The 71927-nt window shown below is 32.5% G+C and overlaps 5 protein-coding genes and 1 long non-coding RNA gene across 8 annotated transcripts; 4 read left to right on the forward strand and 2 right to left on the reverse strand.

Moving 5' to 3' along the window:
* Positions 1 to 2994: 2994 nt before the first annotated feature.
* Positions 2995 to 8524, reverse strand: LOC118029382 (protein LONGIFOLIA 1). The gene is made up of 6 exons (XM_035033262.2): positions 8386 to 8524; positions 7311 to 8277; positions 6686 to 6747; positions 4595 to 6601; positions 4368 to 4518; positions 2995 to 3992 (listed from the first exon to the last, which is right to left on the reverse strand). Exons 2-6 carry the CDS (start codon positions 7465 to 7467, stop codon positions 3178 to 3180), a joined length of 3192 nt encoding a protein of 1063 aa, XP_034889153.1. The 5' UTR covers positions 7468 to 8277; positions 8386 to 8524; the 3' UTR covers positions 2995 to 3177.
* A 734-nt stretch (positions 8525 to 9258) lies between these two features.
* LOC140954872 (uncharacterized) lies at positions 9259 to 9694 on the forward strand. Its single transcript, XR_012168491.1, has 2 exons — positions 9259 to 9381; positions 9450 to 9694. It is a non-coding gene; the product is annotated as an uncharacterized lncRNA (long non-coding RNA).
* Positions 9695 to 33289: 23595 nt separating this feature from the next.
* Positions 33290 to 38836, forward strand: LOC118029390 (putative methylesterase 11, chloroplastic). Of its 3 annotated transcripts, XR_012168340.1 has the most exons (7): positions 33290 to 33862; positions 35109 to 35345; positions 36008 to 36154; positions 36446 to 36577; positions 37326 to 38154; positions 38438 to 38484; positions 38664 to 38836. XR_012168340.1 is itself a non-coding variant. In XM_035033267.2 (5 exons), the coding sequence occupies exons 1-5, from the start codon at positions 33497 to 33499 to the stop codon at positions 37596 to 37598; spliced, it is 1155 nt and encodes a 384-aa protein (XP_034889158.1). In that variant the 5' UTR covers positions 33290 to 33496; the 3' UTR covers positions 37599 to 38325. The 3 variants fall into 3 exon arrangements, 1 of the variants encoding a protein (XP_034889158.1); XR_012168339.1 differs by lacking the exon at positions 38438 to 38484 and having other exon boundaries at positions 38664 to 38835; XM_035033267.2 differs by lacking the exons at positions 38438 to 38484; positions 38664 to 38836 and having other exon boundaries at positions 37326 to 38325.
* Positions 38837 to 41756: 2920 nt separating this feature from the next.
* Positions 41757 to 43969, forward strand: LOC118029389 (protein SPIRAL1-like 1). The gene is made up of 3 exons (XM_035033266.2): positions 41757 to 41881; positions 42927 to 43209; positions 43654 to 43969. Exons 2-3 carry the CDS (start codon positions 42967 to 42969, stop codon positions 43732 to 43734), a joined length of 324 nt encoding a protein of 107 aa, XP_034889157.1. The 5' UTR covers positions 41757 to 41881; positions 42927 to 42966; the 3' UTR covers positions 43735 to 43969.
* Positions 43970 to 46036: 2067 nt separating this feature from the next.
* Positions 46037 to 49622, forward strand: LOC118029402 (uncharacterized). The gene is made up of 10 exons (XM_035033276.2): positions 46037 to 46242; positions 46458 to 46593; positions 46982 to 47120; positions 47197 to 47409; positions 47534 to 47672; positions 48221 to 48371; positions 48493 to 48602; positions 48683 to 48780; positions 48926 to 48995; positions 49260 to 49622. The coding sequence occupies exons 1-10, from the start codon at positions 46150 to 46152 to the stop codon at positions 49347 to 49349; spliced, it is 1239 nt and encodes a 412-aa protein (XP_034889167.1). The 5' UTR covers positions 46037 to 46149; the 3' UTR covers positions 49350 to 49622.
* Positions 49623 to 49705: 83 nt separating this feature from the next.
* LOC118029401 (ABC transporter B family member 27) lies at positions 49706 to 58268 on the reverse strand. The gene is made up of 17 exons (XM_035033273.2): positions 58080 to 58268; positions 57416 to 57490; positions 57292 to 57327; positions 57134 to 57208; positions 56689 to 56813; positions 55058 to 55157; positions 54209 to 54380; positions 54003 to 54121; positions 53252 to 53362; positions 53014 to 53158; positions 52422 to 52554; positions 52078 to 52153; positions 51569 to 51634; positions 51273 to 51380; positions 50718 to 50825; positions 50419 to 50616; positions 49706 to 50242 (listed from the first exon to the last, which is right to left on the reverse strand). The coding sequence occupies exons 1-17, from the start codon at positions 58164 to 58166 to the stop codon at positions 50039 to 50041; spliced, it is 1938 nt and encodes a 645-aa protein (XP_034889164.1). The 5' UTR covers positions 58167 to 58268; the 3' UTR covers positions 49706 to 50038.
* Positions 58269 to 71927: the final 13659 nt, after the last annotated feature.

Raw genomic sequence — 71927 nt, forward strand, 5'->3', positions numbered from 1 at the left:
AATTATATGTATACATAACTGCAACTAACTGAATTTGGAAAGCAACTTCTTTGGAAACCCATTGTAGCATTAAATACGTTATCATAGTTTCTTGCTCTTTTGGCAGCTAGGTTCACGTTCATGGTGTAATGTGTAAATTGCCATATAATTCCAATAATGACTTTGCCGTCTTCCTTTCTCCACTCTCATCGAGAGTAATGTTTTTGAGCACTCATAGCGAGGGCATTATTGTTAATTGCTAAGATTTGTTTTGAAATACAAAGGGAACCAATGTTTGGGACATCCCAAAAAATGGGTAAAAATTAGGATGGAAGAGTTACTTACTAGAATCTCCCCAATTTTAAGACATTACCAGACATTGCAGGTGTGTTTTGTGGAACCTCAAGTCAATAAATTCATGCATAATTTGATTTGAAGGTGTCAAGCTTGATAATCGTCCCCTCTTAATCTGAATAACTATCAACCTAAAGAAACAGAAAACATAATTCATCCTGATATTGTAACACATTGGAATTAAAACTAATTGGACTTGAATCATCTAAGAAATGCTTTATACAGGTGACTTTTGTTTATAAGGTGCTATGCTCAGTGTGGAAAGAATGAATCTGTTTTCTACTTACATTTGCCGATTTAACCGTATGGTGTTATCTGCTTGTTTCTTTTGGAAAATAAGAGCAAATAAAACTATGATCAATGCTCTACGACACATGGTTGCTTGCTGCATGCCTTCTTGTTTTCAAAAAGTGCACTATATGTTCTGTTGAAATTCCAAGTACAAGAACATTTAGCTACTAGATGGTGTGGGGCCAGGTGCATATAGTGAATGATCTTCTGTCTTGGTATATGGTTCTTTTCTTCGCACCAAGAGCTTGTTCCCTGTTATAATTTTTTTTTCCTCCTATAACACAGAAAGTTGGTCATGATATTACTCTCTCTCACACACAGTTTTTAAGGAGAGAATCTGTCTCACAAGGATCGTGGAAACAGGAAAAAATCAACAAAACTATTGCCAATTTTTTTTATTCTGTAATGACCTGTATGGAATGGGTGAATTCCAGGTTCTCACGTATGAATTTTTCTTTTCTTTGTTTGATGATGTCGTCTTCTTGGGCTTCTTGATATTGTTTTGATAATGTTTCCCTTCTAGCAACCTGGAGATAGGGTCAAGCCTCTCTGGCTATGGGGTGCGATATGAGGATTGCACTGAATTCTAAATGAACTCTCTCTTTGTTTTTGGTTTTATTCTCTGGGATTTTTATGTCTCTGATAAGTCAAACCCTTGTCTTGTTCTAGGTGATTTTCAGGTCATATGTTTTACTTGTGCTGCCTTATCCACTCTGTTCTTTATTGTTGTCCTGTTGTCTTTGATCATAAATCATAAACACGTGTTCACCCATCCAATATCATACACACATATAAACAATACGGTCTCTTTTGCAAATTAGGCAGATTATAGTCTTGTCATCTACTAAGGAATGTTCCAGAGTTTCTTTGACAATATTATTAGAATGGTGTTTATGTTTCTTTGCTTTTGGGTTTGCAGTTGAAACATTAACATCATGGTGTTTTGGGCTCATCGGTTCCCCTCAACTATTTTAGCATAGCATGTTTTGAGTTCATTGCTGCATTCACTGATAACTTACTGCTTGATGTGCTATCTATCTATCTATCTATCTATATATATATATTGCCTACTTTTATGACCATGATCAGTAGAATCAGCTGCAAGTTGTCTCTCTTCAGTGATATTGAGATATCTCTGTAGTGCTAGGCTAGTATTTCTATTGACTTATGCTGGGACTCTGTAGTGCTAGATTGTTATTTGTATTGCCTTATGCTGTGATTCTCCCAACCTCCCTCCCTCTGAAGCTATATGAATTTGATGATAGTTCTTTGTTTTTGTTTCCTTTCCTTATTAAACTGAAGTTGCACGGGTAGTCAATAAGCAAAACTGTAATGAAATTAACAAGCTAATTGCTAGAAAGAACAAGCTATTTTAGGAATTCAAAACTATCATATATTGAAATTATTGATAAATTTCTATCGCTCATTTAGGTTACTGAATAGGTTGTAATTGCATGTGTGTTCTTGCTGAATGATGGGTTTTAGATTCAGAAAATCATCTGGTTCTGCTATGAGTCAGTGTTGCCAGATTGTCAGTCTGAAAATTTAAGATGTAAGAGAGCATTGCTGGAAACCTTGCATTGATGTTGGAAATTATGACATTTTGATGGGTAACTTGTAATTTAACCTGCTGATCCAAGCCCTTCTATATTCATTGGTTGAGCCGTCAAAACCAACTTGAATGTCATCGCTGTGCTGTATATCAACATCTTATTCTTCTTATATGTCATATTCTACATGTGTTTTTCGACTTTGTGATTATTGCTACTTTTGAATTTCTGAATTTCCCAACTGAGCACTTGTTTGTTTCGCAACTTGTTCCAAGAAAAAAATACCACACAGCATTTGTTTGCAACCATTTTAATGTATCTGTCTTTGGAAAAAAAAAGTTCTTTAGGATGCATGTGCTAAATTTCAAGCAAATAAAAATTGTTAATAAGTTTGGATCGTGAAGTACATTCAAAATGAACTATGCTATAACAATCATTTCTAAGGTATCTTGTCAAAGAAGACTTCCTATCTTAGAAGCTAGAAGTTAGGCAGGTATTAGGACTCGTGTGCTATAAAATTATGAGACTAGCCAGCATATGAGTTTAACATTGTGCAATCAGCAGCTTAAATTTAGTGATTCAGTTATTGCTGTATTTGCATTTGCAGACATTTTTTTGGTGGTCTGATATACCATGGAAAGTAATTGTTGAAGCAATTTTGTGTGCATGTGTGTCTGTATATGTGGTTTTTTACTGATAATATATGCAACTAGTTGGCTCCAATCATCATATTCGTTCATGGAAAATAGCATTGTGTGCTATGTTGAATTAATAGAGAATAGCTGGCTGTAACACTTAAACGGGTATGGATACTTGCATATACAGTGACTGTAATTTATATATATGTGAAGCTTCTTTTAAAGATTTACATGCTAGCGTAAAGTTAATTTATACTTGATGAATTATTTTGATTTCACTTGAAAAGTAAGCTAGACCCACAAATTTAACACCAGTGGGAGGGACTACTAACATATGATGTCGAAACAGTTCTGCCAAAAAAATATTATTTTGGAAACAGTTGCCTGTGATGCCCAGCTAACCTTCCTTGTCGACCAATCATCTCACTGTTTATGACCTCAGTTATTAAGTCTTTGAAGATCAAACGCTCTACAGCCAGAACTATTCCTTGAATTTCATCATGGCAAGCGGTCCAGTGAATTGATTCACGCATCAAATCCTCCCATTGGATGCTTCTTGAATTGTCATCCTCATCGTCTAAAAGATAATGCAGGCATTGCAGCCTATCTATCTCTGAGCACAAATCTCCCAGTAGTTGCTGTCCTTTTTGTCCTTTCCCTGCCAGCATTTTTGACGAGAGCCACTGCTTGGAAGAATTTTCTGATAGCAATTTGTGCACTAATATTTCATTCACAACATCGAACAGAAGTTTCCTTTGGATTTTGGCATGAGTTTCTGACAGGGATATCCTTTTACCATTGTGATCATCATTGAAGTGCCCTGAGCTTGCTTTGGCTTGTTCTAGGGCATGGAATATATCAGGGTTGATAGGGGTGCCTGTTGGATGGAGGTTAATGGTTCTTAAACCAGATTCAAAGTCCTTATGGAGACCTGAGGCTAAATATATTTGTGAAATGTATTCATGGTCTGGATTTGCGTGGTTGTAGAAAGGTGTCGTTTCATCAGTGATGTATTCCTTGGGAGTATATAACATCTCTTTCAGATTCTGAATTAATGGCTTGAGGTTCTGCACATTCTTCTGATTGATCATTGAGTGGAGACTGGAGCTCATGCTGTTAAATGAGTAATCTTCATCTATAGGAATCCACTCCACCCCATCAGACTTTAGAGCCTCATCATCTGTAGTGAGAAAACTGAATGAGTAATCATAAAGAAACTGTGCAGACACTCTGAAAGTATGCAGTCATTCTCATATATACATACATCTGTGTGTGTGTCAAATTGCACACAAACATGCATGCAAATGATTTCAAATTTGTAAATATGATCTCTCTGCATGTTCTTTACTGTGTTTTATCTTCTAGTTTCTGTATTTCATGTTCTGCGCAAATATGGATGATCAATAGTTGTGTCAATCACCATTGTCATTCTAATCACCTCGCCTCTCATTAAGTGAATCATTTTGTTTTATCTGCCTAATGGTGATCTAAAACTAAGAGCAGACATATTCTACTTTCAAACAATGAAGCCTGAATCTAAGTACACAATTCTCACCTTTAAAGGCAATTGATATTTTCTTAATGGGAGATGGCAATTCATCACCATAGAATGCAGCATCAAGAACAGAAACAGGACTTGGTTGCTCTGAAGAAGCTGGTCTTGGTTCTGGAATTGATGTGCCCTTGGTTGACCTTTCGACCAGGTTCTGAATGAGACAACGAAGCTGTCAGACATGTGGTAAAAGTTATATATGGATGAACTAAGAGGAAAAAGGCACATACCCTTTGTCTCAAGTGTGCTTGCTGGATAGAAGTCTTATTGATCTTGTTAGATCTGTCATTGCTTGAGACTTCATCATCATACTGTGAGGCCAAGCTAATGTTGCTCTCAGATTGCAGAGAAACAGCTTCGCTGTGGTGACTCGAATCTCTTAAATCACTAGTATCACTCAATTCATAATCACTTGGCTGCAAGTTGAGGGATTTTGCTCTGGATTTTTGATGTGGAGAACATGAGTCTGTTGGCTGTATACTTGGCTGCCTTCTTCTCCTGTTTGATTCCAATGATGCTGTTGCTGGACGAGATTGCTTCTCAAACCCCAGTTTCTTCTGTTGCTGTCTTAGGTTCATGGTTTCTGACCTCTTACCTGAGTTGGTGGCCTCTCTAGTTGTGGATCGAATCTCCTTTGAAGGTTGTGCCAATCTTATTGATCTAGCAACGGCATTTTTATCCATGGGATTTCGATGAAGAGGTTTATTCGAATGGTCTGTAAGATTCTTGATTCTGGGAGATACATCTTTAGCAGCTTGCTTGTCAACTGATTCCTTTCTGCCATCTTCAGGGGTAGCAACCTGGAGCCTGTGAATACCTGATGAACTATCTGTTGCGTTTATTGCAGAAACAGAATTAATGGTTTTTCCAATGAGTTTAGCTGGTTTCATGATCACAATTGAAGATTTAAAGCTCTTTGGTGAAGTGGTCCCCTTTGTAGGGACAGAAATGGGGCTGTTGCTCTGTAGGTCTCGCAGATTTGCCAACTTTGAGCCCTGATCAAGACTGCTAATAATGCTTGTCCGAGTTTCAAAACTTGAATCTTCTTTTCTGGTCTCTAATATCTCCTTCGTCTTCTGCATTGCTTCAAGTATTTGCTTAAGAGCTCTAAGATCCTTTCCAGACTTTTGGAACTCAAGTTGTGCCAACCTTTTCTCTATTTCACCATAAACAGAATGAGAGGAGCTGGGGACTTTAGTTAGAGTTACCCGATTCTTCTGAGCTGGTGCTTGAGAACCTCTGCTTCCATCTGGCTGCCTCCATGGAGCTGGCTCTATTGGAAACTTTAAGGATGCAGTGAGCTTCTTGTCTGAGGCAGCATTTCTCTGGCTGGGTGAGATGGGTTCCTTGTGCAGATTTCTTGGGGAGCCAAAAATTCGATTTAGTTTGTCCAAATCAGCTGTTCTCGATGACCCCAGGAACTTGTTTTCTTCATCTGGGTGGGTTTTGATCTGCGTTGTTTGGTTCCCACTGGTTGACATGGGATCTGGCAGAGCTTCTAAGCCCATCAACTTGGCCACTACACTAGACGGTCGTTTATTGCTTCCTGGATCCTGTTGGTTGTTTAGGAAACTGTTGGAGTTCAGATCATCCCTCCCCAAATCCCTTGAAAGAAAAATTGATTTCATTTCAGGGTTGGAACCCCTTACAGAGCCTGCTCTACTGTCCAGTGACAGCCTTGGGAGCTCCTTGATCTTAATAGTAGATTTCAAAGTGTCTCTTGATTCCCATCCATCATAAGAAAACCTACGAGCATCCTTCAGTCCACCTGTTAAGAAATTACTCTTCCCTTCACTTGATTTGGAAGGCGATTCTCGAAGCTTATGAAGAACTCTAAATGATTCCCTTGGACCTGGATCTTTGGGATTTACAGAGTTGAGGTAATGTAATGGTCTTGGGGAATCAAAGTACTTCAAGGTTTGGCCCCGGGCTTCTCCTGTGGTTGCAGTCTTGACTGATAAGCCACGTGGTTCTCTGTTGATCGAGTCTTTAACAACATCCCGGAGATCAAGAGATTGTTGGCTTGACCGCAAAGAAGCATTTGGTTTGTACGTGTGTGAGTTCCGAGCATGGTTTTCTGGGGCAACAGATTGACTGAAAGAAGACGGTTCCATCTGAGATGCTTTACTGCATTCAAGGGATGAGATACTGGACGAACACGAGGAAGATGAAAACGAGGTTCTTGATGATTCAGTGGAGGTTCTGTGTTTCTCTTTCAATGCCTTGGCTCTCTTTTCCTGCAAATGGATTTTTCAACTGTTTTAACATTTTTTTTCATAGGATCTCCAAATAAAGGATATGGACAAGGATTGAATGCTTACCGTGGTCTTCTTATGTGGGGCACCTCTGGGCTGTATCCCATTCCCATGGTCGCCATTTTGACCTGGGTAGAAGATCGATAATTTAGCTGTCTAGGGTTACTGGTAAATATATTTTTCGAACTTGAAATTTATTTCTCATATTCATATTTCAGCCATGACGCATGAGCATTAATAATATTCATGTGGAACTAAGAAAAAACCCGTATCACTGAATTGATGACTATGTCTAGGCATGGTGAGGACTCAGAGGATACGGAAACTGTTTCTAGGTGCAAATGCATGGTCGCATTTAAAGAATCCTGGCAGATGTTGCTTTTTGCAGAAGCTTCACAATCATTCCAAGACAGAGAAAGGGAATAAAATCCAAGTGGTTGGCTCTGTAATGGATGCATTTCCAGGCAACAATAATGAATTCTGAAGCACTTAAAACCTATTCTCATGGTTGCTCGGTCTAAGAACAATCTTGTAAATGAGAATTTTTAGCATTTTGCACAAAGCGTGGAGTTTATTATAAAATTAAATTACACAGTTTGAACATGACACAAGTAAATAGCTCAAAAAACATCCAGAGAATCCACATTGTTAATAACATGGAGGTAATTTGCGTTGCAACTATGAAAAGTACCTGATGGAAGCCTCTTTTGGTTTTGGCTGGTGGCTCGGCGGCTGCCGCCCAGGATATGATGGCGGTCAAACAGTTGAAAGATGCCATTCATGCATCCGATATGCTTCTGCAGATCTGGGTTTTCATCCGATAACCTATACATATACTTTGCAGACATCTTCTCTCAACAGAGCAACCCAAGAAAGACAACTCTCTTAAACTTTGTAGACTTCCATTTCTTCACCTTCTAAGCTCTCAATGGCTTCAACAGTTCATCTTTCAAACCATGACAAAAGAGATGAAAGACGAAGAGAATCTTGAGTTACAGAACCCAGCATTGAATACTACCTTGATGAAAGACGCTTCATCAGATGTTTACTACCTTGGTCTTTAGGTGGTTACAGGTCAGAGAACCAATATTTTTGCTTCTCTCTCTGAACCAAGAACGTGGAGGCTGGTTCTTTTAGAATTGTTTTTCTTTTCTTGAAGGGTTGTGAAAATTATTGAATAGCAGAAGAGAATGAAGGAACAAGATTTAAAGATAAAAGGAAAGCAACAAAGAGCCTCTCATTATCTCTGCTCGCATGAAAGCAAGGCAGACAATAATTTCTGCCAAAGCCTAAACTGAACCAAAAAGAAAATGGCAAGGGACCCAACACTTCAAACGATGAAGTGAGACAGGGCAGGAAAAACTTGCAGACCCAAGAAGGGATTTTTTTGGGTTTTATCCAAGCACAAAATAATACCGTCTTTTGGCTCTCTTTACAGTAGGGGGAAAAATGGCTGCTGGCTGGAAGCTAGAACCTGTGTGGAGGGGTGCAAGCTTTTTTATAAGCAAAAAAAGGCTTGTGTGAAAATCTTCTTGGGGAGAATGAGAGTGCAGGTGCCAACTGCCACCCTTTAGACTTTAGTACCTCATTAACGTAAGAGGATGTGGAATGTGAGGGTCAAAGCTGGGTTGTGATGAGAGAGAGAGAGAGCTCCTAACCTAAAAAACAAATGTTAATGATATTATTTGTAATAGATAGATGAATAAACAAAGGTGGAGTGGGGAGGTTGAGAATGTGGGGCAGATCTGCTATGGTCATTTTCTTACCACTTTCATCTCATGTGGACAAAATAATGTGGTGGTGGTGGTGGTGGACCTTTCTGTACATGAGCCTCTGGTCTGGAGCCTGTCAGGAAGTGGAACATGCATGTAACAAAGTGGATTTATGTACTGGAAAGCCAGCCAGCATGCCGTTGAGCCCCTTCTGTCAACAATTTCCTTCCCTGCTATCTCACGTTACAGAGACACACTGATATCCAATATAATCTACGCCAATCAATAGTAAGGTTTCCTGGTGATGAACAGTGCCCTTTTTGTTAGCATTTGGTTAATCATTTGTCCTTGGCCTGATCAGTAAAATGGTCTCACCGTGAACTCGACACGACCAGAGTTAACTCACAGATTTTGCCAGAGCAGATTCCAAGGTCCAGCATAACCTTCTCTAAGAAATGGATGTTATTGATGGCATTTTACCTTTTAATTATCGAACTATTTAGAGATTCTGCAATACCTCTACTTTACATGCATCATATCTGCAGTTAACTCCTGCTATTGCCTGTAGATTAGGTTTATTTCACCGGTCTGTTCTAATAATCTAACTAGTTTGAAAGGGTTTAGTCTAGATGCAGTGGTTGGGTTGTTGATACCATGTGGCTTGTTTATTTTGTTTTTTGACTGGGCAGGTGATCTTATTGATCTATTTTTACTCGGGATTTATCAGCAAGTTATCTAAGCTTTTTGGTTTCGAGGCTTAGCCCCATTTGAGACCACACAAACACTCTGCAAGAACCCCAACATGGTAGAAACTATACGAGGGCATGTTTTTTGATAAGTACTAGAATGAATCCGTACCTTATAGCAAGAATCTCCAAACATTTGCAGGACCCTTAACCTTATTAAACGAGATGGGCTCCTCAAATCCTGAATTCTGGTTCTCTATTTTCTTTCTTAGGATAATAAATAGAGTTTGCTATCCCTGCTGACATCTTGCTGATGATCATCAGCGCTCTTGGATTTGTTGGTTTACTCAATCAAAACATGAAGGTATCTAGATCTCCCTCTAATTTAATATACTCTGCATAAATCAACTTCATCTAATGATTATACTGCAGGACAACTGTATGAGAAGCTGATACTAAGTCCCATAACTTGCCATGATGCATGCTTGTTACAGAGTACTATATATGCAAACGAAACGAAAGACGGACCCAAAAGCTGATTTAACTGCAAATAGGTGTTGTGCAGATGAAGGCTATATAGATATATCAGATATCATTAGTACACGAATATTTATTCTCCTGTTTATCCAAGTAAAGGATTTGTGGTCCTGAAAATAAATCTCAGTAGTTTTTCTTCTCTTTTCTTGAAATCACACTTCTATAACGCCCATCAAATTCATCATTATAGGCTTGCACGCATTTCCATGGACGAAGTTACATAGCCAGCCACAGTCAAGGGATCTTTTCTCCGTGGTCATTAAACCCATTACTTTCGAGTTATTTTCTTACATCCTGACCCAAGCAAGGGTGCGGGTCAGCTCGGCCGCCATGGCCAGGTAGACTTTGATCTAATCATTGTGCTTTCCTCTCTTAAAATACAGAGAGACCACCTCAACAACTTGTTGGGAAAAACTTGCGAGAATTCCTGGTTTCCCTTTTGCTTGAAAACCCTACTTTCAGCAAAATATTTAGTTTTTAAGATGGTAGTAGGATAAGGTTGAGACCTACCCTCTTTCCGTACTCAAGTGTGTAATGCAATGTTGAGAAGATGATGCGCATCACGTGCCTCTTGGCTTTCAGTATTAACTAATCTAGATTCACGATTGAAACCTAATAAAGCTAAGGGGAGCATGTCACGTGATTTATGTACCAATTCGTTGTCACATAGGAAAGTGGTGGCTACTTAACGTCATTAATCAATGCTTCTTTCTGAAACCCCAACATCGCTCCCTCCCTGCACCCACCTCCTCCCGCCGGCCACTTCAGATTTTAACTATAATTTTAAGAAGTATAATTTAACTGGTCAGATTTTAAATTTATTTTTCAGATATTATCAATTCAAGTGTCACAAATCTTAAAATCATTAAGTCTTATATTGTTATTAACTTTAAAATCTTAAAAGATTAATCAAGATATTTGTAAGTTGATTTGAACACTTACAGTAAAAAAAAAAAAAAAAGATATCAGGGGCTCATTTAATTAATTATAATCTGTTCATATTTTCTCTTCCAATACCATGCTTTGGTGACCATCTCTCACAGGATTTACATATATACATCAAACACACAAGAGATATATCATAGGAAAGTGGTGGCTACTTAACGTCATTAATCAATGCTTCTTTCTGAAACCCCAACATCGCTCCCTCCCTGCACCTACCTCCTCCCGCCGGCCACTTCAGATTTTAATAGTAATTTTAAAAAGTATAATTCAACTGATTAGATTTTAAATTTATTTTTCAGATATTATAAGTTCAAGTGTCATAAATCTTAAAATCATTAAGTCTTATATTGTTATTAACTTCAAAATCTTGAAAGATTAATCAAGATATATGTAAACTGATCCGAACACTTACTGTAAAAAAAAAAAGATATCAGGGGCTCATTTAATTAATTATAATCTGTTCATATTTTCTCTTCTAATACCATGCTTTGGTGACCATCTCTCACAGGATTTACATATATACATCAAACATACAAGAGATATATCATATACAGAAGGATGATGAAGAATATAAAAGAATCAAGCTTATATTTCCGGCATCCGTCTGTGATCTGTAGATGTTTGAGATATGCATCAAATCAAGCAGCTTTTATCACTCGGTAAAAATCCCACTGAAAGGATGTTCATGTGGAGATAAAATACACTCCCAAAATGGGAGAAAAGGGTGTGAAAGAGGGGACAGCCATGCTTTCCCAATGCATGTATACTAACAAGAGAGTTAATGAGATCTTATCCTCTTTCCTTTCTCCCTAATGCGAGAGTACAGGCTGCAGGGGACCGATTCAATCCTCCCATCATCCTCCCCACATGACGAATGCGAAAGCCTGCAAGTATTTTGAAAACCTAAGCTGGGCCTTAGGCTAGCTAGCACAGATACTGTATAGGAGCATCATAGTGATAGACAATATATCAATGGCATCTAGCTACCAGTGTAGCATCGTCTTCTCAAATCAGGAATCTAACGTCGTATACAATTGCAGAAATGCACTTGTAAAAAAATATATATTTAATTATATGATAATAAAATAAATATTTATAGGAAAAATAATAAATAAATTGTGGAAAAAAAATGTGTTTTTTCGTTTTGTTAAAATTGTCCAGGTGTGGATGGGTTTGAAAAACAAGTTCAAGCGCTTGATGAATAATATATATACTCATTTTTTTTTTCATTTACATCTTTCTTCTATTTTGGGGTCCTTCTTCTTTTTGAGTACTATTTCTTCTTATTTAACAATTATAGTTTGGTTTTGTTTAACTAATACTCGACAAAGCATTAAATGGTGTTTGAAATTATAAACATATGAGACAATATGAAAAAAAAAATATTAAAAAAATAAATAGAAATTGAACATATGAGAAAGACAACCGATAGTGAGTTACAATAATTACTCATTATGTTTTTTTTTCCCTTTAATTTTTCATTGTAACTCAATCTTCTTCTTTTTTAATTTAATCGTTTTATATCATGTTTGAGTACTTACGCTATGCTTCATCCTGCACAATAGCACGAGTAATCAAGCTAGTTTCATTGATGAATTTTGGGGAAGTTCCCTGAGGTCATATTGAAAGCAATTTAATGTGATATTGGATCCATAAAATTCATCTTCGTGTGTGCTTTGTTTAGAGTCAAGTTTTTTTTTTTTTTTTTTTTAATTTTTCGCCATTCTTTTACAAGCAAAGGCAAGCAAGCAAGCAAGGAAAACAGAAACGGACATATTAGAGCTTAATTTGGGTTGATGAGAGGGGTCTACCGCGTTTAAATTTAGTGAATGAATTTATGGAAACGACGCCCAACATTGATTTATCCAACACATGGGATTATAATGGAAGGAGTCGTGATGTGATAGTTTAAATGGAAGGATTGAAAAGGGGTGCAAAACCACATGCATAAAGTGAAGAGATCACATGAGGGGTGCCTAAGTCTCTCTGGCAGGGACCAATTAGGTCATCTAAATCATCCTAGACTACGTTCCAAGAAACATAACCCCCACTAGCCCACTATGATTGCCACATGATCATCTCCCTCCCCACCAAATCGCCACATTAATTAGTCCTGACAGCGAGCAGGAGTGGATAATACTTGGAAATCACCGAGCCATCTGCGAGAAAGAGTGGCTGTGGCTCTCATGTCTTCTCATCAGGCCTTGATTCCACTTTTACCGCTAAGTCAAGAGGTTCCTATCCTCTGTTCATGTCTGAGGGGGCCTCCATGTACAAAGGACCCGAGAGATTGTGTGGCCATTAAACATGGGAGAGTTTGCATGTTAATCAGCGACGCCCACAATAGCTGAAATAATATTTATTCATTGCTCGGAAAGTCTAAGATTCTAAAGGTTCAAGAATGAGAGAGAGAGAGAGAGAGAGAGAGAGAGAGATTTCTTTTTTATTTCTTACGAGTACAAGCATGAGAGAGAGAGTTGAAATGTTATAGATCTAAAGGTTGAGTTGTAATGATTCCAACTTTTGAAGTTCAAACACATCATAATAAATATTCTTTGCCGTACTGATTAATTTATAATCAGTGCATGCAGTCGGCTAAATAATTTATTAGGTTATTAGCTTGTATTTTTGCTAATTTAAGGAAGAACATGCACGATGATCACTTATTAGTTATTACCGAGGATGGCTTAATGACAAAGGAATGGTGTTAAAGGGAAATTATTCTAGTAATGAATAGTAAGTCCTCGCTTTTTTTTTTCATCAATGTTTTTTTTTAATTGTTGTTTAATATTCAATTTATTTTTATTGGGTTATCTCATTCTCATAACATGAATTTGATAATTTAATCTAATTAACTATATTTTTTTTTTCTTATTTAACTTTTACCTCAAATTTCATTTTTTTAACGAGTTGACCCATATTAATTTTGTCTAAACTTCATGACCCGATAATAGTACTTAACAGGTTGATTCATATTGACTTGACTTATTTTTATGTTATTTTTTTAATTAATGTTCTTATAAATTTTATCGTTTAACATTGAATTTGACAAAATTGATTGGTAACTAGGTTTCATAATTTATTTTGATTTGCTTTTTATGGGGTTATTTTGTCTAAACTTCATGACCCGATAATAGTACTTAACAGGTTGATTCATATTGACTTGACTTATTTTTATGTTATTTTTTTAATTAATGTTCTTACAAATTTTATCGTTTAACATTGAATTTGACAAAATTGATTGGTAACTAGGTTTCATAATTTATTTTGATTTGCTTCTTATAGGGTTATCTTAATCTTATGACTAAAGTCGTAGATTTGGAAAGTTAACTCGAGTTAAACCAGATTTTTTTTTATTTTTTTTTTCTGAGATTATCTTGGTCTCATGATCTGGGTAATGAGTTTGATGGATTGAGTTGGATCGTTTTTTATGTTATTTTTTTAGTCTCATCCTTTAACATTGAATTGATTGAGAATTGAATTTCATAATTTATTTCAATTTTCTTTTTATGAGGTTATCTTGATCTTATAACCTAAGTCACGAGTTTGAAAAATTAACTTATTTTTTTTATTCTTTTTTAATTGATTTTTTTTTTCAATTCCATCCTTCAACATTAGATTGATTAGAAATTAGGTTTTATAATTTGTGTTGATTTATTTTTTATTGGGTTATCATAATCTCATAACTTGGTCACGTAATTAATATGTTAACTCAGGTTAACCCAAATCAATCCATTTGTTATCTTAATAATAAAAAAGATGTCATCTTGAATTTTTTTAAAAATTAATCTATATTTTTTACAGGTTATCCGAGTTGTTTTTAAACATTCAAAATCAATCAAATTACATTAAATCAACCCCCACATGGTTTAAATTTTTTCCCACTAAAAAATTCAGCAATCTCTAAATATTATTTATATAATCAAGGAAAATTTGAACCAGCCCCACAATAATCCAAGTAACACCTAAACAATTAACTAATGTTCATATATGCTTAGAAGAAAAAAGGTGATTCCAGCTTATGAGGTGCTTACGCAAAGCCCTCTGATTACCTCCAAAATTAAATTTACTCTATGCATGCCATGCGTCATGCGAAACAATTTTGGTGCTAAAATTATAAGTGATTGTAATCCTATTTTGTAATATCATATTTGCTTGATTGGATTGACCATCCATAAAAAGTCAACAACAGCCATGCAGTACAGAATTATCAATTAATCAGAATCATAACTACTATATATATATATATATATATATATATATATATATATATTGCACATGACTAGCAGTGATCATATATTTATATTTGCCAGAAGCATCGCCCATGGTCCTGAGGCTTAAACAATCGCAGCCCCCTTAGACCTAACTTGCAGCGAAGAACATGAATCCAACTTTTTGAGATCGAATTTGATGGCTTAATTAATTAATCTCTGTATGAAGCTATTTTTAATTATAGACAGCACATTAATTGGGAACGCAGTGTGGGGGCCTCAATGTTCTCTTCGCGTGGCAGCTGGCAAAAGTATCAAATATATTATGCAAAATCCAAATGCCAAGTTCTTAATTATTTGATGCTAGCAGAGATTAGCTCAGTCCGTTTTCTCAAGGGACCTCTACGCATTGTTTTGTTTTGTTTTGTTTTTTTTTAATTTTTTAGAACTATACCCAAACATGCATATAATAACTAGATTATTGTTCAACGTTAATGGAAGGTTCAGATTAATTTTTTTAATTTAAAAAAGTGTTTAGTTTTGCTAGTCTGTTTTCTAGTAAAAAAGAAAAATAAACTGTGTAGTGATTGATTTGATATGATATAATTGACTTAACAAGTTCAAAACCAACATAAACAACAGTTGAAAACTTAATTTAACAAAAAATATTCAAGAAAGCATATGTTATAATCTTATTCAAAAAGCAAATAAAAATTAAGCAATATTTTATTAAAAAATTCACAAACTTTTTCCTATTTTTTATTTTAATTAATCTCAATTAAAATTAAATGTTTGCTAGGTCTAGCATCCCATATTTATATTTAATTAATCTATTTAATTTAATTTAAATTTAAATAATAATAATAAAATTAAAATCAAAGCTAAGAAAGAGCTAGGCGCCTAAGTCGGGGTGGCCCAATGTGCCTCACCTTTTATTTCTTTTCTATCCATTTGAATGTTGTCCTCGCCTGTTGCTGTTGTTTTTTTTTTTTTTTTTTGAAAAATAAGGTAAAGGATGAGTTATCTATTATAGTTTGCAAGCTCGATAAATTCTCTTCTTGCCTAGTTTTCAATCATTGAAGAGATGGTAAAAAAAATCAGGTTGAGTTTTTTCCCCCCCTCAAAAACTCAAAATTTAACTTTTTTTTTTTTTTTTAATCTTCAAACACTCTTATAACCTCAATACACAATTTCCTTTACTAAAAAAACTCAAATGGTTAAAAAACACAAACTCAAATAAAAAAGAAAAGCACTCTCAATTCCGATATATTTTTTTCATTATGATAAAGGGAAAAACACCATCTCGAAACCCTTCTCATAAAATAAAAATCATTGCCATTAATAACAACATTTTTTGACGACTCCTTGTCTCCTCTCTTACCAATTAAGGGACTAAAACGTAACACAAATGAGCTTTTATACTAACATATAAATACCATAAAAAACAAGGATTAAATTTTAAAAATTAAAATTTGTTAAGGACCAAAGTGTTAAAAGATGCGCGTCATGTATGGTAGTAACTAAGAAGAAAAATAGGATACAATTTTTTGTTTTTAAATTTTGGTCTATGAAGTTTTGGTTTTTTAAAATCAATAAATTGATTTCTTTTAATTAATTTGGACACTAATACTAGAATATTTTTTCCACACCTCCCATAAGAAAATTTAAATAAATTATGAGTTTAATATCTCATTAAACTCAATTGTAAAGAATAAATTTAAAAAAAATTAGTGAAAAAAAAAACATAAAAATACTTTATGCAAGAGTTAGAGTGCATTAAATATTTTTTATTAAGTAATATTTGAAATCATAGTAGTGATTATTTTTTAAAATATTTTTTTTGTTTAGAAATTCATCAATATATTTCTTTTTATTTTTAATATCACCATATTAAAATTATACAAAATAATAAATAATTAATTAAAAAAACTCAAAATTTATAAAAGGAAAAAAAAAAAAAAAAAAACTCTTCATAATGTATCTATAGTGAATCATATGCATCTCTGAAATACCTACCAATACAGAGAATCAAACGTGACGGTCTGTACCATATACTTGTTGAAATTGTTTCTCACGTAATTTGTTATTTCAGAAATGATTGCTATTTTGTTTCTTATGGTATGATCTGACAAATTTCCATGGAGAAGATTCAAGCGGAATGGGCATCGGATCCTATTGGTGTCAAGAGTCAATACCAAATCTCTGTGGACAGAAGAAAAATGATGGGAAGCAGAGCAGAACAGAGCAGAGCAGAGCAGAACAGAACAGAGCATATTGGCATGCCACAGAATCGTGGGGTTGTGCACAAAATGTATAAGGAAGTGTCAGATCAGAGGCTGGCTAAGGTTTGAACTGTGCAATGTTGCATTTATTCAGCACCATGGGGCTTGTCAGAGATTGACAACATGCTGCTTACGAAATGGAGAAACTAATTATGTAATAGAAAAAAAATATAATTATCATATTCATCTTATTTAAAGTATTGTTGTGTAGTGTATTGTTGTTTGTTTTAAAATACATGTATTTGTTGTGCTTGGATATTGCCTAAATTAACCTAATGTTTTAAATTGAATTTAAATTAAAGAGTGGTTTTAAACTTGGAAACGTAGATGATTTGATCCCCACTTTAACAAAATATAGGCATTAGATCTAATATAAATGTGTGTTTATCGATTCAAATAGATAATAATCAAGCTTCAATGATGGGAGCTTAAAACAAGTCATTTAATTATTGATGGAAGTGTTGATATATATAACAACTAATATGCGACAATGAATAAAAACAAATGCATACTTACTAATTCTATGATATGAGATATATCTAATAACATGTAGCTTAATTTTGGATTGAATTCTCGAATAAGAAGCAGCGAGTACATTTTTGTTTAATTCACATTTCAACACAATCCCACAAATATATCAACATTTAAAAAAAATCATTCGCATTAAAAATAATTCAATACAACTCAATTAATATAAACAAATATGATTTAACAAAAAAAAAAATTCATGCCTTACAAATTACTTGAAACAAAATAAATAATGGCATATTTAACTATGCATTCACAAATTAAAACCCAAGAAATATACCACAAATAATTCTAAAAACAAGTAAATCACACATTAAGGTTCAAAATTGACCTTTGTGAGTGGTGGGAGTTGACTGAAACCGAATGGAAGAGGTTGAAATAAGGAAAAATAATACTGAAAAAAAAAAGTTATTGGTGTGTGTACAATATGTTATGGACGACATGTTTTCTTAAGGCTATGTTGCATACTTTACTAAGCTAAGAAGGCGTGTGGACCACTCCGTAACATGCAAAACTCTATGAGATAGGATCTAATAACAAGTAGCTTAATCTTAGATTGAGTTCTCAGATAAAAGACAATGAGTACATTATTATTTAACTCAAATCTCAACACAATCTTGTAAATATGTCCATAATAAAAATAAATCATTCACATATTAAAAATAATTCAATACAACTCAATTAATGCAAACAAATATGATCTAACAAAAAACAATTCTCGCCTCACAAATTACTCAAAACAAAATAAATAATGACGATATTCAACTATGCATTCACGAATTAAAACCCTAAAAATATACCACAAATAATTCTTAAAACAAGTAAGTCACACATTATAGTTTAAAATTGACCTTTGAGAGTCACATGATTTGATTGAAACTAGACCAAAAAGGTTGAAACAAGGAAAAACAATGCTAAAAAAAAAGGTATTGGTGTGTGTACAATACTCGTTGGTCGACATGTTTTCTTTAAAGGCTTTTTTGCATGCATGACCAAGCCTAGAAAGGATATGGACCACTCCATAGCTTGCAAGAGTCCTTATTCCTGCTGGTACTACCTTTATTAGGTTCGAGAGATTAGAGGTCGGGAATGTGGTTGTTGCTAGTTTTTTCCCTTTCTTATTTTAGAGTTTCTTAGTTTATTTTACAAGAGTATATATCTTTTAATCTCTTTGTATGTGTTCATTCTTTAGGATCCTTTGTAAAACGAAGGAAAAACTAAAATGAAAAAAATAATGTTGGGCAATTATATTGTTTCATTCATGATTATAGATTCTTAATTTATTAAATTTCATCTTTTTAATATGTAGGATCTCTTTCAATAATTTTTTAATTTTGTTTGATCCTTCTATATATTTTTCTTTTCCTTTTTTTTTTTTCATAATCTCCCATCATTATTGTTATTCTCTACTCACTTAGTCCCATTTTTCTTTCTTGCCTCAAATTCCACTCTTTTAATTATTTTTCTTTCTCTTTTATTATTTATAAAAATTAAATTAAATACAAAAAACTAAATTAGATACATATAAAGATTAGGGGTATAAAATGGGTTATGATAGTAATATTAATAATTATTTTTGAATAATTATCTCATGAATATTCAATACAAATAAAATATTTATTTTTTATTTTTTATTGTGAATTTTTTGTATAATTTTTCTCGAATTTATTTTTCTTATTTTTCAATAGACTTACATCAACATTATCAATTCATTTAAATAAAAGAAATTCAAGAGTGTCCTACAACACAAAATCAAATATTTATATATACATCAATCTTTTGTTTCTTACAAGAGTTTTCTCTTTAAATTATAATTAACGCTAATAAGCTCTTTTTACAATTTATCATTTAATATACTTGTCAATTCATTTTATTTACCACAAATATCATATTTTCAATTCTCAATAAAAAAAATTCTATAATACTGAAAAACACATCTAGAATTTCAGCACTTGTTTTTATATATTACAAATTAACTTGAAATCCGAGTACACATATACCTGCTAGTTAGAGCTGCAAATTCTTAACCTCAAGACTTTGTTTTGGGTTTAGATTTCCTGAAGAGCCCACCGGGCTGGATTCGAGACTCAGCGATCATGCCATGCCCACACTCAATACCTGTAAGGCAAAACAATTATATATCCGAAAGGAAAAGTCATGGCAAGAGAGCTTTTATGCACTAATTTTGCCTCGAAGCTCTGACCCCATTTGACTCGAGCTTTATAGCTAGGGCATGCAGTCCCTTGGCTTGTGAAATTTCTCTCAAAATTCTTTTATTTGCCTTTGATCTTATGGAACAAACAGGTGGGTTTCCAAGGAACGCTCTCTTTTTTCTGAAACAGGGACTGTTTGTTTTTATATTTAAAAATGTTAATAAAAAAATTTAAATTTTTTTTATTAACTTCAAATTAATATGATTTTAATGTTTTCAAATCATTTTGCTGTGTTGATGTCAAAAATAATTTAAAAAAAATAAAAAAATATTATTGAAAAATTATTTAAAAAATAACTATAACACTATTAAACAAGCTTGAAGTTTTTTTTTCATGACTATTTTTTTAAGGTATTTTTGGTTGAAAAAAAAAAGATTTCTTTGTACAATTTTGTACTTGCTTGCAATGGACATGACCAGGCTAATGATCAAAGCTCTGATGAGTGAAAACTTAGTTACTTGCATGTGCTCATATCTTCGAAGTTAAGCTTGTGGGACTTTAAAGGAGGATTCCTAGGGTTGTGTTCACATCATGCATGTATGCTTTGATTACACAATACAGCCTCATCTTTTCTACGATTTTGTAATTTGTTTATATGTACTTGTTAAACAAGAGTAAACCGCATGCATGCTTTGGTGCTTTAATATGATACCACTAATTAATCTACTCTCTGAAGAAGTGGGGACTGGAATAAGTATAAAGAAATTGGAAGAAGTTGTTATATGAATAATAATATAAATAATATATTGAAATTTTATTTAATAATTTAAATTTTTGAATTCAACTAATAATATCAGAGTATTGATAATCAAGTAGTTATGAGTTTGAATCTCACAATTCTTGTTTATTTAATAAAAATTAAATATAAGTTAGTGTGAATTTATACAATTTTCAAGTCTAAAAAACTTTTATTTGAGGGGATGTATTAAAAAATAATAAAAATTATATCTTAAAACTCCATTTAACGAATTAAATTTTTAGGTTGAATTGATTCTTTAATATTAATTTTTATTTTGTGAATAAAAACAATTTGTTGTTGATTTTCAGGTGGAAAAATTGAAGAAAGTATAACCCATATTCCCATTGTTAATCTTTATATTTAACTGTCATAAAAACATAAACAAAAATGCAAGCAATATATAGAAGAAGAAGAAGAAGGTGTAGATTAATTATTTGATACACTTAGTTGAATTTTTTTTATTATTATTAAAGTGGGTATTCGGATCAGCTTATATGTATCTCGATTAATTTTACATGTTTTAAAATTAACGATCATATAAGTTTTCCGGTCACGAGATTTAAAAAAACTTGACCTGATGATACCCGAAAAACAAATGTAGATTGTGCATTTAAAACTGAAACTTTAGGTGCATGACAATTACTTTCTGCCACCACCCCATGCCTTACTTGAAGACGCCGAAAGTCATCAAGAAATTAAAGAAAAATATGAAAGCTCAGCACTCAAGCAGCTTTCATGGGATCTCCGAAAGACTGGCTAGGGACCATTTATGAGACGAAGGAGACATACAAGTTTACCACTGCTCAATATCCAACTACCAATGGAGCTAGAGGTTAAGAGAATTAAGGCGTCTGTTTTTACTTTCTCTTGTCTTGTGATCTTTTTCACTCGAAAGAAGAGGCGGAGGAGATAAAGGAAAACATTTCATCTATTTGCTGTGTATCTAAAATGGAGTTCATGCGCGAATCATGTGAAGCATGGATAGGATAAGGTGTCCTCTAGCCTAGGAAAAACAATGGCAAAGCTATGAAAATCACGTAAATTTTACCTGGAAATAGTTCGACCAACTCCCTTCTCGCCATCTGAACATTAATTTCTCCCTATTCTTTTATGTTAAAGAACCGATTCAACCTAAAAGCTTAAATTGTTAGGTGAGATCTCAGGATATAATTTATATTATTCTCTAACACTCTGAACAGTGTTTTTGGTTGAAAATAACTTTGTCAAAGATGGAGAACTCTGATTCAGAAGTACCCTCCACACAACAGTTCTTGACAATGCTCATTGCATTCTATCTCATCGAATCACATTTCGTCCTGCCATGTTCAGCTTCCCTTGGATTTGCTCATTCAGTCGTATCAATGTTTTTACAAGTTTTAACAGAGGGATAGATTCGTTTACTTGCCTATTGGAATGCAATCTAACTCTATTTCTAAAACAGCTTTAATTGATTATCATTTATTAAGCTGAAAAGATATAGCCAGCTAGCTAGTTGCTGGAAAAATTAAAAAAAAATTAGAACCAAGTTATGAAATCATGTTCCCTGACTAGGGTTTTTCTTAGCCAAACTATCAGAAACCTGTCTAAAAGAAACTAACTTCTAAGATTTAGCTAACATAGAGATTCAGTTAAAAATACTTTGAAATCACCAAGGCCTTTCTGCAGTCCTTCTGCAGCCGAGCTATAGCATTCTCAGAATCTGACCATATAATCCAATCGACTTGCGTAGACAATGTACATTCAGCACTAATTTTCAAAGCCTTTTTAATGGTTAGGACCTCTGCTTCGGTAGGCTCCGTCGTACCTGCCGGCACAGAACAGGAACGAGCAAAATTTCTAGCCGAACCTCTAAGAACCTCACCAATACCAGAAAAACCTGGCTTGCCTAGTGATGAACTATCGGTATTCCATTTCAGATCAACATCCCTAGGCTTTTCCACTCCAATATAGGTCTTGTTCGAACTGGATTAGTCCACAACCTGATCCCATCTGAACTGTTCTAAATCTATTTCTCTGTAAACAAAGTGATCATGAACAGACCTCACCCACTTAGCAACACTATAAAAGATACGAGAATAAATTTCATCTCAGCATATATGGTTTAGTATTGTTAAAGACCACACTATTTCTTGCTAATCAAATAAACCCCAAATTAGCATCTCATCACACTGTAAGACCTCCACTCCTGAAAGAGCACTTCAATAAAGCATAGAACTACCCAAGAAACACCCACCAACACATAGGCTCCGTTTGTTTGCAGGAAAGTGAATTCCTTTTGGAAAGTGAATTCCGGGGAAAGTGAATTCCGGGAAAGTATTTTCCGATGTTTGGTAGTGTTATGGAAAATGAACTGGAAAACACTTTCCAGTGTTTGGTTATGTCATGGAAACTGAGCTGAAAAATAACATATTAATATTTTATTTTTCTGAAGTTTATTAAAATAACGAGGAACAAATCTTACAAATTAAAAAGTTGAATGAGAATGAAATTGAAAAAAAATATATAATTTCATAAATTATCTCAAATAAAACAAATAATAATCAAAATAATAGGGATCAAATCTAAAAAATTAAAAAAAATGAAAAATGAAGAAATTAAAATAATAATAATCAACATTTCATAAATTATTTCAAATAAAATAAGTAACAATCAAAAGAATGAGGATCAAATTTGATAAATAAAAAATTTCAATAAAAAAATGATAAGAAAAAAGCAAATAGCAATTATAAAAATAAGGACCAAAGTTAATATAAAAATAAAATTTTAAGAGATGAAATTGAAAAATAAATATTCAAAACAAAATATATATAGCAATCAAAAGTTTGAGGATCAAATTTGATATAATCAGCAAATAATGACATTTCTAAATGTTTCACAACTTCCGGAAAGTGTTTTCCCCTCAAATTTTTCAGGAAAACACTTTCCTGAAAACCAAGCCAAATTTTCCTTTTACTGGAAAGTGTTTTCCATTGACCAACTTTCCTACTGACAAACAAACACAAGAAAGTTTGGAAAGTGCTTTCCCGGAAACCACTTTCCGGAAAACAAACACAGCTAAAAGGAAAACACTTTCCTGAAAACCAAGTCAATTTTTTTTTTGACTAAAATTGACTGGAAAGTGTTTTCCGTTGACCGGAAAGTGTTTTCCGTTGACTAGAAAGTGTTTTCCGCTGACCGGAAATTGTTTTCCGTTGACCAACTTTCCTAATGACAAACAAACACAGGAAAGTTTGGAAAATGGTTTCCCGGAAACTACTTTCCGGGAAACAAACAAGGCCATAATGTTAGAATTTTTTTTTAAAAAAAAAAAAAAAAACCATGGTTAAAAGAGCGTATTTGAGAACAACTGAGTTTCAGATTAAAATTATTTTTCAACATAAATTCATTAATATAAAATATTGAGATGCTTAGAAAAAATTATGTACAAATGAAAAATTCATCTCAAAGACTCTTTACTTAATAAATTTTTATGAAACCCAAAATTATTTATACCACATAAAAAATACAAGATTGTTTTGTAGTTTATGCTAGCTAGCTATTTGACCCATGGTTTACCATGGGTTATATAAAAAAAAAATCAATTTTTTTTTATGAATATGCAGGACTTTTTTTATAAAAAATAATAATCATAAAAAAAAATTATGCATGCATTTAATTAAATGAATCAAGAACTATACACACAAATAAATGCAAAAAGAAAATATTTACTTGTCTATTTGACTCGCTTTGCCATAGTTCAGATAATTCTTTTTTTAATGTAAAAGAATAAATATATAGATATTGTTAATATGTTTTTTAACATCGAGAAAAGGTATAACTATAAATTAAAAAGAGTTGTTACCATAACATCATGTGTATGATCGAATTAGTTTTTAACATAGTAAAAAAATATAATAATGTTACAAGTGCATTTCACTTATTCATAATTCTCTAAATTGAAAAATATAAGGCCATTATTTATACTTAAATGAAATAAGCTTTAAATGTACGAACCAATGAAATGAGAAAGAGCTGCTAATGCCAATAAAATTTTAAAATAAAAGGATAATAATTCTCATAAATGTAAAAGATATATAAATATGACATTTAAACCTAGTTTTTCCCTTTAATGCACTTTTATTTTTTATCTTAAAGGTCATTTTTCTTACAAAGAACAAATAATATATATGTATATATATATATATATATATATATATATAAAACATAAAAAAAAATTATAGATGAATTAGATTAATCTCTTTGAAACATTAAATATATACACAATAACTAAAAAAACAACTGGTATTTAAAAAAAGCTAAATAAAAAATCTAAAAAAATAAGAGAGAAGTGGTATTAATTTAAATACAAATTAAAAAATACATATAAAAAAGGTATCAGTTAAAACAAAAACAAATTTAGAAAAAAAAAAAGAGACTATGTGTTGCTGAGTTTAGAGGACCAGGGTTGTTGAGCTTAGCCTATTTGAAAAATGATTGCTTGACTAGATTTTGCTAGTTAGTGAATTCCTTATCAAATCAATGATTTAGGTCATCCGTGCGGGATTTCTTTTATATATAAAACAACAAAAACAACATTATGTTTTCAAAGAAGAAAAAACATTGGTAGGTTACAGGACTATAATAAAAAAAACAAGCCTAATTTTTTAAAAGTTTGATAAAGAAAGGCCTTTTTTACACCATATAAAAAAAGAGACATTAAAATATTTAAAAAGCATGAAATAATAATTTGTTAAATCAGAATTGAAATTCTTTAGCTATAAAATGAGCTACCATGTTGGGTTGATTCGTAACTTGGTCAACTTAGGATCTAGGCCAAGCAAGGTTCATAAAAAAAATAAAAATAAAGGGAGTAGTTGACCAGGATAACTCTTTTAAAAGCCTAGATTGACCCTCGACCTAGTTAAAGTTTAATTCAAAAACCGTTGATTTTTAAAAAAAATTGAAAACAATGTAATTTTGATCTTTTATAAAAAAACAAAGGTTCTTTTTTTTTTGTGTGTGTTAACATGTCTAGCCCATTTCCAGGTCCTTGTTCTCCGTCAGGTTTAATAGCTACAAAGAGCACATATAAAAACAAAATAGGCCAGACGCACAGGCCAACCCATCCTCATAGCATACATAAATGGTCTAGCCTATGCGTTAAACCCATGTAAAGAGGCATATTGTGCTTGCCAAGCCTTTATTTTTTTTTTTTATCAAATAATAAATGGTGGACGACATGTCTTCTACCTTTATTGTTTTTAGAAAAAATGTAAGGCATACAATTTGATGTGAGCTTATGAAGACGATGTGTCATCTGGGCTTGTTGACAACGTGGTATGGAAGCCTAGAATCTAGTGATCAGAGGGTTGATGGAAAATCAAGGTGGTGGGTTTTCAACCAAAAAAAGTTATTTTCCAATCCTTTTTTTTTTTTTTATCATAAACACCTAGAAAATCATATAAAGACCTAAATAAATTTTTTTATACCTTCAAACAATCTAAAAACAGTGTAAAAACCAAAAATCAACTTGAAACCTGAAACACCCATTGAATAACACCCAAGTTTACTCTCCTCATTAAATAGAATTCATTGAATTTTAAAAGGATATTTTTTGTGGATAAAATCGGTGTCTACAATGTCTTTCTCTCTCTAAAACCTAAATCTAATGATGCCCTCTCTCCACTCTATTTAACTAGGGACTATAAAAAAATAAAGGAAACTAAGTTTTGTATTGAAATTGAATTTTTGACATTTAAATGAATCTAAATTGTACTATTTATAAAGATGGAGAATCAAAGCATACTTTTCATGCAAACTTTGAACACACCACCTCTGTTGATGTCTTTTTCACTTAGATCCTTTATCTTTGTATTTTGTGTTTGCTTAAAAAATCAGAAGTATTTGGCCTTAAATTATAATTAAATCACCCAAAGTAAAGTTTGATGATGAAAATAAAAAAAGAAAAATGCATAGTTAATCTAGAGTAATTTGTGAGTATTTGAATTGTGCAACACAATGTCTTTCTTTATAGTAAAATGACCATGTCTTTTAATGTTTTTTTTAATACTAGGAAGTTGAAGGGTTATAAATGATCTCAGCAAAGTATTAAGTGATTCTGACAAATACCAAATTATTAATAGATTCAGTAGTTTTGACATAAATCAAATTGTTAGTTATTATAATAAATCAAATATTACTTATGTTATTACTAATCATGAATTAAACTTATAAGAAGCTTATAATGACTTCTGTGCATAATCAAATAAGCCACCATAAAAAATCATCTTTTAATTTTATCAATCCATTTTCGTTCCTTTTTTCTTTCTAAAATCATGATGAACATTGAAAATAAAAGAGAAAAAAAATATTATTTTTTTACTTTTCTTGTAGGTTCAAAGCAAAATACACAAGTCGTCCCTCTACTCTTAGGCAATCTGCTAGCACATGAAGATCAATCACCATCATTGCCCCCATTCATTTCAACAGCTTTTGTCCAGCTCCAACAACTCTTGAAAGTCAAATTTTAACCCAAATACATTGATTCACTTGTTTTGATTAATCAATATGTTGGTTTTTTTTTTGGATTATGTATTTTTCTATATTGATTTGTTTGTGTTGAGAAATTTATAATATAAGATTGATTTTCTATGTGTGGATGTGTTTCTCTATTTATTATACGATATATGCTTTAATTTTCTTAAAATATTGTGATTATATAGGTTTCTAATTTCTTTTTCTGTGATGTTTGTTGATCATCATTGACTCGAGGATGGTAAAACCATTAAAAAAGTTATGTTCTTACGAAGTTGAATCTTTATTGTTTGAAAGAAATGTAATGTTGTTTTCATAAAAAATATAAATAAAAGTTTTATTTTTGTTTTGACTAAAAATTTGACCTGAGTATAGTAAAATGCTTAAAAAGACTTTATCCTCGAAAAGTTGAGACTTGTTTTGTTTTCAGAAAATGTAAATAAAAAGTTTTGGTCTATTTTTATCGAATAATTAACCTACATACGGTAAAATCCTTAAAAAGGTCTTATGAAGTGGAAACTTTGTTATTTTCTTAAAAAAAAAAAAAAAAATTCTTGGAAGCACTTTCTTGTAAATGTTATTTGGTCTTTTTCTTCTTCTTCTTCTTCTTTTTTTTGAACATTTAGATCTTGTAATATGTCTACCCTACTATTATGAGCAAATCTAGGTTGAGTCATCAAGACCCATCAAGGTCCAATGAGCATGGGTGGAGGCTTTTAGACCAATTTTAGACATAATTAAGGAGAAAGGACTTAAAGTTTATTTAATCATTCACCATCTTCTCAAGTTCAATAACTGAATATTAGTTAGAGTTCTTAATTACTATAAAATTAGGTGACAAATTTTTTTCTTTTTTATATATAATTCACCAAGATATCTCCTATAACATGGGGGTTAACATTAATTAACATGTGATACTTTAAAAAACCCAAATTAGAAACGTCTTTTTCTTGCAGAACTTAGGTCCTGTTTGGCAATGTAATTGGCCTCGTGTTTTTAAAAAACTTGAATTATTTTTACTTAAAATTATTTTTTTATGTGTTTTGATTGTTTTGATGTATTGATGTTAAAATTAAATTTTAAAAATAAAAAATATAATTTTAATGCATTACGAGCAAAAAAACATTTTAAAAGACAATAATTGCAACAATAGTAAATACTATATTTAATCAATTGTTGCATGTAAAATTTACGTGGATTATAAGTTAAACGAAAATCGCAACTTGAGTTTTGGAGGCGAAGACAAAAGGCAAGAAGTAAAAGTCTTAAGATAACCTTTCAAATAATTTAGACAACTTCCTCTTTCAGGAGTGGATAAAATTTGTTCTAAATTCTTAAAAGAATACACGATAACATCGCCAAATTAGATATTTTAATCTCCGTTGAAAAGTATGGATTTATTAATTATGTGTTAATTGTTGTCAAGGAATAATATCCTAGAGTGAAACAGCAATTACCAAACTTATAGAATTTAAAAATCAACTCATTTTAACTTTGTTATAAACTAAAGGAAATTCCATTCCCCAGAACAATGAAAGCAAATTCAAAGAACAGGAGGAAGGGAAGGCAAATCTTAGAGATGGAAACACTTCAACGATTATCCCTCTCGCAGAAAATTCATGGGGATTTGAGCTTATGGAGATGGTCCCATATGCATATAATTAAATTTAGAATAGCCTACAAAAGCCGACGACTTAAAAGTAAAGATGCCCCCCCTCTTTAGGCTCTCCATGTAGCCTTTAAACTTTCTTTTTAAAAAGACTAAAATATGGTACACTTGACCAGCAAATCAATGCTCGATTCCGGCAACAATAAAAGATTTGGACCCCAGATTTGTAAGGAAGAAATATACTATTCACCAATATAATTTTTTATTTTTTTTATAATCGAAATAGATCATGATCACTGAAAATGCCAAGTCGTGTGTCATTTTCTAGCATTTTTTTTACTTTAGCATCCATGATTTTGGAGCACAAACAGAGCATGAAAGCAGTGAGCCAAAGGTCTTAATGGATTTAATGGTGGCACCAAATCGTATTATATGTAAGCTAAAATTAGGCTGGGATCTGCCTTTTGTTGCGGGTCACATGCTTTAAAAAAATGCAAGCGTCTCTGTTTCTGTTTTTTTTTTTTTATGCATCTTATAAAATATTTATAAAGAGAATTAAAAACTTTATCAGTGTATAACATTAAATTAATTGAATAACATATATATTAGTAAATAAATAACTAAAATGATCTGGATTGTTCAACTAAACAAGCCAAGAGCGAATTGCTCTATTTAAATGACGGTATTTAAAAAAAAAAAACATTACGTTGTTGTCATTTTAACCTCCACTTAATACTATCATAAGTGTAAAATAACTGACTTTAAAATATTAAATAAAAAAACAAGAAGCGAAATGAAAAAATAACAACATATTATATTAACTCGTGTTAACTTATATTATTGACGACCCGGGTAGTGGCCACAACAACAAATGAGTTTATCAGGTTGGACAAATTGACTCATTCTTTTTTCTTCCCTTATTCTCCTATCGGCTAGGCCTTGATCAGGTTCAATTAAAGAATGAAGATAAAATTTAAAAAATAAGTAAATGTTGAAGAATGAGAAACAAATCAAATAAACAAATTGGAGGATGAAATTATAAAAAATCTTTTAGTCTAAAAATTACCTAAAGCAAAATAGATAACAATAAAAAAATATGAGATAAAATTTGATAGATAAAAAAATAAAATAGGATAAAATTAAAAAAAAAAAACTAATTTTATAAACTATTTAAAATAAAAAAATATTAATTAAAAGAATAGAGATCAAATTTAAAGAAAAATAAAATTGAAGGGCTTGTTTGAGAATCTAAGGTGTTGCACGTGGAAATTAAGGTGGAGAGATAAAAGAAGGAAAAAAAGAGTCTACCGATGTAAAGACCAGAGGTCATAATGCCACACGCATCGTCATTTCATATAAAAGCCGCTGAAACGATTTTAACCACACCAAGAAAACAATGGAGCATATGACGCACTAATACATGCAAAGCACACATCAACCATCTTTTCTTTTTATTAATATTTGATTTTTATTCAAAGACTAAATTGCTTCTCAACCAATATAATGATAACAAAGAAAATAGGTTTAAAATAAGAAATAGCCCTTGGAAATCAATTTTTTTTTTCCTACCTGAAATGAAAAATCTAACTATCCACTGGACATCAATTCAATATGTTTTACTTCAAAGAACAACATAATCATTTTATTGTGCAAATAAAAAAAATTGAAAACATAATATCATCCCCTACAATCAATAGCCAGGCTATTTTTTTTAATTTTTTTTGGTTAGAAGGGAAAAATAATGATTTGATTGTGGTTATCCACGGTTCACATAAGCTGATAACTTCAATAGTTTTTTTTGTTCAAATCTATCTTTCATTTTAGTTTTTTCTTTATTTATTTGCCTTCGAGGCTTTGAGCAATTAAAAAGAAAGCTAAATGGCGTGGGGATTTCACTAAAGCTTTAGACACAAATTATTGTGGATTGCGATAGTGAAATTACATGAATATGTTGTGTAATTAAGAGAACCATGGGGGTGTTTTTGTGTTTTCATGTTGTATTTTTTATTTTTTAATTGAAAAGTTGTTTGCGCGTGTTATATACATCCCAGTGAATGGGTGGTGTTCACGCCATTAAAGTGGCGTGTGAGACACTTTCCGGTGGCCAAAACTAGTCATTTATAGTCTCACTAGATATACAATCGTCCCTTCTTCCACACGATGCACGGCATGTGTATGCATATCATGGTTGGATTGCCATCAGTGATCAATTGTTTGTGTTTTTTCTTTCTTTTATCTCTCTTGACAACTAAAGTGTATAATTATCCTCTTTTTGTTTATTGTTTGCTTGAGTCTAACATGGCTTCAAGACCTAAGTTGATTGTCATACCCATGTTGTAACTCTAGACACAAGTTACTATGGATTGCGACAATGAAATTATATGGGTGTGTTATGTAATTTAGAGGATCATAGGGGTGTTTTAGTATTTTTCACGTTGCATTTTTTATTTTTTTAATAGAAAAGTTGTTGACCCATGTTCCAAACACCTCAGCGAGTGGGTAGCGCCCGCGCCATTAAGGTAGCGTGTGAGATGCTTCCCGGTGGTCAAATCTAGCCATCCGTCGCCTCACTAGATACAAAGTCGTCCCTTCTTCCACATGGCACGGCACGTGCATAATATTATAGTTGGATTGCCTTCAATGATCGATTGTTTGTGCCTTTTTTTTCTTTCTCTCCTAACAGCTAAAGTGTTTAATTATCCTCTCATTGTTTGTTGTTTGCTTGAGTTTGACATGGCTTGTAAATCTAAGTCGCTTCCAAACCCAAGGCTGTTGGGTTTGCTTGACTGCTAGACCCAATGTACTTAAAACATTCTCTAGATTTTTTTTAATATATATATATATATATATATATATATATTGATTAGTTGCGGAGCGCAAATTAATATACTAGTAGACACTATAATTGTTCATTAATGCATTTGGATCACAAGGGTTTGATTGCACATAAAAACATGGAGTGAAAAATATATATTACTGAGTGAAAATTCTTGATGTTCAATGCTTTTCATGGAGGTTTCTAAATGTAGTGAAGAGAACTTTATCATTGACATTTGATTGGTTGGAGCATTCAATAACAGACATAACTGAGCGATTAAATTAACTACTAGGGGAAGGCGCAAGCAGGGATCATGATGAGTAGAGGGATTTATTTAGAAACTTATCTAGGTAACATGTCTATATATATATTGAGTGGTGCATACAACAGGCAGTGGTTTAGGAACTCAATTCGCAGCAATCTTTTTCATAGGTAAATTCTTAATTTTGATGAAATTTCTTTCTTTGATTAAATTTTTTTTAAGAGGGAATTTATTAGATGGTTATATCAAATATGAAGGCATTCTTTTAATTTAAAAAAGAAACTATTATCAGAATGTAGGGTTTGCAAGATGCAAACTTATTTGTGATGCTGCAAACTGATGGTGCTTAATATGATCTAGAATTTTATCATGATAAATTATGAGAAAATTATTAATTTTAAGATTTGTGTTAGATGAGTAAGGAGATATTTTACACGGAACTTATGAACAATTAAATTATTATCACTTACTGTTTAATTAACTTTTGAAAAATATAAATGAAAGCCATTAATTACAAATCCACACCTTACAAAGTTGAAAGTGTCATGGGGGACCAAGTCAAACAAGCGGCAAGGCTGTCTAACTTTGATATAAGTGAAAAGTTTGGGAAATGGTTGTGGTATAGTTATCAATCTTCTTCTAATTATTAAGGAACTAGCTAACTCTCTCTCTCTCTCTCTCTCTATATATATATATATATATATATATATATATATATATATTAAGATTTAAAGATCCACACACGCAAAGAAAAGGAAAAGTGGAGGAGCGAGCAAAAGCAGCTGTGATTGAAGAGCTCCATGGTAGCCTTTTAGGCAGCTACCTGCTGATCAAATCCTTACTGTCGGCTAAGAAAATGAAGTGCCAAAAGAGCTCCATCATGCTGCAATTATGGTGACATCCGAAATGTACCATACCAGATTTAATGATACAGATAAATTTGATAAACAAGCTGCTCTGCAACGAAGTTTCCTTGTATCAAAAGAATTTTCTTTAACATGCATGGTCAAGTTTGTTTTTTAAACTTTAATTTGAGAGCAAGTGGAAAAATCTGATATATATGGGATAAATATTACATAAATTCTTTTTATTATATTACTTTCTTAATTGTTAATATCTTTTTGTCGGTTTTGAACCTTAAACCTCGAAAAATTCAAACTTGAACTACGTACGGAACTATAGTATTTCGTCATGCATGTATACATACAGTAATATCTTTTAAAGATTTATACGTAAGAGCTAGCATGGTAGGATATTGCAAAATACTTGATAATGACGTAAATGATAAATTTTAAATCAAACCAATAATATATATATATATATATATATATATATATATATATATATATAATCGAAAGAGACAAAAGTTGGAGTCTATGAGAGAATGCCATGAAAATGATTAATAAAAGAAGCGTTATTTTTTATAAATTAAGGTGGAAGTTTGAAAAAGAATCCAAAAAATCTTATTGTTAAAAAAAAGAAAAGTACAATACTATTCCAAAAATAAATACTCCGACACACAGACACACACACGTCGTAGAAACATAGATACAGAGTTGCATAGAAAAAACTCACGACGATATAAAGCTGACATGAATACAACTATGTCACCAACTTCACGCACTCTATAAAACCTTCTCTAAAACTCTCCCCATTTTCCACCGCCGCCCCCCCGCCTGCCGCCATCACGACATACTCTTTCTGCCTAAGCATTAAAACCCACGCATAACATCTTTTCATTCACATAACTGGCAAGTTTCTTTCTTTCTTTTTGTTTTTTTTCCTTCCATTTATTTGCTTTCTTTAACTATATGAACGTGTAATGGGCAACCTATGCACTTGTTTCTCTCCCAAAACTCCTGTAAAAACCAAGAAACCCACAAAACGTTTACAGGGTAACCCGCAAACCGCACCCAATTCAAGCAACAGGTGGACCCGGATCCGATCAACCCGTAAAGACAACCATGATGATTTGATTCACGAACAGGCTTTAGCTGCAGCAATTCTGTTTAGGCAGCACCAGCAACAAAACGGTTCCGCTTCCGGGTCATTTCCTTTTGATCGCTCCGTTTCTTTAAGACACCCGAACGGTTCTGGGTCAAAGAAGACCCAGTTGCCTCGGAGCTCTAGTTCTCGAGCCCGGTCACTTACTGACCCGTTATTGCAGCCTCATCAGCTTGTTAACCAGGTTTGTTTTATTGGGTTTCTATTGGTTTTAGTGAATTCTGTGGTTTTTGTTGGATTACGTTGTCAATTATGGGAATTGAGAATCTTGTGTTTGTGGGAGCTACGATTTTTTATGACATATACGAGTTGTATGGTGCTAAATGATTTTTTTTCATGTGTTGTTTGTTTAGTGTCAAGTTCCTAATCATGTTTAATTTCATGTTGTAATGTCTAACTACATGTGAAAAGGTCGTGTTTTTAGGCTAAATTAGCTTATAAGTTGATTAACTGTGTGGTTAGTTGTGTTTTAAGTATTTGGCTTTTGTTTTGGGGATGATGAAGGTGGTAAATTTACTATTTTTTGTCATTTGTGGTTATATTTCTTTCTTGCTCTGTAGTTACGTATAACACAATCAAGAAGAAAAATGTATTGTTAATGGGATTCGGTTCTCTTGGTGACAGATTTGTTTCATTGATATCATAAAGTTTTTGGGGAAATGACTTGATTAGGTTGAGTAATTATTAAGCAATACATGTTCTAGATGCCAAAGCCCAAGCCATTGCTGTCCTGTCTTTTGGCAGTGCTTGTAAATGCCATGAAATCCCTAAATGTACATCATGGAACCAATTGAAGGAGATCTATTAGAGAGTAGATTTCTATTTTCATTTTTCATTTATTGCTGACCATCTCACACTGTTCTCATTTCCTTCTGTAATTTGAGACGCACACTATATGTGATAATCCATTTTCATGATGACTGTTAAAGAATTAATGTCAACTGAGTGGTAGCTGGATGAGCTATTCACTTTTTGCAAGTTACCTTTTCCATTACTGTTATTACCTGCGATGGACTCTGAAGTTGTTATCTCATATTACATTAGTGGCCCCATTCAATGATGGATTTTAAACTTGTCCAGATTGATATGAATTAATCTTAAGCTTGCAGATAAACTCTTTCCTTTTTCTGTAATTAACGCAATTTATTATTTAGATGCATTTCTTGTCTGTTCTGTTGGAACAGCTAGTATTACTCTTATATTCACTAAAACATTGGTGAATGGGTATAGGTACTATATGGTAAAACTATGAGCAAGATCCAAAATTGTCTTAATTTATTATGTTCCCACTAGAAACTACTATAATACAATGTGATCTAATAAATAGTGGCGAAAGTATATACTGAATCAGAAAATAGAATGTTTTCTCTATCCCCTTTAAATCGCTCTCATTATTTATTTCTTTTCCTAACATTTTCTCATTTGAACAGGATATTAAGCTTGATGATCTCGAGACCAAACACCTTGTCCTTGTCCATGGAGGTGGCTTTGGTGCCTGGTGTTGGTATAAAACTATAGCACTTCTAGAAGAGGGTGGCTTCAAAGTTACTGCCGTGGACTTAACTGGTTCTGGCATTCATTCTTTTGATACAAATGGCATCACCAGTCTTTCTCAATATGTGAAGCCTCTTACTGATTTTCTTGACAAGCTGGCTGATGGGGAGAAGGTTCTTTCTGGTTCTTTGTCACTCATCTGTTTCTTTTATTGTGTGCTACTCTTTGTGCTGCAGTTGAGATTGAGAAATCTACACTTCCAAGTTACTGAAAAATATAAACCTGATCAATGATATCATGTGCTTTAGCTGTTTTCTTAGACTCGTAAATTATGTTTTATAAGCTAGGGGCATTCTTCACCTGCCTGTGAAATGTGACCTTTTGTTGCTTAACAATTACATATGTTTCTACCAGTGAGATATGTGTGGAGTTTCGCTTTCTTCAGGAACCTTAGGTGCCGCATGTCTTAGTTTCAGGTGTCGAGTGTCATATGATTTTCTAGCGGCTTTAACCTGCTATTGAATTAACATTAAAGAAAACATTACAATTATTGGTATTTGGATTTCATTTGGAATACCAAGCCATATAGGTCTGGCATTTATTATTTACAAAATGGAAAGTGTCCATCAACTCAAGACACACTTTTACTCTTCAAAAAAGATGGCAAAGATTGCCCCAGACTCGTTGTTGCATTTTAGCTTCGATAAGTAAATGCTCCTTTTGACCTCAAGCCTTCAGGTTTTAGTTTTAAGCTATTTGCTGGTTGTGTTTGAACTACACATACGCTAGCAGAACAGTTTTTCATGAGAAATAATATTATTTTTATGACGTGCAGACAATATTGGTGGGCCATGACTTTGGTGGTGCTTGTATATCATATGCAATGGAGTTGTTTCCTCATAAAGTTTCAAAGGCTATTTTTGTTGCTGCAGCAATGTTGACTAATGGACAAAGTACTCTTGACATGTTCTCCCAGAAGGCGGTGAGCCCGTTATTTCATCCCTCGTAATTCCAACTTGGAACAATTTTTATGTATTGGTTTGACAATTACCTCCGTTCTGGGATTATGAACCTTTTTTTCCCCATTAATCTTTGGACAGAGTGCTGTGCAAGTTTGACATGTTAGTGATATAGCTTAGTTTGTCAGTGAATTCCTGAAGGCATTTTACTAGGTGTAACTCTGACAATCTCGGTTTTCTAGAAATGGTTTTATTCATGTTATTGCTAGATTTTGGTACATGTTCCTTCTTTCTAAATTAGAAAATTATTTCAGGCAGGTTCGAGTGATTTAATGCAGCAGGCACAAATATTTGTGTATGCAAATGGGAATAATAATCCTCCAACTGCCATTAATCTGGACAAGTCAATATTGAGAGATTTGTTGTTCAATCAAAGTCCTGGCAAGGTACGTTTGCACTTGTAACATATTAAATTGCTGGCTAGACCTCACCATAGAATATCTATGAGATTGAGTATGGAGTTCTTGTTAGAATCACTTAGTTTCTTTCTAAATTTGGATTTGAGCTTCTTATTAGCATTGGCTTGGTTTATTAGACTTTCTAAACATATTGTCATCTAAGAATGCAAAGTTCGCACATCACAATGAAAGAAATTGCTTGAAGTTTCTAGTATCAAATACTATTATCATCTTCAGATGCTTGCCATTACCATCTTGTTGGGTCTTACATTGGCACTTCATAGTTATGATATCTCTATGTGAACCTTGTTGGATCTAATGTAGCTCAAACATCATGTGCACTTGGTTACATAGGTATTAAAAAAAAAATGCTTCCTGCTGAAACTAATAAAGGTGGATTTCAAGCACTCGCACTAGATTCTACTTTAATTGCAATGCCCACTTTGGCCATTTTGTTTTGGCAATCAAGCGTTGTAGGACACCCCATTGATGAAAAAAAAGTGTTTACCATGCTTTTGTCTGGGCCATGGCTAGCATTTTTGTGGTGAGCATACTGCTCTTTGGAGATCTTAAAAAGTCTCATTGGAGAGATTGTGTGGCTTAGATTAAGATTTAAATTTGGAGAAACACTGGTTTGGTTCTCTTCAAACTTTTACACTGAATCTGCATGTGCGTATGTTGAATCACTTTTCTTTTGCTCACTGCCGCTATTTCTGTTTTGTGCCTCCTGGTTCAGGATGTAGCATTGGCATCTGTTTCAATTAGACCAATTCCCTTTGCACCGGTTTTGGAGAAGCTTAGTCTTTCTGACTTGAAGTATGGAACTGTGAGGAGGTTTTATATAGAGACTCCTGAAGATAATGCCATACCTATCACATTACAGGAAAGCATGATAAAGTCAAGTCCCCCAGAAAAAGTGTTTCGTTTAAAAGGTGCTGATCACTCGCCTTTTTTTTCAAAGCCACAAGCCCTGCACAAGTTATTGGTAGAGATATCGAAGATCCCATGAACTTGTTATTATTTAACACCCTCTCTCAATATCCTCTGACATAGAGCTTCATGGAGTAGTACAGGATTGCTGTTCTCATCGGTCTTCTCTGCCACTGATTAGAAGGGATTCTGGGTGGTTATGTACATGCAAATAGCATTAGATATTGTCATCATCTATTCGCACAAAATTTCTAGCATCTTCTGCCACTTTTTTTTTTTTTCTTTTTCTATTTTTTTTGGGGGAGGGGTGTTACAGAAATGATGTACTTTGCTCTCGTCCGTCATTAGACTTGCTAAATTGCTTATGTTAACACCTCCAGACAAGTGGCTTGGGTTTGTTCATAATCTCAGTAGACGGGTAGCTTGAGTTAAAGCTTGTTTGGAAAAGGAGAATACAAGAGAATTGGGTGAAAAATCCAAGATAGAATGGTGAGTGATGGCAGCATACGTATTAATGGAAAAGAGCAATTTATAATGGGATCAAAATTTAACAGGTCTGCTGCTGATGTCAATTTGAGGGCCTGAAGCATTGTTTTTAAAAGAACATGGTGCAAATGATGTGGGGTTAATAGAGGGTAATACTTCTGATTCACTTGCTGTCTATTATATGGTCTCTCTCCTTTTTATAGAGACAAAATTCTGTTCTTACATTGCTTTCAAATTCGGCTACGAAACTATTGTTTATATGTATAGTCTTTCTCTCTCCTTCTACCATTAATATCAATAAAAAGCAAACTTGTGGCCCATTTCCTGTTTTTTCTTGAAGGCATTTTCTTTGTTTCACAATAGCATTGAAAGTTTTTAAACTCGTTAATGAGCTTTCAAGTGGGGGAGGGTTGTCTTCCCCAAAACTCCTAGGTGTTTTGAAGCTACTGCAAGTCTACCCTCCCAGGCTAACTTCTAAGGTTTCTTTCTACGATCATGCGTCCATGTCGGTGCCGTTTACTTGCAAAAGGGCTCGATCTTGAGTCTAAACTGGAAACCAAATACAGTTCTCATCTGTTGGATGTGTTAGCTTCTGGTAGAAATCTATACTGGTATAAGACATTGAAGTTCTGAGTGATACCCTCTTCTTGTCTTGTAGTTCTTTCCTTCTGCGTCGACTTTGATCAAGATGAAGGGCAATTCTGCTGGAATCCATTCTTGTCAGATGTAGGGTAATTCAAGAACAAAATTCATGCATAAAATCCTCCTAAATAACATCAAGAACTTGTAAGAGAACACATGAACTTGTATGTTCCTGGTAGTTTGGCAAATACAATAGTTGTAAGTAAATTCACTAGCATCCGTCTTCAATTGTAGCCAAGAGGATCTCTCGCAATTGTATTAATGGTATTTAAATCCCTAATCGCTTTCTTTGGCAGTGATGAGCGAAGAACATGCAAAGTTGATTACCATACAAGAGGAAGCCATCACCATGGATTTGGTAATCTTTTGCTGGCTACGTACTCTCATCATCTTCATTCTGCTCGTAAATATTTCTCAAACAATCAAACCAATTATTTCACTGCATAAAGCAACATATAAGCCTCCTCTTCGGGACAATACATGCAGGGCGGAGCTGATAATATTTGATTCAAAAGACTAAAATTAATACAATTAAATAAATAAAAAGCATATTTATTTAAAATAAAAAAATATTATACTATTTCATATTTAAATATTAAATAATAATAAAAAAATGTTTTGTAGGGTCGTGTCTCTGCTTGCTTCCCCTGGTTCCACCTCAATGTGTTTGTTTTATATTATGCTAGAGTAATGTTAAACCTTAAAAAAATGATAAAAAAAAATGTTTTGTATGGTCGTGTCTCTGCTCGCTTCACCTGGTTCCACCCCAATGTGTTTGTTTTATATTATGCTCGAGTAATGTTAAACCTTGATAAAAAAAAAACTCTAATATAAAATATAAGACATTTGAGCATAATCTTAAAATAAAATCTATTTATAAATTTTAATAATCCAATAATTTATATGTCTTCTATCAACTCAGATTCAGATTCAATTAAACTTTCGCAATAAATATAAAATCAACAACTTGAATTAAAATATTAATGGCTTAGACAGGAAGATGTCACCCCTCTAGCCCTCGCCAAGTGGCTGAATGTACCCCACCATTTTCAATGAATGACGATGTGTTCTACCACGTGGCATGAAAATCTAGTACCCATTTTTGTGAATCTAGTGTAATGCGTGTCCACATCATAGTACTCTAATCATTTATTACTTGCCTGCTGCTTAATAAAGGAATCCCTCGTGAGTCCCGTGGGCCATTAATAGCCAGCGGTCAAATTTATTTTTTTAATGTATATTTTTATTTAAAAATATATTAAAATAATATTTTTTATTTTTAAAATAATAAAAAAAATTAATAATAATATTAATTTAAAATAAAAATACTTCAAAAACATAATTTAACCGATTCTCAAATATTTTTTTGATTTAAAGAATGTTTGAGAATATAATAATATTTAATTTTCAAAGTATTTTTCTCTCATAAATATATTAAAATAATATATTTTTTTATTTTTTAAAAATATTTTTTTCAAACCATCTAAAAACATTAAAATAATATTAATTTAAAATAAAAAAATTAAAATATTTTTTAAAACATAAAAGCAAACCATTTCTTATCCAACCGCTCGAACAAGTGACAAAAGCCAGCTCACACTTGCTCAAATTGACCTCGTCAAAACGAAGGTATCCAAATTTTGTTTTCCTTCCAGTAATACAGGCTTTCTAATCCTCGTTGTGGTTGTATTTTAGACAAGGACTCGGCTACGCATAGTGAATGCTAAAAAACTATTTTAATTCCTATTAAGTTTCCAATCTTTGCATTTTATCAATTTTATTCAATTAACAATGATATCCTTTCAGTTATGTATTGTCCATAATAATTAAGGGATTCAATTAAAATTTGTATGTGTTTTGCACTTACTTGTTATTTTTTTTATAATTCTCCTAAAAACACATCAAAATAAAGCTCCACGAATTCAAACTATATATATTTTTAAAGAATTATATAAATTATATTTTATTATTTCATCTAACAATTTAATTTTTTTTATTAAAATAATTTTTTAATATAGTATCAAAGTTTTATTGATTAAGAAGTCATAAATTTAAATCTCATTATTCTTATTCTATTTGATAAAAAATATAAGCATAATATAATGATAATTTATACAAGTTTTAAGCTTTTATTAGATGATATTTATTGGAGAATTATATAAATTATATCTTAAAACCATACTTAGCTGCTTAAACTTTTCTATTAACATGGTTCATTAATATTGTTTTCTAAATGGAATTTTTTTATATGTATTTTGATACTTAAAAATTCACATTAAATTTATTTTAGAGTGAATTAATGAGGATGTATAAATTACAAAAAAATATTTTATTTGTCACCAATAAATAGAAAATGAATGAAGAGGTAACAATGGCTGATATAAATTATGTTTATGATAAAATTAATAGATTTATAAGTCATTTGATAATGTGATCAAACAGACTTTACCATTTTTGGCGTCCATAACTGATTTGATCACTCAGGTTACCTGGACACCCGCGTTTGTAAAGCATTATCAAAGTTCTTTTTACAGCATTGGCTTATAATGATAACCTGCTGACAACAACCGACAAAGTCAACATTCTCCTTGTCTTTTGTTTTAACGTTTTAAACTATAATTAAATTTAATAAATGTTTATTTTAAAATTCATATTTTTTTAGTATTTTTAAAATTATTTTAATACATTAATCTTAAAAATAATTTTTTAAAAAATAAAAAATAATATTTTAAAACATTTCTGAATGAAATGTATCAACTGTTTTCAAATCTTTGATCATTGCATGCCTTGAATTGGTATAATTTAAAAGATCATTAGTATAATTTATGATTTTTTTATTATAATGTGTAATATTATATTAGTAGTTTTTTTTTAAAATATATGAAAATAATAATTTTTTATATTAATAAATTAAAACAATTTTAAAAAATTAAAAAAATTATTTGTAGTAAAATTTATTTATAAAAAAAAATGCTTTTTTCACCAAAAAAAAAAAAACAAGCTGTATAATTAATTCTTATACTTTTATATTGAATTTCTTTATCAATATTATGTCCTATGATGTTTCTGTACACCAAATATTTTTTTATAATCCAACCAAATTTTCTCTCTCTCTCTCTCTCTCTCTCTCTCTCTCTCATCTTGTATATAACCACCTTGTTGGCTTTTGCTAGTTTCCCAGCCCTTTTTTTTCCCTCTTGCTTTGCTTCAGGTTTTGTCCTTGAAAAGGAAAAGGTATGCAATTCCATAAGAGCAATGTACATTAACTTTACGTTCAGATCCATTTCTTGCATACAGCACATTGTTACTCTTTGGTGTGTTTGCCATTTTCTTTATTTGTAAAACTAATTTATTTTTTTTTTTAACATTTTTTAGCGTTCTTGTTTCATTTCTTTGCCACAATCTGTGTTTTGTATGTTTTGAACATGCAACATGTTGGATCTGATCATGTTTTTCTTGTGGGCCATAAATTATAGGAGTTAAAAGGAGAGGATTTAACATTGTGCAAAAATGCAACACCTGCTGACATATTTTTATTGTCTTTTTTTTGCAAATGTGTGTATCTCAAAGCTGATTAGGAGATCTTCAAACTGTGGAATTCAGTTGAACATCTTGTGCTTTTTTATGGATTTTCATAGGATTGAAACGGGGCATTGTGTTTTTTGTCAAATGTTAGTTGTATTTTGGATGTTTTATTAGCCAATGCAGAAACTGAAACGGGATTTGATGGATTTTCACTGCTGGAATTAGCTAAAGAAAAGTTGGAGCTTGTAATTAAAATAGCCCCGTATGACCAATTTCGAGAAACAAATGTGCAATTGTGCATCTTGTTTGCTGCTCTATTTCCAGTCTTAAGGAAAGGCTTCCCCAGTGGTGTTTGCAATCTGTGGGAAGACTAGGAGTTTTTCACTTGTATGGCATAAACTATATTCTTGTCATTAACTTTGAAAAGGTTCATGTGCATGTAACTTTTGTGTTCTTGATGATATATAGTTGTCACCTGAAGAGAAACTAAGGAAGAAAATAGTCCTGGACCTCTAGTTATGTTGCTTTGTGTTTACCACAGACACTGCTGTCAAAGCACCATCTTAGATCAATTTCCTTTATGGCCATAATATATATGGCCAGGTGCTCAATCAATTAGATTAACGCTCATGTCACCATGTTCTTAGGTTCAAAAAATCTACTCCAGCAATGTTGGTGACTAATTTACTGTATGTGAAGTCAGTGTTTGCGGTACTTTTGAAGTTTTGGATCTCATCATTGATCTGATGTACAGGTTCCAGCTTCTGTCTTAGAAAGGCAAATAATAGGAAGAAATGGGTCGTGGAGTCAGTGCTGGCGGCGGACAGAGTTCTTTGGGCTACCTATTTGGTAATGGGGAGCCTGCTAACAACTCTCCTGTTGCTAAGACTGTGGGAAACTCTGCGAGCATTAGCCCTTCTCCGAAGCCTGCTTCTGCTTCCCCGCCAATTGATAAGCAGACTCCAGCCGGAATTCATGGAAATCTTACGAACAATTACTTCCGGGCAGATGGACAGAACTGTGGCAACTTTATCACGGTAATGTCCTCATTAAGCTCATACTCTAATGGCTGCTTAATGAGTTTAATCACATCATGTGATTTCTTCTATTTTGGTGACTAAAACTAAAATGCAACGAAAAAAAGAAAACAGTAAGGCTTGTCTCTACAAACATGGCATGCCGACACTTTGAGGGTGTTCCATTCCACTCATGGGATGGAACCTAGGCTTTCCGGGGACTCATCAGGCTTATTTTTCCCCGTCAAAAGGAACAAATGTTCACGTTCCCGGCATACTTTTCCTTTGATAGAACTTTGACGGTGTTTCTGCTAATATGCAATGTATTATTTCTTCAGTAGATTACAGATGAGAGATGGCTGCGTTGACTGGCCACGTAATTCTATTTCTGAATGTTCCTTGCTGCGTCTTGTAATCTTATCATTGAGGTAATGATTTGTGAATGGCTTTGCTATATATGTGCAGGATCGACCCTCCACCAAGGTTCATGCTGCCCCTGGTGGTGGATCTTCCTTGGGCTACCTGTTTGGCGGTAGCGGGAACTGACTTGCTCTATCCGCTGTCGTTTAGGATACTTAATATCTCTTTCCAAAAACTATGGACTTAATCGTTGTGCAACGCAATGTGTTGCCATGATGGTAGTAATTGTGATGGAACACCCTAAGCTATGGATGTATTATCAAACGCAAGAAGGTATTGCGTTCTTCTTTCTGTAATTTATGCATGAATGCACGGTACCTCCAGTTATTTGCTTCTGTATGGAAACTCTTCTGTGTTCTAAGCCCTTGTTCAAATTGAAGAAGCATAAGCTGTGAAAAGACTTAGAATCTAGGAACGACTTAATAATCCATGCTCGTGAAGAACTGTTCCCTGATTCTGCAATAGGATGCAACTCTCATCTGGTTCTAATTAAACATCAGTTACATTAATGGTTTATCAAGTAATTACACAATTTCAATGTCTCTATTTTCTCTGCCCGGCAACATTGCTAGAAGTGACGATTGCTGGCTAACATGTTCATATTAAACTTCTTAAGCCAATATTCTGACAAGCGTAACGAACTCGTACCGTTAAAGATATTTAGAAATAATATTTATAAGTTAAATAATTGGTTAATATATTATTTCAAGTAATTTGATTTATTTTTTATAATTAAGGTATTCAATGACTTGATATAAAAAGCCTAAAGAGATAATAAGTGATAATAAGTCATACTTAGTAAGGTAGATAACCAATAACTATTTTAGTAATAAGTGGTGGCTAGTAAACTAAATGACTGTTAGGTCTTTTTTTGATGGGCGTTGCAGATTCTCTGGTTGTAAAGTTAAGAATTTTATAAAGAAAAAAAGTATGATGATATTTAGAGAGATAAATTCTGAAAATATGTATGCTAAAAATATTGATAATAAAGAGATTGTAAACTTTTGATTTGAGGGATTCATAATGTATTTATAACCCATGAATCTTATTTTTTTATAAAGAAAAGGGATTAAAATGTAATTTCATCTTTATATATTTTGAATTGTATTATGCCGAAAATAATAAGTATTGGATTAGTATAAAATATTGAGAGACATGTATAGGATTCGAAAAAAATTTGGTGACAAGTGTTGGGCTTAGACACCTTTAAAGGTGAAAGTGGATTCAAGTATGTTGCTTGAATTCAAACATGCTAGGCTCTGGTATAATAGCCCACGAGGGTGCATTGGATGTTCGCCAAGTGCAATGCATACATGCATTAGGTGGACACCTAGTAAACTTACCCAAACCCATGTTCTTGGTGCGTGGACTCAGGCTCTTTACCCAAGCTCATATTCTTTGGAAGCTAGGCTTCAAGCTACACATCAAAAAAAAAAAAAAACCCATGTTTTTTAGAATTTTTTTTTTTTATAGTAAAGTTTTTTGGGTTCATTATAAAAAATTATTTAGATGAATTTTATATGTATCCCCAAAAAAGGTTTGGAGTTCAGGGCCTCATGTTCTTCAGGATCAAGGGCAGATGTCGATATTGAGTGATGTACAAGCCAGAATTCTTGATGGGTGAATAAATTTCATTTGCAAACTATAGATAACTGTTGAGAAAAAACACAAAGCTTTACAGAGCTGTTTGTGTGTGTGTATATATATATAATTTTTTCTTCTTATAATTAGCTGTGTAATTATACTTAAACTCAAATTAAGCTGATATCATATACTATATCATCATTCATTCAGATATCAATACTTGTGACGGAACCCATTTTTATCCAAAGAATATATAAATTACCTTAATTTCTTGTTTTAATTATACTTATTGTACCTAGTGAAAACTCGTGGATATAAATTACCTTAATTTCTTGCTTTAATTATAATTCATAATTGTTTAATCTTTTCTATTATTGGAAATGCATTTTTCTCTAAGAATTTACTTGTATTTCTTTTTTTTAAAAAGAAAAAAAATTAGAAAAACTCGACTATATAAAAGCTCAAGTTTGAACCTAATTATTACTTAATATTCCTTACTGGAAACCCATATCGCAGTCTCTTAACTCTTATTGACTAACGTGCTAATAACTAACTAAACAATTTAATTAATTAAATAATGTTTTTTATATATAATTTGATAATTTAGAAAGATTTGGTTGAGAGTGTCATAAAGATTATTTTTAAATATGTTTTTATTTAAAAATATTTTAAAGATAATATTTTTTTAATTTATTTTAACATTGACATATTGAAATAATTTAAAAACATAAAAAATATAATTAAAAATTAAAAAAAATTATTTTTTTTAAATATAATTTAACCGCATTGCTAAGATATAAAAAGGCAAATTAAACAAAATAAAAAGGAAATTACATGTACACCACTGCCCACCCATCCAAACAAGATCAGTTTTTTAGAAGTTAGGGTTTTTCACTCTGTCTCTCGGCAACCAAAAAAGACGTTGCAGAAGAACAGAGGTTAATCTACAGAACCACAATGACAACCGTCGTCCCCACCTCCGAAGAGGATCCAGCCCTCTCTGTCGTCCGTTTCACCTCCGAACTCGCCTGGTCCGACGCCGGTCCCGAGGTATCGATTTTTCTTTTATTATACGTCTTCTTAATCTCTAAATCTTATTTTTTAAATATAATCTTTTATTTAAATTCTCTCCATGTATAATCCTTTTTAATTCGCTTTTGTTTTTTTGAATTCCTAATGGGAAATATTATTTTGGCTGATTTATTTAAAATTGTTGAATATGTATATTTATTTGCGTTTCGCGGTCGGATTGGTTGGTGTGGTAGGTTATGGAGCAACAAGCGAGTAGGCTGTGTGTGGAAGCGCAGGAATGTATGGTGATGAATAGGTGGTTGGATTTGACTTCTTTAATGTTAACTTCTGCTGACATTGTTTTCTCAAACTCCAAGGTCTCTGAGAAAGGTACACTCTTTTTCACATCGAAAATTTAGTTTGTGTTGATAAAAAAGGTGTTAGCTAACGCCAAAATGTTTAGTGAATGTGTAATGTATGAATTAGATGCAACGAGATTGCAGTTTTTATTACTATCAGCATGCTGTTCATGTTATGGTAGGGGAGAAGAGGAGGGTTTTCATTAGATTTTTTTTTTATCTCGGCATCTAAAGGAGGTCGTTATGGATGTTTATTCGACTGTCAAAAGTGCTTATGCTAACAAAATACGAGCTGGGTGTTTTATTTAGACAGCAATAATGAAATGGGTAGATATATTGTAACATGCATTTTTATTCTTAGAGATACGTATCATAGTTCTAACATAAGCTAGTGTGTCAATTTCTTTCTTCTTCCCTAGATCTTGAGTGTATCTTCACTGTCATTTGCAATCTCGTCACCAAGTCTAGAAGTCCAGATGAGGAACTTGAGATGGCAAAACTTATATGCGCAAAAATTATTCAACAACCAAGTGACAAGCCTGCATTGCGCCTAAAGATGTAATATGGCATGACAATTTTCATTACAGTTTATAATTTTTTGAAGTCACTATCTTATACCTACCTCTTTTACCAGCTTGTTCAATCTGTACAACCTACTGGATAATGCATACTGCCGGTTCTATGTTTTCATGAAGGCCCTAAATTTGGCCGTGAGTGGAAAAGTCACTGAACATGTCATTCCTTCTTTCCAAAAGATTGATAGCTTCTTGAAAGAATGGAATCTTGAAGTCCAAGATCAGAGAGAGCTTTTTCTCAGTGTTGCTAATGCACTAAAAGATAGTAAGAGGTATGACAGGAAGAGATTTAACAAATGAAAGTGAACTTACCTTTTCATCTATTCAAGTTCCATCGTGCATTTTTCTTCTTTAGTTGTATTCAGAAAATGTGTTACTTTTCTATTGTTCTTCCAGCTCTGCAAAGGATTCTTTCAAATTCTTGACCAAGTATTTAGCAACTTTCTCCTACGAGGACACATATAAAATGGGTGAAGCCAAGGAGGAAGCTGCACGTACAATTATCGAATTTGTCAAGGCACCTGACATGTTTCAGGTATTACTGAATTTTGATGATCTATTTGGGTGCTATCTTCAAGCATGAAAAGGCATCTCGTGGGCTGTCCTGATGTGCTCAATCTGAAAAGAATATATTAATTACAGCCATAAAAGGCAAATCATCCTAGTCTTTTTTGGGAGCTTACATAACAGTTCAATCCTTTTTTAACCGTGTCTGGACACTGGCTATTTTGGTTATTCAGCTATTTTAATTTCTGTTATGTTCTTAATATGGTTAAACTTTCTTGTTCTGAAATGATAGAAAATATCTTTGATTATGTTAATGCAATTGTAATATAAAGGGATTGTGGAATTCTTGACTTGGAATTTGAAATAGAATAAAGATGCTGGTTGTACTTCAGATTTCCATATCTAGGCATTTTTTTTTGTCTTTACTTCAGATTTCTACGAGTGTTGTTTGTTTCCCCTAGTAATGGCTTGTTGTTTTTGCATCAATTCATTTTTTCAGTTTGTGTAAGATTCTTTTTTCCTGGCTTTTATCTAATTTGGAGTTGAGATATTAATTTGTTCAATTATATGCTGCAGTGTGATCTTCTAGATATGCCTGCTGTAGGGCAATTGGAAAAGGATGCTAAATATGCATTGGTATATCAGCTACTAAAGATCTTCCTGACTCAAAGACTGGATGCTTATTTGGAGTTTCAAGCTGCGAATTCTGCTCTACTGAAAAGCTATGGTACTACTATTGGACTTGTTAATCCAAGTCACTGGCTGTTAGATGAGCTGATATTTCTTCAAAGTTTCATATGTCAAACATTAAGAGTATTTTGTTTATTCATGTTTATTCTTTGTTATAGGTCTTGTTCATGAAGATTGTATAGCGAAGATGCGGTTGATGTCTTTGGTGGATCTTGCATCACATAAATCTGGTCGAATTCCATATGCCCTCATCAAAGATACTCTTCGGGTAAATTGGCTCACCATTCTGCTTTTACTAGGCTTGTCATTGTCTTTATTTTAATCAGATTGTTTGGAGCGTCCTTGCAGATTGATAATGATGAGGTGGAATTATGGGTAGTCAAGGCATTAACTACCAAGTTAATTGACTGTAAAATGGACCAGTTGAATCAAGTTGTGCTTGTGAGGTACTCTTTCTTTCCCTCTACACGCCAAACACAGAGAAACATGTCTTTGTGCCCTTTTCATTATGTCAGGACTCCAGTGCGTATAACTTCACAATGACTTGCAAAAGTGAGTTACTTTAGAATCTAATATCAATGCGATGTGCAGTTCTTGTACCGAGCGTGTATTTGGGCTGCGACAGTGGCAGGCACTAAGGACAAAGCTTGGTACATGGAGGGTGAGAATTCCTAGAATCAATATTGTTTAGTTCTTGCATTTACCATCTGGAATATGCGTTCTGTATTGTTTCTGAGGATCAAAATTTTATATTGAAACGTTTTCAAAGGAAGATCTGGTATACTGTTTCCCAGCAAAATAGAAAGTCCAATGCTGGGTGGTCCTGGGAAAGCGAAGGAAATTTTATTAAAGTCAAACATTTCCCTACCTTTTATGCTAGTTTCATTGTGATTGGACTTTAACATTGAAGTTGCATGTTTTCCAGGGTAATATTGAGAGTGTCATCAACACCATCCAAGCTAACAAGATCACTGAAGATAGTTCACAGGCAGTGCAGGGAATGATGATTCGTTAGGGGTCATTTAGTTAAAGAGATGGATCTGAATCTGTTGTGGGCTGGAATACACTACTTTTGGTTGCCATTCACTTCAGTTGAAAATTGATAGTGTACTTGGAAATTTTTTGAGAGATGAGCTCATTTAGTTGTTCTAACATTTACCATGCGAGGTGGTTTATGGATGGATTGGATGTATCATGTACAAGTTCAATGTCGACCTTTTTTGTGACAACTTTTGTTTCACCATCATGAATGCTTGAGTAATAGCTCTGCCTTTTCTGCGCCCTTTTATATTCCTAGCCATGGACTTTTGAACCCTAGGTTCCAATAGCAATGAGTGCATAATGCATGTCTTCAAGAATGGATAGTGCATGTTAATAAAAAGCAAATCGCATAATTGGGGTAAATTTCTTTTTATGTTAGGATTAATATTGAGGCTCTGGATTCTACAGCTGAAGGCTCCAACCGTGATTTAGAAATCAGAGCTACTCGCCTATTGACACTTGTTCTGCCTTCTCACCTCCGGACAAGCTGCTTATGTGAGTTATATTGATAAAGTTGCCAAGATTTATTTTCTTCCATAAAAACATTGCACAATAGAAGGGGCATGGAACTAACAAAACTCCATGGATAGGAAAATGTAGGTCAAAACGGCAAGCTTCCAGATGTGCGACATTCGTTCAAAGCACTCTGTTGCCTGCCAAAAACTAGAGTGCGGTGCTGGGTCCTTGTAGTTGCCTCCTGACTAGCGCACTGTAAATACCATCCTGGTTGAGAAGTTCTTCATGGGTGCCGCTTTCTGCTATCTGACCATCAGAAATGACAGCAACAGTATCTGCGCTTTTGACTGTTGACAGCCTGTGTGCAATGACGAGAACGGTCCTGCCCTGCATCAGAGAGTCCATGGCATCCTATCCAACACAAGAATTTATTGTCGGTTAACCATGTGCAAAAAGATACAGAATTGTCATTGAAACGGGCATCAAATTCAAAATTCTTGCCCATTTATTTATTTGCTGTTACATTAATCTTTTGTTTGAGAAAGTTTCAGATCTGTACATTGTTTGGAAATGCCAAGCAATCTCACCTGAACAAGGTATTCACTTTCAGCATCCAGAGCACTAGTGGCTTCATCCAGTAACAGAACTCTTGGATTCATCAATAGCGCTCTGGCAATCGCTACTCTTTGCTTCTGGCCTCCCGACAGCCTCAACCCACGTTCGCCTACAACTGTTTGATACTTTTCAGGAAATGCATCTATGAAGTCATGGGCATTGGCCATTTTCTGCAGTGTCATCACTTCATAAGAAAATATGTATGTATGCTGCAAACAAAAACTTCTATAGATGGCTTTGGATAAAAATGAAAGGATGACTAAATACTTACAGCTACATTTTCTATATCAGCAAAACTAGCTTTTCCATTGTATCCATAGGCAATATTCTCTTCAATAGAACAGTTGAAGAGAACTGGCTCCTGGCTCACTATGCTGACCTTCATCACAGAAAAAAATAAAAAGCTTGGTTATTAAGATATCTGAGGATATTCAACTCAATCAAATTTTTGACCAGGAAACCTATGATCAAGTCTGTATGACTGAACCGTGTGATAGTGTCTGTGAGAGAGAGTAAAGCACTTTATTACATTGATTGGGATGCTCGTAGATCAAATCGTGATTCAGTTCATAATAATGATGCTCCAAATGCCAATGACCACATTTGTGAGCTGAGATGCTGATTAAAATCTTATTTTACCAGAATACAAGAAGATCAAAGAGGAAATGGTGATGATGCATGAAAAGCATTCGTTAGGGAGATAAAATCAACTTTCCTGCACCTCATAAAAGATTTGTACAGGTTCAACAACATAACCATGTCCATTGTGCGTGACCTGCTATGATAGTCTATGAACAGAAATGACCATGACATATAAAGAGAATACCTTTCTGTGAAGATACTCATGTGATATTTCCACTAATGGAACCCCATTTAGCAAAATGTGTCCCTTGAGAGGGTCATAGAACCTTTCAATTAAGTTTGCTATTGTGGTCTGCAAAAGAAAAAAGAAAATAAACAAACAAATAGATGACAAAAAGACTATAGCATGTAATGAGAGTTGGTTTCCATTGACGTGCTCATTCTTAAGGCAAAATGATGCCAAGAGCTATATGCCTGCCATGAAAGAAAAAAGTGGGGGAAAAGAAAATTTAAAAAATTGAGGAATGATATTAATGTTACCTTGCCTCCGCCACTTGGACCAACAAGGGCAACTTTTGAGCCTGGACTCAGCTTCAATGTTATACCCTGCAGTTTGACCGATAATAAGAACATGAGGTCATTAAGTTCAAAAATGAAAAAAGTTCCCGCATGCTTCCTGGGGAAGGGCAAATATTTGTGGTGCTTTTGAGCTACTACAGTCAAAGTGGTTATCATTTGTCAGTCAGTCAGATTACCTACATGTAAATCTATTTAGTTCTTCAGCTTTCTTGGCTAGCTAATGAAACAGAGCCAAACTTAAGTCTTATGCCCTGCATTTCATTTTATATTACTCTTGGTGTTTCATGTTCTAACAAGGAACTAGCAGAACCTAAAGTCATAGTCTGCATGGCCAATCCAGGAAGGGGGGTGGGTCAATGCAGTTGATTCTAGCAAAGCCAAGATGAAAAATAAAAGAAATTTTGAGCAAGATAAGTTGATTTTTGTCATAGTTAAATACCTCTAACTGTGTGATTAAGAAAAGCTATTACCTTAAGTACCATGTGACTTGGACGAGAAGGATAAGCGAACCAGACATCATTTAATTCTACATCTCCATCCGGATCACTGCTCAAAAAGCCATAAAGTTTCAACAGAGGATATAAAATCTTGATGGACAAAAGAATACAGATATTAGGTTGGAATACTTCCAACAAAAAGAAAACAAAATCTAATTCGGAACCCCTTGTGAAATAAAAATTTTATGTCTGTGAAATCGGGTTCTTATGAGAGTCAATTAGTAAAACAGATTTTAAGATTGTGTTTTCTTTTTTTACTTTTGTGTGTGTGTGTGTGGGAGGGGGGGGGGGGGATGTCGAATGGGGAATTAACTAACCTCGTAGGGCGCTTGTCTCCAGATTTTGGCATGCTTGAGATACGATCCAGGAGCTGAAACACTCTCCTGCTTGCCCCAGCAGCTTTCATTGCAGTTGTATATAGTCCTGACAAAGAAGATACAGAAGAGCCAACTGCGGGCAGAAGGATAGGCAAAAAATGAGTATTTATGAAAAAAGTGAACCTTTCAAGGAAGCAAACACAAACACCTTTCTGAGTAATAATTAAGTGAGATTGAAAAAAGGGAAGCTTGCACATGGAACATTGGTATAACATAAAGCTTTAGGTGATTTAACCATCACAAGCAGAATCAAAATGGATAGTTTCATAAAATTAAGGATATAGAAAGAATTTATAGCATCATACTGATGTTTTCTACCTAGATTAACACTCAGTTCTCCTCATTCTGTGAAGACAATTATAAGGCACATATTGTGAGAAGTTTCTCTAGCAAGTGGTTTGTGATTTTTGGTCAAACATCAGAATTTAACTTTCTCAAATATTTTCCTTGAAGGTTTCAACATGTTTCTAATTGAAACAAAAATTTGTGGTTGATTAGTATTCATTGCAGGCAGTTGAACAGTGAAGGGTACCTGTGAGGCTGTAAAGAATGAAGGATGTAAGAGAGCCTGTGGTCAGGAAGCCTGTTATCGTCAAGTATGCTCCATAAACTACTACTACAATTACAGATAATGTAGATGCTGCATTCAGTCCTCCAAAAAATAGGCCAACTATCCTCTGTAGTAGAAAAGATTAAAAAAAATACTCAGAAGCTCAGAAAAAGTTTCTATCAGTGCAGAGAGAGAGAGAGAGAGAGAGAGAGAGACTCACCGCTTGTTTGAGTCCTAGCATCAGTGTCTCATCAACTTTTTCCGAATAATGTGAAATTGTATATTCTTCTTGAGCAAAAGATCTAACTGTTCGAATGGCCCCGAAAGACTCCTAAAAATCAATTTTACTCAGGAAAAGAAAAGAAAAACACTTGAAGATTTCGTTGACTATTTTATCATAGTGTCCTGCATTTGTAGTTGCATTTCACCCCATAAATATCAAACTATGGACAAAGAAGACTACAGGGAATTTCTTCATACTTGATTTTATTACAGAATAGCCTCATGAACTGAATTTCCAAGCATTCTTGGAAGACTCACTTGCATTTATTTCATTAATAAATGGATGGAGGGGAGAAAAGGAAATTCCATTACCAGAAAAAAAACACTTCGTTATTTTAACACAAAAATTCTTCACCAACTTCACAAACTGGTTCTGCCAGGCAGTCTATGCATTCTATCAACAACAAATTTTCTGTTTAGTCATACATATCCCTGTGTGATGCTTACATGACTAGATTCTGCAGTTGAGGCATATAAAACAGAAATCCTTTTTTTTTTTCATGGATCAAAATGAAAACAAAAGGGATTTAGAACCTTCCTAACCACACCAAATGCCAAGTTTTTTGTTATTTTCTTTACGGTATTCATATCAAATGCTTTAACTAATTCTGAGAATGTGGTTTTGCATAAGAAAAAATATATAATAGATAGGATAACAAGTAAAATAAGCATTTCTCTTTCCTACAAACCTCAGCTATGGAGGCGGCCACAGCAGCTGCACCTTGAGTTGCATGTGAAAGTTCACGAAGATAGCGCCCAAATTTCTTTACTGCAACTGAAATAACTGGCACTATGGCCAAAGCCAGCACTAACCAGGAAAATAGATACAATAAGCAGAATACCACAGTGATAAAACAGCAGTATTATAAACCCTTCGACATAAAGAAATACCTACATGTTAACTTCCATGATGATGAAAACATGAAGAAAACACCAATCAAGGCAGTTGTTAGATTACGGAGTGCCTCAGAAAGATTGGTTGTTGCAGCATTTTTTATGATCTGGGTGTCCTCTGACAGTCTGCTGAGAAGTTCCCCTGTTCGAGTGACATCATAGAAGGCTATTTCCTGTTGAGGTAAAACCACGTAAAAAGTTAGGAGTTTTTGAGTGGCTGGATGATAATGAGGAAAATATAAAAAGATAAATCTTGAAAATCAGTATCAGCAAATGATTTCCATAGCCTTCGTACTGCATAACCAGCCATCTCTGTGATACTTCAACAAATAATTCATAGTTTTTAAAATATAATAAAAAATTAAGATTACTATATGTCTGTCTATAAGCTTAAGCTCTTTAACTGATTGGATGTTAACATGGTATCAAAACTCTCTGTGATACTTTTAACAAATAATTCATAGTTTTTAAAATATAATAAAAAATTAAGATTACTATATATCTGTCTATAAGCTTAAGCTCTGTAACTGAGTGGATGTTAATAAGGTATCAAAACCTATTGGTTCAAAAGACCCTATGTTCATGCATCAGTGATCATCAAATATAAAAGCATATATAAAAACACTTTTCAACGGACCCACAGAAGAGAGGTCACGCATTACATATATTTCCCATAAAAGAGGGGACATGTATGGAGTAATACAACATAAAAAATACCTCTCTACAAACTCAAACTTTGAGCAAGTGAGAGTTTAACAAAATGTATACAGCATGTTGCATGAACTAGTGTAATAAAAAATGTTGCAGCAGGCATTTGTAGTTTTTTGGATTCAATAACCAAGGGACTCACCTGATTGATAAGGTGGTTGAATAAGTCCTTTCTTAAACGAGCTACAACCCTTTCACTAGCTGAGGAAAATAACCATGCTCGAAGTGCAGTGCACAGAGAACTAAAACAGGTGAAATGGAAAATATATGGTTGGTAAACTCTTTAAGAAATCTAACTCATCTAAAATAGGTATCTGGATGAGGCTTTTTTTTTTATGTTGTGATTAGGTAAAGTACGTGTCTATGATGAATTAAATTAAAGCTGTAAAATCACAGTGCTATTTTGTAGAGGGTAAAAGATTCAACATTGTAGAGAGCAATAGTAAAGAGAAATTGTAAGTGCAGCCAAAACAAGAAGAGAAGGCCAACATGAACTGGAAAGGAAAATAAAATTGTCACAGGTAACAAACTAGCATGAATTTCTGATGAGATCCGTATAACCATGGTGTTCACTTTTAACTTTTTGCTATATTTGGGAAGTCTTAGGCAGTCTTGGTTAACATTTCCCTTGAAATTAAATACAAATTACGCACTAAAAATAATGCACCGTGTTCAGAATTACTAAAACCAAATGAAACAATCTTGATTGGAACATCAAGGACTTGAATCTTGACCGAGGCAGAAACTTCCAGGTAGCTTAAATGTATTCGTGGAAATTTTAGGCTTTAGCTTCATCTACAAACTTCCAGGCTAACAACATAGTTGCCTAATGCCTAAAACGTTACAACTAGTATTGCACTTCGCTATGGGAGGAAACTATAAGCTGATCAATGACCTATTGGTTTGACAAATTTACCACAGATCTGTCATAAATGCTTTTCTAAGGAATAACTTGCTGCATGTCATACAATTTAGAAAATACTAATTTACTTAATAATAGACGATTGTAATTCCCAGGATATACACTAACTTGTGTGCATTTGCTCTTATTTTCTCTGGTAACAGTAACATATGTGCATGGGTTCTTATTTTTTCTTCCAAATGCTGTTGTGATAACTTAGGCATTCATGGTTTTTTTTTTTTTTTTTTTTTTCAAGGAGCATTTTGTTGGGCACACAGTTTAGCTTCAATGTCCAAGCATCTTAAAACAACTCACATTATGTGTAATTAATTAGAGTATAGTATCATTGATTCTTCCAAAAGAACACCTCAGAACCAAGGATCCGCTTCAAATTAATGGCCTCATGGCAACATTGAATAGGAAGCAAACAGGTAGACCAAACTGTTGAGGCTTTAAATCTGAGACAATTACATCTTTTGAATAGCTTTCATGCTGACAAATTCGGTAGAAAACCTTAGAAACAAACCATGCACCTTAATGTTTAAGAACAGTTGTTGCAATCACCAAATTCTTTATTTTAAAGAAGGGGAGAAGAAAATATTTTTAAGTGGTACATAACAAAGAACAAGCCATTCTCTAGAAGAAAAAAAAAGGAAAGGAAAAGAAAATGAGCAAGTCATATAAAAGACTAATTGAACTACCAATTAGTGTGTCATAATAAGATCATATCAACACAAATCCTATTTCATTGTGGAAGCAATCAAAACTACAATGATAAAACGAATGAAAAGTGGAAACAAATAAATTTCTAAAAGGGATAACAAAGCATATCAAACATAATAAAATGATGTGGAAGTTAAGCTTTGTCGTACCCAACTACAACAATCAACACAATATATAATATGGTGTTCTTGACTGCATCCAGAGCTTCCGATTGCTGCTCAGGAGTCTTTGTATCTCTTGACACAATGTCTATGATCATTCCACCATATTTTGGCTGCAACGCAACTCATAATATGTTAAAAGGCACAAACATCTTAACAGGACTGGAGCCTAGAGACAAGTCAAAGTTCACTTTGAACTAGTGGTTTATTTTAAAATCAAAAGGATAGTTCTCTTTCAACTTCTTAGAGCTTGCAATGTTTTTGCTTGTACATGCCACTACCTTGGACAATACTGATGCTTAGTCATTAAAGAGTTGAGAATCTTAGCAAAATAAGAAGAAAAGAGCAGATAGTTAATTGTTTAGAAGATTTGTAAAACTCAAGATACTGCTACAACTACACGAACAGAACTAATGGAAGAGTGGTAGATTACGATAAGAAGACTGGATGTGGACGCTATCAACAGTGCAATGGTGCCAACAATCAACTTCCCTGCATCAGGTTTTGCCTGTAAAATAAGAGATTGATAGTAGATTAACACGTATCATTTCAATTCTTCCCAAGAAATAATCAGAAATAACTTCCACTCACCAGCGCAAAAACTCGAGAAAATCCAACATTTGCGGCCTGAATTTTCCAAATTTTTAACATTAATAAAAACTTCAAGAAGATGGAGAACATAAATGTTCAAGGACATAACATGAAAAACCACCACCTCTGTTCCGCCTCCAAGTTCAAGGTCAGTTGCAGGACCATCAGGTGACTCGCCTTCATTTGATTTCCTCTTTGCCTACATAAAATCCAAGTGAATCAACTACATCTTTCATGTTAATATGCCAATATTTAATTTCCAAAGCACTTGGCTAGGACAGAGGACTTTAATTCCAAATCCCATTAATCATTTCTCATATACCACATGAATGATTAATGGAAAAAAATTAGGAATCCATACAAAGACCAAATTATCAAAAAACCCATGATCATGATCAGAATCAGAACCGACACCACCCTCCTCGATGAAACTGAAAGTTTCAAGACCCAACAAAAAAAGCAGTCAAGACGAAACAGAACTGTAACATTTCAAATTACAAACATTTCAAAAACCTCAGAAAAAAGAGAAGCTTGATGAATAATTAAAAATAAAAAAGAACAGGAAAACCACGCCAAATTAAAAGATTTTAAGAAAGAACCAAAATTTTATGTTTTTTTTTTTTCAAAAAAGAAAAAAGAGAAAGAAAAGAAGAAAGCTTCCCCATGCATGTAGCAAGCAATAAAGGCAATCAAAAACGTAAGAGCACATAAATATAACAATAGTAAAATCTCAAATGATTCAAGAAATACCCTGTATTATAGAAGAAATACAAGGAAAATCAAATTACCTCTTTGGAGGTCAAAAGAGAGACTCTTTCACTTCCTGAGGATGAAATGGATCTTGAGGTCCAATCCAGGTACTGTTTCTTGCCCATGAACAACAACCACCTCCTCAGAATGTACCTCGGAGGAGTAAAGATTCTCGTTATAGTTACTGTTGACGTTGCCGCTGCTTGTTATTTATTTAAACTACTAACCACCATTCATAAAGATTTAATATTTTTTTTATTTTATATCTTGTATATATTTTAAAAATCTTTTAATGAATTAATATTAAAAATATATATATTTTTTAAAAATATTATTTTAATACAAGCATCCATTATAATAGAATATTAGAATCTCCTTCTCCTTGCCCCCAAGGCTGACCCAAAAAGTCCACGTGCTTTACTTCCATTGCATGTGTCTATTTTTACCTGTTTTTATTTTATTATTATTATTTTTTGTTTTAAGGAAATGCCACTGATGTGCATTGTGGTCCCCAACCAAATTAATGCTTAATTTATTTAATAATATGTTTGCGGTTGTTTTTTAAAATATTTTTATTATTAAAATAATATTTTTTTTATTTTAAAAAAATTATTTTTAAGATCAGAACATCAAAACGATTCAAAACTTACAAAAAAATTATTTTTTTACAAAAAAAATTGAATTTATTGAAAATTCGGGTTAGCCCACGTTTTCAAACACAACCTTAAAATAAAAATCCATTGAAATTTAGAATATTTTCACTAATATAACTAATGGAATATAAAAATCTAATCATGGGATTTGAATTTAATACCCGTGACTTAATAAGATTCCATTTGGTATGATATATGGAAAGTTACATTTGATTTTGAATTATAATTTAAAAAGTTATTTTTCATAACTAATTTATAAAAAAAAAATGATAAATAAAAGATTGTATGACAAAAGATGAATTAAATCAATTTTCTTGAAGAAGGGAGGGAGTCCATAACTTCACTTTTTTTGCTTTTAATTAAGTCAAAATTGTGATTCAATTTAATAGTGAAACTTATTAAGTCAAAATTACTTTCAATCAAGCATCATCATGACTTCTCTTTAAAGTTAAAAATAAATTAAATTAATTTTTAAATAAAAATATTCTAGGAATGTCTTACGAGTATCACAGATTGACAAGCAATGTAGAGAATAGAATTATTCAAGCTCTTAAATGTCATTTGCTTTTATTAAGAAGGTTGATTTCCATAAAAATTATAATAATTTTATGAATTTTTTATTGATTATTTATTTTTTTATTTTTAAATAATAAAATAATTGTAAATTGATTTTTTTATTATATAATAAAATAAAATAAATTAAATTAATTCAACTTCATAAAATTAATAATATAGATTGCGAGTTTGACAAGTTAACTAAATGAGCTTTATTTTTTTGTTTTCATTAAGTATTTTATAACTTTTATATTTAATTTAAAATTTAGATAAGTGACGAGTTGGGTTATAATTCTTGATTTTAAATTATTATACAAAATTCAATGCAGCACCAAAAATAAAAAAAACATTTTATCCATCTACATATTATATTCTTTAAGTTTCAAAAAAACATTGGTTGAATCCGCACGGAAAATAACGTAATGTGTAGCTGAAATGAAAATTTTGGAATCGAAGGCTCTACTGGGGGGAGCTGTGCTGGTGTCGATCTGGGGATGCACATGTATATATATATGCTCCATGATACTTATCAAATCAATGCACTAATTCATGACAAACAATTTTATTTACATGATTTACAAAATCATGTTTCTTTTTGTCGTATAACCAAACTACTACAAAACCCTGATTTACAAAAGAAAATCGTTGATTTACAAAATAAGATTGAGCAACAGATTTGTTCGGATCTACCTAATGCTTTTTGGAAAAGAAATAAATATATTTTGATCTTTCTTATGAAGATAGTTTTTCAGAAAAAACTATATATATATATATATATACACTAAGGTCCAATTTTATACATTTTGTTGTCTGGTGTGCTCAGAGCATAATATATTGTCTCTTGTATTTGTCCAAATGCGCTTTTGTGTCCATCTCTATGTATAAAGACAAACGCAAGGACAGTTCGTTCGTACCCTTTTTTTCTCTGGACAATTACACCTCTCTCTCTCTTTTAGTACCTTTAAGCATATTCGAGATGGGCTGTTCCAAACATATTATTTAATTTTTTTAAAATTAATATGGTGTCTAATTAATTTATATGTATTTTAATCAATTTTACTGGTTTTAAAATTAATAATTATATAAAATTTTTAATGATCCTGAAATATATAAAACTCAAATTAATAATTTTTAAAAAATAAATTTAGAATCTAATCAAAGTTACAACCCGTAAAATTTATTTTATTTAATTAATGTTTAAGTAAGTAGAACTTCTTGATGAAGGTGTTTATTTAATCTAAACTTGTCTCTAAAAAAAAATTGAGTAAAATTAATGTGCTGGAAGATACATGAATTACAGAACAAGAATCATTATGAAATTTTGGTGTAAATCTATCGTCGTGAAGATTTCAAAAAATGTCATACACTTTCAAATCTCAACCGTTAATTTTGTATGAATCTGTGACCATTGAATATGCAAAAATAAGGATTCAAAAATGTTGTTGACAGCCATGACCAGAACGCGAGGAGATCGCCCATCTATATCTTTGTTTTTTAAAAGGCTACTGGGCCTGGAGAAAGACCTGGGCGTGCATGGACATTGGCCCTAGCGTGCCTGGGCTCAACTCTATGGCCTATTTGTTTTTGTTTTTTTGTCATGATTTTTTTTATGATTTCATTACTTAATTTAATTTAATATTTTAATTTATAAAATGTATCATAAATATTGTATAAATTTCTTAAATTATTTAAAAAATTTTATATTAAACTTTTATGGATTTCAAGGGAAAAAATATTTTTATTAAAAATAGAAAAAAATATAAATCATGCATAATGTATTGAGTATTTTTCATTTTGAGTGGAAACAATATAAATAATTAAAGATAGTATAATGAAAAAAGTCTCAAAACCACGTACCAAACACGCATAATAATGCCTATAAAAAAAATATTTGATTTTAAAAAAATTAGCATAGTAAATTAAAAATATTGGTTGAATAGCGAGATTTAAAAAAACAATTGGTGAACTAATATAATTTATATATTTCATGATTTATAATTATGACATTTAAGGATATTGTATTTAAGAATCATGACAAATATTGTATAGTGACAAATATTTTTGGAGTTGTGTTATTATGCCAAAATTTTAAGTTTTATGTGCTACATCCCAAAATATCCCAAATATTTATTGTATTTATTGTATCATCCAAAGGCAGAGATAAAAAAAAAAGTATGTTCCACCCGTAGTGTTCTGTCTCGTACCATCTTATATTACATTGTATGCATTGTCTTGCCTCCAAACCAAATAATGCCATCTATTTTCTTTTATATGCTATTTAGTGAACGTACCTTCCATGTGTTAATTTGGTCCCTCAAGCATCTCCTTTGATCTTCCTTATTCTAAAATACAATGGTCTCTCCTAGTGAAGTAGTTCAACATTGATCTCTTGAAAGATTCACACTTAATAATTTAAATTTTTGAATTGAAATAATTTTTTAAAAATTATCAACATAAAACAAATAAAACAAAGGAATAAAAAGATTTACGATAAGATATACAGCAGTTCATTCTAACCATAACAAAAAATTAATAAATAATAATGAAAGCACCGGTAAAAAAAATATTACATTGGTACTTTCTAACCTAAATAGTGATATAAATGTTTTTGTTGACAATTACCAATGGAAATTGTGATGGAATTTCTTTCATTAGTAATTTTTGACGGAATGGAAAAGATAAAAATAAATAACAAAAATTTTATAGCAATTCCATCAAAAATACAACAAGTCAATGTTTTTGTGATTGAATTTTTGAGAGTCATTCAAACATTAATTGGTTAATTTTTCCAATACTTAGTCATTATCTTTTAAAGAGGTAACACCATCATCCCTGTCATCCTAAGTAGTTGCTTTCATTGCTTAAAAAAAAAAAAAACAATTTGGCTTTATATTTTATATTATAGAAACCATGCTTCACATTATCCAGTTTCTTGCATTCATAATAAATTATAGTGTCTCTATTGCTTGATTCTTCTTTATCATCCTTTTCTCTTATAAAAATTCTTTGATTGTCATACTTTTTATTTCTTAAAAACTTTGTGAATCTTTTGGCAATAATGATTATATCATCATCATGTATCCATTTATATCCTCACGATGATTAATTGATTTTTATAAGTGTCTTGAGTTTTTTGCCCTCCTCTATGGCTGTGACTTTGGGTTCCCAAGCCCTAGGCAAAGACCTTAGAATTTTGACAATTATTTTCTTATTTTCGATCTTTTTTTCTAGCTAATTAGTTCACTAACGAAGATAATGACTCTAATGTGCATTTTATAAATGCTTTTATTGGCTTTCATTTTAAAAAGTTATATTGTCTAGGAAGGTTTATTAATCTAGAATTTTTAACTTGAGTTGTTCATTACTTCTAGTAACTTCCTGATTTTATAAATAGTTTTTAAACTCCTAACCTTATTGAACTCCAAGTGGGTAAGTGCATAAAAGAAAACATTCATGATTTTAGCATTATAAATATGCCCTTTTATTTTGTTTATCATCCCATTTATCTATGGGCTTAGGACAAATTTTTTTTTTTTTTTTTTTAATTTTATTTTAGTGGGCTTAACCCTCAACAATATCCCACAACTCAACATAAATAGATTCAAGAAAGGCTTTCAAGAAGCTCCTTTACCTTGTAACATTATTATTATTATTATTATTGAATTTTATTATCACTCTAATATATAATCATAATATCAACCTAATAACAAATTTACCTCAAAAGATAAATTATTCGGGAATATACAGGACAAAATATCAAAACCTATATATATTGGATATGGGTTTTTCACAGGCAGAAGAAGAGGTTTCCATCACTAATTTGAATGGTTAAAGAATGATTTTTTTTAACGCATGAGATGGGAGAAGGTTTTTATCCTTACAAATTATGCATTAAATATATATATTTTTTATATAATTGAAACATAAAAGAAAATAAATTTAGTTAAGCAGGAGAACATTGTCTGTCATCTTAGCCCTTCATTTAACTGGAAGGGCTAAAATTAAACTAACACGATATATATCATGTTAACACTAACTTGAATGAAGCTCCCGCCATATAAACATTTATTAACAGTTAATTATATTAAAAAAAAAAGAATATTAAAGGGAAATAAAATATAAATATTTGTTTTATATTGAAGAACGCACAATGATATTCTAAACTCAAGGATAAATTTTAAATTATGTTATATGAAACGTAAAAGACAAAACAAAACACAACACATGGTGGGGTCTTGACAACACCACACCCCCATTCAAAGAGACAACGATGGAAAAAGGAAGGGGAAAAAATGATGGAACACAGACAGTGATGCAGGAAAACCTCAAATCGTACAGATAATGATGGAAAAAAGAGAAAAAGAAAAGCATTATGGAACACAAAAAACAAAGAGAGAGGGCGATTGAGGGTCTCAAGAAAGAAGGGCTCAATCATTAGACTGCTTGCGCACCACTCTTGGCAAGGAAATCAGCGCAAGCATGGAATGTGGCTAGGAGTACTTGTTCATCTGCCAAATTGGTTGTGTAACCCAGAAAGCCAAGGCAACCATTCTGAAGAACTAATAAACGAGAAGCATGAAATCATTCTGAAGAACGGAAATGTAGAGAAACTTACAGTAAGTTGGTATTAGTGATCGAGCAATGAAAATTGTTTTAGATGAGAGGAACATTGAGTATAACATATTTTTTAAGCTTCAGGGGTGGCCATGGCCCCCTCTCTCCCTAGCCTCTGCAAGGGTTTGTGTGTGATTATATCTTCTCCATGACAACACTTTTCTTTATATCTATATATTGAATTCTCAACCACAAGTAACGTAATTTGAAGTTTAAAGCATAATATAATCTACCATGAGTATTATATGGTTAAATGCGACACCCACTCGATTCCAATAGATAATAATGACAGTAGTAGAAAGGGAATTAACAAGCTCCCTAAAAATTAAATAGACATATCATGGGCATGGAATAACTGCTAGTGGATGAAAGAAACTACTAGCAGTCGCGTTTGCGCAGATCCCGGCACAACGGTTTACCATCAGGACCCGGCACGCAGTATCGGTTGCCTCGGCCGCAATTAAACACTGCTTTATTAGGATTTTGAGTACCTCCGGTTGTGCCGGCAGCGCGAGAGCCATCACCCAGAATCCTGTTAATTTCAGAATCCATCATGAACTCCAAATCTAAGTTGGAATCAGCTATGGAGTACAAGGGGACGTCACCCTCCATTTCCGGCAGTGAAATACTAGCACCACAACATTTTGAGTTGAGCAGCATCATCGTCAACAACAACGACGATAATGTTAGAGCTGACAAGGAAAGACTCTTCATGGTATCTCTCTTATGTTTCGCTAGCTCTTTCAATGCTAATCTATGATAAAAGCGAGCAGCTAACACTGTATATATGGGATAGGGTGGCAGTGATCGGCGGTGTTGAAGCTGATAAGATGAGGAATGTGGCAACGTTGGATTGGTTAGCTCATATTTTCCTATATATAAAAAATTACATCACAAGAGATCCCTTTAATGCTCGAATGAATTGAATGGATCAACAGCACTATACAATTAATTTCTCTTGACAAAACGAAAGGCACTGTACTGTGTTCTAAAACGAAAGGTTCTAAACAGTGTTCTAGATCAGCTATTAATATACGTCGCTACGTACGGGTTAAATATTTTTATTTTTTATGATGAATGTCGATAAAGAGAGGAGTGAATCCGGAGATCAAAATGTGAATTTTTTTTTTATATTGCTTTTTTTCTATTGGTATTTTTTATGTGTCTTTTTTTAAATATTTTTTACATTTAAGTTTTAATTAATATCCCTCTTTTTGTTGATTTTATTTTTTTGGGTAAAGATTATTTTTTATAGTGTTGTTCATATTTAATTTTTGAAAAACTCATTCTAATTAATCAACAATTTTTTCTTTTATCTTTTTGTATACAAGAATTTTATTTTAAAAATAAAAAATATTTATTTTCAGATAACATAATATTTATAACCTTGCATAATATTTTTTTTCCACTTTTATTTTAATATGTGTGTTTATTTTTAATATTATTTGATTGAATAAAAATATTACTTTTAATAAACAAATTCAAAAAACTCAACCCGGTAAATATTCCGTTTATTAACACATCTGAATCTTTTAATTTTATTTTTAGTTATAATCAATATTTTTTTTTTACGATGATTAATAAATTTAGCAAATATAATCATATAAATATTTCGTCTTATAAAATTAAATATTTTAATCTATATCTTTTTTTTTCAATTTTATTTTTAGTTATTGTTTATAGTTTTTTTTTCCCACTTAATAACACATATAATTCCACTTAATCTAAATATCAACTGTTTTTGATGCCCGGATCATGACGACACAATATAGAGGACCTTTCAAAGGTCTTCCATGGCCAATGGGTCCCTTGGCAGGCAATCCCTTGCAATGTGCTTACCATCACAAATAAAACAACCAGAACTTGATTTTGAAACCTTTTCCTTGCCCTTGGCTTCTAACTTCCCATTACCATCAGCCTGTTTAGGTTCTCCCCCACCAAGCCCTTTCTTCGTCCTTTTCATTTCATACCTATCCATCGGTGGGTACGAAACAGAAGATGCTCCAGCAGTCCCTTCGCTAGCGCCTGCTATTAAATCTGCCAACCCATTGGCAGCAACAATAGTCAAAGACAAATCTAAAACTTTCTGCCTATGCAACTCTAATTGTGCCCACGGCTAAAGTCCTGACAAAAAATTGAACGTTCTGTCCTCCTCTAACATATTATCAATATCCAGAATTAAAGAACTAAACTTCTTTATGTAATCCGTTATTGACCTATCTTGCCACAACTTTTTCAAGTCTTCCCTCGCAATCCAAGATGTGTTGTTGGGCAGAAATTGCTCTCTCAACTTGCATTTCAGAGTCTCCCACGTCTTCATTTTTGGCCTACCAGCATTTAAGTTCTTCTTGGATCTTCTTTGCCACCATAATTTTGCATCTCCCGTGAGATACATCACTGCGATGTTCACTTGCTCATCCAACTCGACCTTTGCCGCACTGAAATAGTGTTCCATATCCCACAAGAAGTTCTCTAGTTCCTTGAAACTTCTAGCACCCTCAAACGCTTTTGGTTCTGGAATCTTGGGCTTAGACATACCTGTCCCAGCAGAAGTGTTTGCCACAACCTTTTTCAAGATTACAATTGCTTCCTCCGCAGCTTCCAACCTTTCACTTGTTTCTGCCGCAAGACTAATGTACAAGTTTTCTACTCGTTCAACACTTTCAATGGCTTCCCTCAACCTATCATTAATATAGCGTTGTTCTTCATCTTCTGGAATTGGCCCTATCAACTCTTCAAGTCGAGCCAGTCTTTCTCAGATTCCCTCCGTACCTACTGGCATAAAGCTTCAAGCCAACAATTTCACAAACTATTCCAATGATAGCTTCAACAAATTAGTCCTTTGATCAGCCCACAGAACGATCTTGTTGTTCTGCTAAGAATGCAACTGCGCTCTGATACCAATTGTGATGGGGTAAATTTTCACTTCATGAATAAACCCGTGTGGCAGCCTAGTCCCTCACTAGACTCAATCTTCCCTCACTAATTTCACTCATGTTTGCCTAGCAACTAAGTGTTTTCCTCAACCGATAGGTTTCCCCACTTTTCCAAGTTAAAAGACAAGCATAATACACAAGTAGAATAAGATAATCAAAGTGCACAACAAGCTTTATATGAACTCTTTCCCAACCTTTATTAATCTTGTAAACAAAGGAAACTATACACAATTCCATATGAGTGCTATGCACAAAAATTGCATGCTACACCAAGCTAATCTCTCTATCTCGTGCTCTACATCCCTCATAACTAATAGTTGTAGCAACTATTTATAAACAAGTATTTACAAGGCATAAATTCCATTCCTACATTTTCAAAAGTAGTGGGACATTATCTCACCCATTAACATAGTGGCCCCATTATCTACCAAGTAGGGGGTAGTTTTTTCCCATGATCTCCCATGGTCTTAATGGGTTGAGAGCACTTCCAGCCATACCCCCATGTTCTCCAGCACATCTCCCATGATCCCATGATCTTGGATGCCCATAATTGCCACTAAACCATGTTTTGCATGCCTACCTGGCAGCCTCAACTGCCAGTTTGTGCTACGTCAACTGCTGGTATCTCGTATGTCTTGGACAGTCCTTTGTCCAAGATCGTGCCAAGTCAAACCCATTACTTGCACAAGCTATTTCGCGCTGCCGAATTCACATCTGTGTGCAGGTTGCCAATTCCTGTGTTGCCGAATTCTCATATGCATGTAGGCTGCTAATGTCTGTGCTGCCAAGAGATCAATATCTAAATATCAACTGTTTTTAATGCCCGGATCATGACTTCACAATACAGAGGACCTTTCAAAGGTTTTCCATGGCCAATGGGTCCACTCAGTTTGCTGCCTCATAAAGAGCATTGAATATTTACATGAAACTTTGCCAGCGACTTGTATATGCTGGAGTGGGCATCCTATTTTAAAAATTGACTCTTTATATTTTTTTTGTTCAATCCAGTATAATTCTTGATTTCCCTTTCATTGCCTGTTTATACTTCATAAGATGTGAAAAAAAAGGATAATTAATCAACTCAAAGCATGGTTTGAATCACTCAAAAATTCCTGCTGATCATGAGGAAAAGGTTTCTAATCTCTAATTAACACTTTAGGCCAGCGCCACAACCGTTATGGTATCAATCAGCTTGAACGGACCATTCCGGGTTGAAGGAAAATGTCGGGTGATTATTTGCATACATGTTTTGTCAAATTTGATGAATGTTAGAAGCATTAAATACAAATGTAAAGTAGATAATTTGAGCAGCTTTTCTGTATAAAAAAGAATAAGATAATGAACAGTGCACCAGCTGATTCATTTTAAAAGAAACTAACTCTTGAAAAGAAAAGCATTCCCCTCTCGCAAAGTACGTGACAGCCTACACCCCCAACTCTGCTACATAAAAGGCAATTATTTATTGTATCATCCAAAGGCAGAGATAAAAAAAAAGTATGTTCCACCCGTAGTGTTCTGTCTCGTACCATCTCATATTACATTGTATGCATTGTTTTGCCTCCAAACCAAATAATGCCATCTATTTTCTTTTATATGCTATTTAGTGAACGTACCTTCCATGTGTTAATTTGGTCCCCCAAGCATCTCCTTTGATCTTTCTTATTCTAAAATACAATGGTCTCTCGTAGTTCAACATTGATCTCTTGAAAGATTCACACTTAATAATTTAAATTTTTGAATTGAAATAATTTTTTAAAAATTATCAACATAAAACAAATAAAACAAAGGGATAAAAAGATTTATGATAAGATATATAACAGTTCATTCTAACGATAACAAAAAATTAATAAATAACAATGAAAGCACCGGTAAAAAAAAAATTATATTGGTACTTTCTAACCTAAATAGTGATATAAATGTTTTTGTTGACAATTACCAATGGAAATTGTGATGGAATTTCTTTCATTACTAATTTTTGACGGAATGGAAAAGATAAAAATAAATAACAAAAATTCTATAGCAATTCCATCAAAAATACAACAAGTCAATGTTTTTGTGATTGAATTTTTGAGAGTCATTCAAACATTAATTGGTTAATTTTTCCAATACTTAGTCATTATCTTTTAAAGAGGTAACACCATCTTCCTCGTCATCCTAAGTAGTTGCTTTCATTGCTTTTTTTCTTTAAAAAAAAAAACATTTAGCTTTATATTTTATATTATAGAAACCATGGTTCACATTATCCAGTTTCTTGCATTCATAATAAATTATAGTGTCTCTATTGCTTGATTCTTCTTTATCATCCTTTTCTCTTATAAAAATTCTTTGATTGTCATACTTTTTATTTCTTAAAAACTTTGTGAATCTTTTGGCAATAATGACTATATCATCATCATATCCATTTATATCCTCATGATCATTAATTGATTTTTACAAGTGTCTTGAGTTTTTTGCCCTCCTCTATGGCTGTGGCTTTGGGTTCCCAAGCCCTAGGCAAAGACCTTAGAATTTTGACAATTATTTTCTTATTTTCGATCTTTTTTTCTAGGTAATTTTCATTAACGAAGATAATGAATCTAATGTGCATTTTATAAATGCTTTTATTGGCTTTCATTTTAAAAAGTTATATATTCTAGGAAGGTTTATTAGTCTAGAATTTTTAACTTGAGTTGTTTATTACTTCTAGTAACTTCCCGATTTTAAAAATAGTTTTTTAACTCCTAACCTTATTGAACTCCAAGTGGGTAAGTGCATAAAAGAAAACATTCATGATTTTAGCATTATAAATATGCCCTTTTATTTTGTTTATCATCCCATTTATCTATGGGCTTAGGACAAATTTTTTTTTTTAATTTTATTTTAGTGGGCTTAACCCTCAACAATATCCCACAACTCAACATAAATAGATTCAAGAAAGGCTTTCAAGAAGCTACTTTACCTTGTAACATTATTATTATTATTATTATTGAATTTTATTATCACTCTAATATATAATCAAACTATCAACCTAATAACAAATTTACCTCAAAAGATAAATTATTAGGGAATAAACAGGACAAAATATAAAAATATATATATATATATATATATATATATATATTTGATTTGGGTTTTTCACAGGTAGAAGAAGAGGTTTCCATCACCAATTTGAATGGTTAAAGAATGAGTTTTTTTTTTTTTTTTTTTTTTTTTTTTTTTTTTTTAACGCATGAGATGAGAGGAGCTTTTTATCTTTACAAATTATGCAGTAAATATATATTTTTTATATAATTGAAACATAAAGGAAATAAATTTAGTTAATCAGGAGAACATTGTCTGTTAAAATCTTAGCCCTTCATTTAACTGGAGGGGCTAAAATTAAACTAACACGATATATCATGTTAACACTAACTTGAATGAAGCTCCCGTCATATAAACATTTATTAACAATTAATTATATTAAACAAAAAAGAATATTAAAGGGAAATAAAATATAAATAGTTGTTTTATATTGAAGAATGCATAATGATATTCTAAACTACGGATAAATTTTAAATTATGTCATATGAAACATAAAAGACAAAACAAAACACAACACATGGTGGGGTCTTGACAACACCACACCCCCATTCAAAGAGATAATGGTGGAAAAAGGAAGGGGAAAAAATGAACACAAAAAACAAGGGAAGAAGAAACTAACTCTTGAAAAGAAAAGCATTCCCCTCTCACAAGTATGTGACAGCCTACACCCCCAACTCTGCTGCATAAGAGATCGAATAATATTCATGATAATTGCATACCATGGATGACAACTGCATAAAAGATAATATATTTAAATATGTTATGGAAAATAAGCTGGAAAATAAATTATTAATATTTTATTTTTTTTAAGTTTATTAAAATAATAAAGAACAAATCTTACAAATTAAAAAGTTGAATGAGAATTAAATTGAAAAAAAAATATAATTTCATAAATTATCTCAAATAAAATAAATAATAATCAAAATAATAGAGATCAAATCTAAAAAAATTTTAAAAACTAAAAGATGAAGAAATTAAAATAATAATAATAATCAACATTTCATAAATTATTTCAAATAAAATAAGTAACAATCAAAAGAATGAGGACCAAATTTGATAAATAAAAAATTTCAATAAAAAAATAATAAGAAAAAAACAAATAGCAATTATAAAAATAAGGATCAAAGTTAATATAAAAATTAAATTTTAAGAGATGAAATTGAAAAATAAATATTCAAAACAAAATATATATAGCAATCAAAAGTTTGAGGATCAAATTTGATATAATTAGCAAATAATGACATTTCTAAATTTTTCATAATTTTCGGAAAGTGTTTTCTGCCCAACTTTTTCAGGAAAACACTTTCCTGAAAACCAAGCCAAATTTTCCTTTGACTAAAAAGTGTTTTCCGTTGACCAACTTTCCTAATGGCAAACAAACACAAGAAATTTTAGAAAATGATTTCTCGAAAATCACTTTCCAGAAAACAAATACAGTTAAAAGGAAAAACACTTTCCTGAAAACTAAGGTAAATTTTTCTTTGACTGAAAAGTATTTTTTATTAATCAACTTTTTTAAAAACAAATAAATACAGAAAAATTTAAAAAGTGATTTTCCGTAAATTATTTTCAAGAAAACATACATGGCCTAGATATAAAAGCAAGCAGCTAAGAAAGATGAAGAATGTGGCAATGATTGACTGGTTAGCTCATATTTTCCTATACATGAAATTAAATGACATCACAAGAGATCAATTTCATGCTCGCTTGGATCAACAGCACTATACTATACCTGTTTCAGATGTAGATCCGGATCACATGTTTATTTTTTTAAAAAAAGTTAAATATAAATTTGAAAGAAAAAATGTTGAATTTAATTGCGTTTATAGACTAAGAAATGAATTTAATAAGTTAAGCCATAATAATTGGATATTTTTTTTGATATTGCTTTTTTTTACTGGTAATTTTTATGTGTCCTTTTTAAATATTTTTTAAATTTATGTTTTAATTAATATCTTTTATTTGTGGGGTTTTTTTTTTTGTTTTTTTTATAGAGATTATTTTTTTTATAGTGTTGTTCATATTTAATTTTTGAAAAACTCATTCTAATTCATCAACAATTTTTTCT

This window comes from Populus alba, chromosome 17 (assembly GCF_005239225.2).
Source record: "Populus alba chromosome 17, ASM523922v2, whole genome shotgun sequence".
NCBI classification, from domain to species: domain Eukaryota; kingdom Viridiplantae; phylum Streptophyta; class Magnoliopsida; order Malpighiales; family Salicaceae; genus Populus; species Populus alba.

Coding starts and splice junctions, on each gene's coding strand:
- LOC118029382 (XM_035033262.2), bottom strand. CDS start 7,467: ATGTCTGCAAAGTATATGTATAGGTTATCGGATGAAAACCCAGATCTG. Junction 6,602..6,685: donor CCCCACATAAGAAGACCACG/GTAAGCATTCAA, acceptor ATCCATTTGCAG/GAAAAGAGAGCCAAGGCATT. Junction 4,519..4,594: donor AAGCACACTTGAGACAAAGG/GTATGTGCCTTT, acceptor TGTCTCATTCAG/AACCTGGTCGAAAGGTCAAC.
- LOC118029402 (XM_035033276.2), top strand. CDS start 46,150: ATGACAACCGTCGTCCCCACCTCCGAAGAGGATCCAGCCCTCTCTGTC. Junction 47,410..47,533: donor GCACTAAAAGATAGTAAGAG/GTATGACAGGAA, acceptor TTGTTCTTCCAG/CTCTGCAAAGGATTCTTTCA. Junction 48,603..48,682: donor TCATCAAAGATACTCTTCGG/GTAAATTGGCTC, acceptor GCGTCCTTGCAG/ATTGATAATGATGAGGTGGA.
- LOC118029401 (XM_035033273.2), bottom strand. CDS start 58,166: ATGGGCAAGAAACAGTACCTGGATTGGACCTCAAGATCCATTTCATCC. Junction 57,328..57,415: donor AACTTGGAGGCGGAACAGAG/GTGGTGGTTTTT, acceptor TGGAAAATTCAG/GCCGCAAATGTTGGATTTTC. Junction 54,381..55,057: donor TCAACCACCTTATCAATCAG/GTGAGTCCCTTG, acceptor TTACCTCAACAG/GAAATAGCCTTCTATGATGT.
- LOC118029390 (XM_035033267.2), top strand. CDS start 33,497: ATGGGCAACCTATGCACTTGTTTCTCTCCCAAAACTCCTGTAAAAACC. Junction 33,863..35,108: donor CTCATCAGCTTGTTAACCAG/GTTTGTTTTATT, acceptor TCATTTGAACAG/GATATTAAGCTTGATGATCT. Junction 35,346..36,007: donor AGCTGGCTGATGGGGAGAAG/GTTCTTTCTGGT, acceptor TATGACGTGCAG/ACAATATTGGTGGGCCATGA.
- LOC118029389 (XM_035033266.2), top strand. CDS start 42,967: ATGGGTCGTGGAGTCAGTGCTGGCGGCGGACAGAGTTCTTTGGGCTAC. Junction 43,210..43,653: donor ACTGTGGCAACTTTATCACG/GTAATGTCCTCA, acceptor ATATATGTGCAG/GATCGACCCTCCACCAAGGT.